This window comes from Dicentrarchus labrax, unplaced genomic scaffold (assembly GCF_905237075.1).
Source record: "Dicentrarchus labrax unplaced genomic scaffold, dlabrax2021, whole genome shotgun sequence".
In the NCBI taxonomy this organism is placed as follows: domain Eukaryota; kingdom Metazoa; phylum Chordata; class Actinopteri; family Moronidae; genus Dicentrarchus; species Dicentrarchus labrax.
The window spans coordinates 23,961,755-24,033,843 of NW_026136702.1; the positions used below are offsets into that span (position 1 = coordinate 23,961,755).

The window sequence follows — 72,089 nt, forward strand, 5'->3', positions numbered from 1 at the left end:
ACATAAAGGTGCATACACATACCACATAGCTAATAATAAATATACAAGATACAGCTCATGACAACGTGCCCTTCCAATTCAGATTACATATGTCTAATAAACATCATACAGAAACTGTTCTTAATGTTTTTATCTGGATAGATAAAGGGTAAAAAAAAATACAGCACCTTCTGTTTTCAGATGTAGATGGCTTTGCCTATCTACATATGAGTATGAGCATTTTCAGAATTTCCTTAGCTCAGGTTAAGTTCTCTGTGCTGAGAGCTTGATTGACAGCCTGGTGGTAACCTAGCAACTGGGGTGATGGGCAAATCAACACATGGCTCATTTGAATATTTAAATTAGCCATGTGTTGATAGGTCACCACACGAAAATGTAACCAATGAAATTACTCCAATGTTTCAGTTGGTCATTTTCTTTTCTGAGCATATCATTCTCAATTTCAAGCACCACAACACTGGAAGTACCAGGGGTCTGTGTAGCAACGTCAAGGTGGTTTGGGCCTGGTCCAGCTGTTCCTTCATCCTTCATGCTGGCAGGGACCATTCCTTTTTTACGTTTGGTGGGGATGTGGTCGGGGAAAGCCTTTCCGTCATTCCACGCAAACCGTGTTGGTCCAGCTGCTTTGCCATCAGGAAAATGCCACCCACAGACCCTCGAGTTGTAGTTCGGGGTGAACTTGTCACGCATGCAAAAAGAAAAAAAAAATTAACAATTCAAATTAGCAATTCAATTAAATTCAATTCAATTTTATTTGTATAGCGCCAATTCATAACAGAAGTTATCTCAGGAAACTTTTCAAATAGAGCAGGTCTAGACCGAACTCTTTAAAACATTAATTACAGAGACCCAACAGTACCACCATGAGCAAGCACTTGGCGACAAGGGCAAGGAAAAACTGCCTGAAGGCAGAAAGGCAGAAACCTAGGACAGATCCTCCGGCTCTAGGTGGGTGGTCGTCTGTCTCGACCAGTTGGGGTAGAGAGAGAGAGAGAGAGAGAGAGGCAGAGAGAGAGAGAGCGAGAGACAGACAGATAGGTGCACAGCAACAACAGTATTGGCAATGGCAGTCAAGCAGGACCATGGCAGGAGGCTCCACCAGGATCGACAAGAACCTGCGAGACGAGAAAGCACAAGAACTCCGGGGAAGAAGTGAAGTTAGTAACATGCATTAATGGGACATGAATGAGTGCAGAAAGAGAGAGGAAGGGAGGAGCTCAGTGCACCATGGGAAATCCCCCCGATAGTCTAGGCCTATAGCAGCATAACTAAGGGATGGTTCAGGACTCACCTGATCCAGCCCTAACTATAAGCTTTATCAAAGAGGAATGTCTTAAGCCTACTCTTGAATGTGGTGAGGGTGTCTGCCTCCAGAACCACAACTGGAAGCTGGTTCCACAGGAGAGGAGCTTGGTAACTGAAGGCTCTGGCTCCTGTTCTACTTTTAGAGACTATAGGAACCACAAGTAGCCCAGCATTCAGAGAACATAGTGTTCTAGAGGGGTAATAGGGTACTATGAGCTCTTTAAGATAGGAAGGGGCCTGACCATGAAGAGCTTTATAGGCGAGGAGGAGGATTTTAAATTCTATTCTACATTTTACAGGGAGCCAATGCAGAGAAGCTTGTACAGGAGAGATGTGATCTCTTTTTCTAGTTCCTGTCAGTACTCGTGCTGCAGCGTTCTGAATTAATTGGAGCGTTTAAATGGACTTATTGGGGCAACCTGATAAAAAAGAGTTGCAGTAATCCAGCCTTGAAGTAACAAATGCATGGATTAGTTTTTCTGCATCTGTCTGTGATAGTATGTGTCTAATTTTTCTAATATTACGTAAATGAAAGAAGGCAGTCGTAGAGGTTTGCTTTATGTGGGAGTTAAATGACAAATCCTGATCAAAGATAACTCCAAGATTCCTGACAGTGGTGCTAGAGGCCAAGTTAATGCCATCTAGACTTTAATTATTAACATCTTACATCTCAGGCTCCCTCCAACTTGCAGAACCAACTTCTATTATCAGATATGTTGTTTAGCTACCGTAAATCCTCAAATTGTGGCTGGGATAATAATAATAATCAATTAATTAATAACAATTATTATTAATATTATAATTGCCTACGAGTAGGACTATCAGTCCACGAGCACTAGAAGACAACTCAATGAAATAGAAGAGGAACTAGAAAAAGAGATCACATCTCTCCTGTACTAGCTACTCTGCATTGGCTCCCTATAAAATGTAGAATTGAATTTAAAATACTCCTCCTCACCTATAAAGCTCTTCATGGTCAGGCCCCTTCATATCTTAAAGAGCTCATAGTACCCTATTACCCCACTAGAACACTACGCTCTCTGAATGCTGGGCTACTTGTGGTTCCTATAGTCTCTAAAAGTAGAACAGGAGCCAGAGCCTTCAGTTACCAAGCTCCTCTCCTGTGGAACCAGCTTCCAGTTGTGGTTCGGGAGGCAGACACCCTCACCACTTTCAAGAGTAGGCTTAAGACATTCCTCTTTGATAAAGCTTATAGTTAGGGCTGGATCAGGTGAGTCCTGAACCATCCCTTAGTTATGCTGCTATAGGCCTAGACTATCGGGGGATTTCCCATGGTGCACTGAGCTACTCTCTTCCTCTCTCTTTCTGCACTCATTCATGTCCCTTTAATGCATGTTACTAACTCCACTTCTTCCCCGGAGTTCTTGTGCTTTCTCGTCTCGCAGGTTCTCATGGATCCTGGTGGAGCCTCCTGCCATGGTCCTGCTTGACTGCCATTGCCAATACTGTTGTTGCTGTGCACCTGTCTGTCTGTCGCTCTCTCTCTCCTCTCCTCTCTCTCTCTCTCTCTCTCTCTCTCTCTCTCACCCCAACTGGTCGAGACAGACGACCACCCACCTAGAGCCGTAGGATCTGTCCTAGGTTTCTGCCTTTTAACAGGCAGTTTTTCCTTGCCCTTGTCGCCAAGTGCTTGCTCATGGTGGTACTGTTGGGTCTCTGTAATTAATGTTAAAGAGTTCGGTCTAGACCTGCTCTATTTGAAAAGTGTCCTGAGATAACTTCTGTTATGAATTGGCGCTATACAAATAAAATTGAATTGAATTGAATTGAATTGAATTCTTAATATTTTATATTGTTGGTTTGTTTAATACTGTTGCCAATGAAAAGTCATTGTAGCCTACACCATGGGTCTCCAACACGTCGCTCTCAAGCTACCAGTCGCTTGCCGCCCCCTTCTGAGCTTGCCAGAGGCTAAAGCAGTTACTAGGCCTAGCCTGCTACATTTAAACACTATTGTTGCCGCGAGGCATTCCAGCCTACGAATTTAATAAAAAGTAAATCATAATTACACCATCAAAAAATAACTCAATTTAGGCTACGTGGCTACGCAATAAGATTTCCATTAAAGCACAGCACACGTTCAATGAATGAATGAAAGCGGCTGCCTTGTCTCGCAATAAACGCAATGAACTCTTTCAACTACATGAAACTTAATAGTGAACCATCAAATACCCCCCCAGATTTCAGTGCCCATCAGTCCCAACATTTAGCAATATAATCAAACAGTCCAAAAGTAAATTAAATCCCAAACCAAACCTAGCTAGTAACGTTAGTCTAGCTAGTAACCGCTAGCCTGTTATTATTGTTATTATTGTTCTTCATTTGAGATCCAACTTACGGTATCAACTTCAGCCATCTCTTCTTCTCTTTTTCGTCGAGGGGAAATCAGTAATAAGAGATCGTTTTGTTCACGTCGTTTCTGTTATTGCAACACGGGACACAGCACTGCACCATTTTACTGTTATTGAACCGTTAGAATATTAGCGAATGGACACGGAAGTGGCTTTTTGGATATGATGACGTAGCGCCTAGCCATGCCCGTTGAGCTAGACGGCTAAATTTGTCTCTTTCACCTGATTGTCGTTGAGAAATCTCAGATTTGATTGTAGTTTTTGCAAGTTCAACATGGGTTATAGGTCAAAAGTTGAATGAACGAGTGCTTATGTCCTTTCGATCTCTTACAGGTTGAGTTGTTGTTGCCCATAACACGCTAGCATTCTGCTAATGAACGCTGATTGGTCAGTGAAGGACTGATTACGACCAGAGATCCCGCTTCATGACATCGTGGCATCCGAAGCGGGAATATGAATATTTCGGCGTGGTGTTTAAAACAGCAAAACAAAAACTCTTTCTAGCACGTGTATTGACAGTAGGGTGGCCATTCGTCTGGCTTTAGGCCGGACAGTCCGGCTTTTACATGCCCTGCCCTGCCCCTCGTTTGTCCTCCTTTTGAGAAAATAACTAAAAAGGTCGCCTTTTGACACATTACCTCGTTAGTTTAATACTTATTTGGCTAAAAATGTGTGTCAAAATAAGTAATTTCATTGGTTACATTTTCGTGTGGTGACCTATCAACACATGGCTAATTTTAATATTCAAATGAGCCATGTAGGTTACCACCAGGCTGTCAATCAAGCTCTCAGCGACAGAGAACGTAATGTGAGCTAACGTCGGTTGTTGGACTGAAATTCTGAAAAGTGTCATACTCATACAGGCAAAGCCTTGGCACAGCCTATACATCTGAAACAGAAGGTGCTGCATTTGTTTTTACCCTTTATCTATCCAGATAAAAACATTAAGAACAGTTTCTGTATGATGTTTATTAGACCTATGTAATCTGAATTGGAAGAGCACGTTGTCATGAGCTGTATCTTGTATATTTATTATTAGCTATGTGGTATGTGTATGCACCTTTATGTAATCTGGTGGAAAAACATTAAAATTTAAAACCGGATCATACCAAACAAATATCTGCTTGCGTGTCCCTGTGTATGCAAAGTGTCCTCCTTTTTGATGTGAAGGAAATGGCCACCCTAATTGACAGGGAGAGCCTAACCTGTGTCAGCTGTGTTGTCAATGCCTCGAGAGAAAAGGAAGTGCTGAGCGCGGAAGCACAAGTGACTCAAGGCTTGCCGTAAAGCGGTATCTCTGGCCATACGATGTGTATGACGTCATTGACATTTTAAAAGACTTTGTAAAGCAAATAAGTGACTCTAAAAAAATCTAACACCGAGCAATGTGTAATTTCTTTGCATCCCCTTTCGAATGCAACATTCAAATTACTAGACAAAAAATTATATCCTGAGAAAAGTGGATTTTGAGGGGTATAGCTCCATAGACCGCCATTCATTCTGTACTCATCCTGTGAGCGCCCTCATATGGAACCAGAGTGGAACTGCAACAGTTCAGAAGCCGGAAGTGTACCGAGAGTGGAACTTCTCCCCTTATTAGACATTCTCTGGTCCCATGCTTTGTTCATGCAGGCTTGGAAATGCTGAAGCCTACAGAACAAACATCGATTATGAAAACCCGATACCGATATGGGAGGGCCGATATTATCGGACATCCCTAATTATTATATATCAAATTGTACCACTGCAGAGGAAATTAAGTACTTCCCAAAAAGACTAACTAACTCAGACTGCAGGCCAAAATGGCCCAAATCGGATTTAGCCTGAGAGTCTACAGCCAAACTAGCAGCTCTGTGAGGCTTTGCATTTCCTGGCCACCATAGTGTCTCCTTTGCTCTTCAAGGGGGAGGATTTTGTTTGATTATTTCCCGCTTGACCTCTGACATTACAGGGATGGACGGATCCACTGGAAAGGGTGGGGGAAGGTGACATTGGTGGGTACCACTCCCTGCACCTGACATGTAACGCCCAATCAGATGGGGTGTTTCAACATAAATTTTTCCCCCACGTTGCAGATGGTGGCCTGTGCAGCTCACTAGGTGGGCCAGCCCATTTGGCATTTGCCAGAATTGCCAGATTGGCCATCCGAGTCTGCCTATAGAGCCATGCAAGCGACATTGCTAAAGAAATGTGTAATGTAATTTAACAATTTTGTCAGGATGAGTGTAGCTTAAAGATGATTGATGACAAGAAAATATGGATACTTTGACATAACCTACCTTAATGCAAATGTACATAATGGAAAAATGCTGTTAGGAGAATACTGAGAGAAGCATCTGTCCTCCTCATCTGTCTCCTCTTGAACAGGATCTCCGGGTGTTTCTGTGCCCTACATACACTGCTGGCGACCACTGCTCTATATCCTCACTCGACAGGAATGTGGATCGACTTCTGAACCCCCCAATTACTGACCAATGCTTCATGAATTCCCTTTTCCTTCCTCTCTATCGTTCCATTCTGATGTGCTCTGTTCTCTTCGTTTTGTCTTTTAGCCCTTTCTTCACATTTTATTTGCCTGTTTTCTCTCTCACTTTCTTTTTTTCATGTATTTCATTCCTAATTTAAAAAATGTTTTAACTTCCACACTTTATCCATCCTGCCCTCCTCTCATTTTCACTTTCTGTCTCTCAAAGGCTCCTTCAGCAGGTTCCCAAGTGACTGACTGACTCATTCGTCGTCATTTCACTTTGAATGACTCATTATTCTCTCTGCATGATTTACATCAGTCATATTCAGAGAAACACTTTCATACTTACAAGCAATGCCCTAGATGAGTAGCTGCATGGGTAAAGGAGTGTTAAACATATGCAAATCTTATGGAGCTAAAGAGCAGCAGTTACATTACAGGCAGTGGTTTAGACTCAACTCATCTATTCTATGTTTCTGTGTATCTATCATCAGCTTGGTCATCAATTTTTGGCCTGCACAAAAAAGCCCCCATGTCTGCATCAGTCTACCCCCATGAACATGGGCAGGTGACATAATGGACTTCACTTGGACCCTCATGGCTATGTGAACACAAAAAGTATAGTTCTAACTTGAAAGAGTAACTAAACCCCTCAAAACACTTTTTTCAGCTGAAAACCTGTATGTGGATATTTAGCAGTGTTGTTGATTGATTCAGGTCCAAATCTTGACATTTTAGTTTAGAGTATGACATCTACATATTACATACCATCCTCTACTGGCTGAAATTGCTATTGCAATTGGATAGCTAGATTATGTCATTGTCTGATCTGGAGGCAGGTGACGTATGTGTTGGAAACTTTAGTCACCAACCAACTCTTAAACCAGAGAAAATCATTTGTTTGAGTGGGTGGCAGGTGGATGATGTATGTGTCAATGCAGATTTCCCCTTTCTGTACCATGGATAGCGGATGTTATGGATATTATTCTCTCTGATGCAGTTTATTTCCTGGGAAAGAGGGAGCTAGCAGAATTTAGGGGTTTAGTTATAAATGAAAGAATAAGTACTTCTATTAACCAAAGAATGACCTGGATGAATGGAAATTTAAATGCTTAAAGAGATACTTCACCATTCTGGGAAATCCATTTTAAGGCAAATAAATGAGGATTAATGTCATTTTCATCAGTGCATTCAGTACCACTATAGTTTCGTAATGTGTTCACCCTAGCTTAGCACAACAACTGGAAACAGCCACCTCAGACAATGGAGACTGTGTGTTTAAACCAAACATCAAACCAGCAAACTTGAGCTTTTCAGTCAAATGCTCTGCCAGATGATACATTTCAGCATAAAGTAGTACTTATGTACACTTTAAATAGCAGTTTTAGGTATTACTGTTGATGGAGTAGTGACCTGTCCAGCATGTAATCTGCCTCCTGCATTCTGAACAGGATGGATGAGTATCGAGAAGTCAGTTTTCTGCCAAATATTTCCCAGCAAATATTTCATCTACTTGGGGTAACCCAAAGAGACAGCGGGGCACATCAAAGTCTGTGGTTTCTTTCTGTGGCTGGGAGAATCAAACTTAAAAGGCAGCACTTTATTAGCTATTTGTCAAAAGCCAGGATTTCCCTTTTCTTATCATCATTTCAGTTCAGTCAAGAGCAAGTGCAACTTGGCATCAAGCTTTGGAGTTGACGTGCACATATCTGCTTTCAATGCAGAAATAAGTTGAAAGGTTCCATTCATTGAAAAAGCAACAGAGAAGAGTACAGGGAAGCTCTTTTGTTCTCTTGATTTTAAAAGGGGAAGCTTCACAAAAGTTTCTGACCTATTGATTGGCACTTATGTAGAATAGCTGTCCAAATCAGTGTTCATTTCATTAAAGAAAGCTATGACGAAAAATGCTCAGCTGCAACATTTTTTCCAACACGACTATCTAGTAAGTTAACCCAAACCTGCCTGACCATTCATCAATACACAGTAATATTATAACAATATAAGTAAAAGCGTTAAAGGACCAGTGTGTAGGATTTAGTGGCACCTCCTGATGAAGTTGCAGATCGCAACAAGGACTCACTGACAACTGTGGCGTGCTACGGTAAGCGTACTGACTCATTTCCGGTTCAGTTCCTGCTCTGTGTACACTGTTTGGTGCTGTAGCTCTGTCAGTGAACGCTACATCTAAATTTGTTTTACTCGTTACGGCAGTTATTTTCCCGCTTAACATTCAAACGTAGACTAGTTCTACCTAAACACTCGGAGTTACTCCTTCTTTTAGCGACTTTTCGCTATTTTCAAAGTTTTTCATACACTCTAGCTTAGTTTAGTGTCTCAGATGTTTAGTTATTCCTCTGCTTCCTTTAAAGATAATGGTACATGTATTAAGTGTAGTTTATTTACTGCACTGGAGGCGAGGCTTAGTGAGTTAGAGGAACGGCACCACACCACAGAGATATCTTTAGCCGCTATAGTTAGCCAGCCCCCAGTAGCCGGTGCGGTCTGACCGAAGGTAGCTTCTGTTAGCCGTCCCCCAGTAGATCCCCCGGTAGTTCCTGAGCAGCCGGGAAGACAGGGAGGCTGGGTGACTGAGCGAAGGAAGACTAAAACGCCGAAGCCCACAGTTCACCATCAACCCATTCACGTTTCCAATACATTTTCCCCACTCAGCGACACACCCGCTGAGGAACCAACTCTGATTATTGGCAGCTCCATAGTCAGAAACGTGAAGTTAGCGAAGCCAGCGGCCATAGTTAAATGTATCTCTGGGGCCAGAGCAGGCGACATTGAATCCTATTTAAAACTGCTGGCTAAAGATAATCGTAAATATGGTAAGATTGTTATCCACGTCGGCGGTAATGACACCCGTTTACGCCAATCGGAGGTCACCAAAATTAATGTGGAGTCGGTGTGTAAGTATGCTAAAACTATGTCGGACTCCGTAGTTTTCTCTGGACCCCTGCCCAATGTGATCAGTGATGACATGTCCTCTAAAGCTGTTTTAGTGAATGAATTAATATCAGATCATGACAGTGATTTACTTTGTCTTACTGAGACCTGGTTGTCCCACGAGGAGTATGTTAGCCTAAATGAATCCACCCCCCCCCAGTCATATTAATACTCACATTCCTCGAGGCACTGGCCGAGGAGGTGGAGTGGCAGCCATATATGATTCGAGCGTTTTAATGGACCCTAAACCTAAACTAAATTATAATTCATTTGAAAGCCTTGTTCTTAGTCTTTCTCACCCAAACTGGAAAACACTGCAGCCAGTTCTATTTGTTATAGTGTACTGCGCTCCTGGACCGTACTCTGATTTTATATCGTAATTCTCAGAGTTTTTATCAAGTTTAGTGCTTAAATCAGATAAAGTAATTATTGTAGGTGATTTTAATATTCATGTGGATGTTAACAATGACAGCCTTAGTAATGCATTTATATCATTAATAGACTCAATTGGCTTCTGTCAGAGTGTAAGTAAACCAACTCATTGTTTTAATCACACTCTTGACCTCGTTCTTTCATATGGCATTGATATTGAACATTTAATAGTCTTCCCACATAATCCTTTCCTATCTGATCATTATTTAATAACCTTTGAATTCATACTATTAGATTATAAGCTATTAGGCAAAACTTCCTACAGCAGATGTCTATCTGACAGTGCTGTAGCTAAATTTAAGGAGGAGATTCCTTCAGTGTTTAATTCAATGCCATGTCTGAATTTAACGGAATCCTATAACAACTTTAGTCCCTCTGAAATTGATAATCTTGTCGATAGTGCTGCAGGCTCACTACGATCAACATTAGACTCTATCGCTCCGATGAAAAGGAAATTATTAAAACATAGGAGACTAGCACCGTGGTACAACCACAAAACCCGCCAGTTAAAACAAATAGCTAGGAAATCTGAAAGGAAATGGCGCTCTTCCAAATTATCAGAATATCGCTCAATTTGGCAAGATAATCTTAAAACTTATAGAAAGGCCCTCCGTAATGCCAGAGGAGCCCATTACTCAGCACTAATAGAAGAAAATAAGAATAACCCTAGGTTCCTCTTCAGCACTGTAGCCAGGCTGACAGAGAGTCACAGCTCTATTGAGCCACATATCCCCATAAACTTAAGTAGCAACTACTTCATGAGCTTTTTCTATAATAAAATTATTACTATTAGAGAGAAAATTAATCACCAACTGCCATCAACAGTTATCAGTGGCTCTCCAAGTTCAGGGACATTTGCTAATGTAAACTTAGATATATATTTGGAATGTTTTTCTGCTATCGATCTCCATCAGTTAACTTCAATCATTTCTTCATCGAAGCCATCAACCTGTCTATTAGACCCGATCCCAACTAGGCTGCTTAAAGAAGTTGTTCCCTTAATTGGCACTTCTTTACTGGATATGATTAATCTTTCTTTATTATCAGGATATGTACCACAGTCCTTTAAAGTAGCTGTAATTAAACCCCTTCTTAAAAAGCCCACTCTTGCCCCATAGGTTTTAGCAAACTATAGACCAATCTCTAACCTCCCCTTCCTCTCTAAGATTCTGGAGAAGGTAGTCGCCAAAGAGTTGTGTGACTTTCTACATAACAATAGTTTATTTGAGGATTTTCAGTCAGGATTTAGAGTTCATCATAGCACAGAGACAGCTCTAGTTAAAGTTAATAATGACCTTCTGATTGCTTCTGACAATGGACTTGTCTCTGTACTTGTATTATTAGATCTTAGTGCTGCATTTGACACCATTGACCATAATATTCTTTTACAGAGACTTGAGCATCAAATTGGCATTAAAGGAACCGCTTAAGTCATATTTATCAGATCGTTCGCAGTTTGTACATGTTAACGATGAATCTTCAATAAATACTACAGTTAGTCATGGAGTTCAACAAGGTTCTGTACTTGGACCAATACTATTTACTATATATATGCTCCCTTTAGGCAACATTATTAGGAATCACTCCATTAACTTTCACTGTTATGCAGATGATACGCAGTTATATCTATCGATCAAGCCTGATGAAATTAATCAATTATCTGAATTACAAACATGTGTTAAGGACATAAAATCCTGGATGAGCTGCAATTTTCTGATGTTAAACTCAGAAAAAAACGAAATTCTTGTTCTTGGCCCCAAAAACCTTAGAGACTCACTGTCTAAAGATATAGTTACTCTAGATGGCATTACCTTGGCCTCTAGCACCACTGTCAGGAATCTTGGAGTTATCTTTGATCAGGATTTGACTTGTAACTCCCACATGAAGCAGACCTCTAGGACTGCCTTCTTTCATTTACGTAATATTGCAAAAATTAGACACATCCTATCACAGACAGATGCAGAAAAACTAATCCATGCATTTGTTACTTCAAGGCTGGATTACTGCAACTCTTTATTATCAGGTTGCCCCAATAAGTCCATTAAAACGCTCCAATTAATTCAGAACGCTGCAGCACGAGTACTGACAGGAACTAGAAAAAGAGATCACATCTCTCCTGTACTAGCTTCTCTGCATTGGCTCCCTGTAAAATGTAGAATAGAATTTAAAATCCTCCTCCTCACCTATAAAGCTCTTCATGGTCAGGCCCCTTCATATCTTAAAGAGCTCATAGTACCCTATTACCCCTCTAGAACACTATGTTCTCTGAATGCTGGGCTACTTGTGGTTCCTATAGTCTCTAAAAGTAGAACAGGAGCCAGAGCCTTCAGTTACCAAGCTCCTCTCCCGTGGAACCAGCTTCCAGTTGTGGTTCGGGAGGCAGACACCCTCACCACATTTAAGAGTAGGCTTAAGACATTCCTCTTTGATAAAGCTTATAGTTAGGGCTGGATCAGGTGAGTCCTGAACCATCCCTTAGTTATGCTGCTATAGGCCTAGACTATCGGGGGATTTCCCATGGTGCACTGAGCTCCTCTCGTCCTCTCTCTTTCTGCACTCATTCATGTTCCATTAATGCATATTACTAACTTCACTTCTTCCCCGGAGTTCTTGTGCTTTCTCCTCTCGCAGGTTCTTATCGATCCTGGTGGAGCCTCCTGCCATGGTCCTGCTGGATTGCCAACAATACTGTTGTTGCTGTGCACCTGTCTGTCTGTCTCTCTCTCTGTCTCTCTCTGTCTCTCTCTCTCTCTCTCTCACCCCAACTGGTCGAGCCAGACGACCACCCACCTAGAGCCGAAGGATCTATCCTAGGTTTCTGCCTTTTAACAGGCAGTTTTTCCTTGCCCTTGTCGCCAAGTGCTTGCTCATGGTGGTACTGTTGGGTCTCTGTAAATAATGTTTTAAAGAGTTCGGTCTAGACCTTCTCTATTTGAAAAGTGTCCTGAGATAACTTCTGTTATGAATTGGCGCTATACAAATAAAATTGAATTGAATTGAATTGAACAAACTGAACACTAACCTAAGACAAAACTAGACTAAAACTATGAAGGTTAAAAATTTGTGAAATCTAACTAAAACAATTTTTTTTGTTTTCGTCTAAATACTAAGACTAAATCGAAAATAGCTTTTCACATTGGTCAAAATCTTCATCACCATTGAGCACAGATCAGCTGAAAGGGGACTTAAAACCATGTATAAATTGCATGAATTCCCAGCATCTCTGCCCCGTCAACACTCACAGATTGGCCATTTTGTGCTGTCCCCTTTAAATTTAACCTGGTTTTGAATTCAGTATCACGAAATGTTTGGGTTGTGTGCCCAACCCACTGGATGAAGCATGCGGCAGCTGAACAGCAGCTGAGTCAGAAAATGCCAAAGTGGGATTATTTACAGGGTGTGATGGGCACCAGTGCGTGGAGTTCCCTCAACGCTGCAGCTTTGACCGCAGTTATACTCGTGGGCAACAGGGCGGCAGTCTGTAGGATAAGAGGGATCAAACATCCACACTGATGAAGTTTTTGAGCAAAACAACAAATTTCGACCAGCGTGTTCACATTTCATTGCATAATGCTTGCTCTAGCTCTTATAAATGAAAAGCTAAATCCCTGAGTGAGAAAAGACAAACCCTTGCCCTGGTATCACCAGTGGCTTATGGTGGATAATGTTAGCAAACTTTAGAAGTATATCTAACATTGCTAAGTCACTTTTCTGACTTTATGAACCGTCTCTATTTATGTATACATTTTCACAGATTGACATTTCAACATTTTATTACCATAGTAAAACTAGAATAAAACGCAGCCTGAAATTCAGTTTTACTCAAAAATTCCACCGCTTTATATCGTCCCGTCTGCATCGAGGTTTGACTCCATGATCCGCACATCTTCAAATCCCAGTCCCACCAATAGCGTTTCAGTAGCAGAGAATCTTCAGAGCACATTACCTGCCATACATTGTTTAATTGTGTAATTTGTCCTTAAAAAGGAAACAAAACGATGTATTTCTCCGCTTAAAATCTCCTCTAACCTGCCTCTGACTGACTGACTGACTGACTGACTTCTGGCCTGGTGCCTCAGTGTTGATCCAGCATGAAATACGAGTCTGCACGTGGTATTTTATTTTGAAAATTGTACCTTGTACATACTGGTCCAGTATGCAACTTGTACAGTGTGAGTTAGAAACTTGAAGCCAGCAGTGCACATCCACTGAGAATGGACTTTACAGTGACATCTTGTGTCCAGCAGGAAAACTTTAGAAATCAACAACATTTGCATATTTAGAGAATATTTAATTAGGTAGAAGGAGTAGATGACTTTAATGTGGATTTTAATGTGGAAATTAGACTTTTTCTTTCAGAAAAAGACATATCAGAGGTCATTGTTCCAAGCAGACTATTGTATAATTCCTTAGAGCCTGAAATTGTGTTAAATAAGAAACTTGATTCTTATAACTTAATTAATCCAAAAAGAGAAAAAACTATACTCACCATATCATCCAACTGTTCATGTTAGTGTGTTCCCAGATCTTACTTAACTGAGTTATGAGATCATTATCCTGCTGATAAGAATGACAGACAAAATGAAAAACAAAAAAACAAAGTTGGAATAAACCAAGATTATTCCTTACCTGGTATGACACAAATCTCATGTCACAACAAGTGTGTCTCTCTGGCAGTGTATTGCTTTATTATTCTGATCATTATTAGCTCTCCCCTCCCTTCCATCTTTAACCTTGAACCTGAGGATCAGCACTGAGCCATCTGAAGCTGCTGTTTGGTGTCGGCGAGCCTTTCCTCACCACATGGCCTCTGACGCCCCGTTACTGCGCCCGCTCCACCTGTTCATGGCAAGCAGTTGGCATTCCTGTGGACACAGATCCATGAAAACACACACCACCAGAGACACACACACACACACACACACACACACACACACACACACACACACACACACACACACACAAATACATGCCAGAGGATTGTTCCTTCTATGTTTGATTTAGCACCAGTGTCTGTTCACAGCATGTTTAGAAGCAACTTAAGTGTATGTTGCTACAACATCCTCTCTCCTAGGAACTAAAAATGATTAAAAGACCAGTGTGTAGGATTTAGTAGCATCTAGTGGTGAAGTTGCAGATTGCAACCAGGTGAATACCTCTCGCTTTCCAAGTGTGTAGTAGAAACTACGGTGGCCATGAAACTCTTGAAAATCAAAAAAGACCCTATCTAGAGCCAGTGTTTGGTTTGTCCATTGTGGGCTACTGTAGAAACATGGTGGTTCAACATGGTGGATTCCCTCGGTAGATAAAAACAGCTCATTGTAAGGTAACAAAAACACAAAATTTGAAATATTATATTCCATCTCTGACAGTAGGTCCTCCTAAATGCTACACACTGGACCTATAGTGTTTTTAAAGGAGGATTATTGGGCTCCCGGTAGAAACTTCCTGAACAATGAACATGAACTTCAGTAGTGGTAAAGACAACAACCATGATCCCACGCTACTTAGCAATGTCTTTTTTTTTTTTTTTGTCATTGTTTATATGTGACACACCACTCTTCAGAGTATGGGAGGAATGATTACAGAAAAAAAATGATGAGTAATATTATTAATATTATTTTATTATCTCTATCATCTGGCAGGCTGGATGTCTTCTTAATATACAGAACAACAGATTTAAGTTATAAAATGTATGCATTTATCTTTCAAATATATCATGTATGTATGAAAAGTGCTGTTATTGCTATATTTTGAAATACACAATACATGTGTACATATATGCAAGACTACAACTAAATTATAGTTGTAATTTGAGCAGTATGACCATATACAGTTTAAAGTCTGTACTAAACATTGCCAGCCCTTATTAAAACACTATTACTATTATTAAATTTCATGTGAGCATAATATGTCCTATATTACATATATATAGGAAACAAGCCTGAAAATAAAATATATATTTTATCAGACTCAGATTTTCTCTGAGTTTATATTTTTATTTGAGTCTTTCTTTGAGTTGTTACCAGCAGTTAATGAACTGTATGTTGAACCACTGTGTGTTGCTGCAGGGTGGTTTCAGAGTTGCTTCGTTTGAGGCGTGAGGGTGATTAGAGGAGGATTATGGATTGTTTATCATCAGAGGTGTCAGCCAGAAATAACTGTACAGGGTGGTGTGTGTGTGTGTGTGTGTGTGTGTGTGTGTGTGTGTGTGTGTGTGTGTGTGTGTGTGTGTGTGTGTGTGTGTGGTTATAGCAGGTGCCGGTTCATTGCACTTGAACTTTGCCCCCACTTTTATATGGATGATCACATGTCTGCGAGTGAAACCAGCCACACACACTGTGACCATGAATAGGGAATCTCCCTGATAAGCAACTTTTATGGGGGTCCATGCTAATGGGTGCATGTGTGTGTGTGCCTGTGCCTGTGCCTGTATAGTGTATGCATGTTTGTGCACGTGTGTGTGACACCACCTGTGCTTAATCTCAAAACATCTCCACTATCTTAAAGACCCTCATTACTGCCATCAAGCTCTCTGTGTCTATTAATACACACGGAGATGCTTCACTCTTAAGCTCTATTAGTGCTCTCACAGGAAGTGTTTATATTTGGGGGGGGGTCAGGTCAGATGGACTGTCCAACAGCTTGTATCCCTTCGGACTCGTGCCACAACATCCAAGCTGACCTCATTCTCACACCGTCATAAACTGCAGCATCAAAACAGCCTGTGTCGAACACACAACATCCTTTCACAAACGTGCAAGCGACAACACGTTGGAGTGGTAAAGCCGATGATCTTTATATAGTATAGTATGTGACTTTTGTGTATGCAAGAAACACCTGGGTCTATATTACAATAGATTATAGAAGAATTTCTGAGTATACAGTGTGAGTTTACTGCACATACTTAACCGCCCCATAATGCATTGTGTTTTCCAAGTCAATAGACTGTAAGGCAGACTATATTAGAAAGTTTTTTCCTATTTTCTTGTGTGAGTTCGCCACAAAATTCACTTCCGAGAATAAAAATACACAAATATTTGAATCAAGAAATCAACTGTGTAGTTTGTGAATATCAGCAGTGTGATGAAAATTGATGATGAATTAAGAAAGTTCTCAAACATTATTGGTCTTGAGAAGCTCTAGAAGCACCAGCGGAGGTCATTAGCAAGCCAGATGGCCAGTCTGCCCACGGACCCCTACTGCCCCACATCCACACAGACCACTGCAGCCAACAAAGCAACACGTGCTGTGATGTAAATCATGTATGTCAGAATCAGAATCAGATATACTTTAATAATCCCGTGGGGAAATTACTTGGGGGGGGGGAGAAAACAAGAGGAGAGGGGAGGAGAGAAAAAAGCAGCTCCCAGACTCTGCTCCTGTAGGGGAGTACAGTGTGGGACTTGGAAAAAACCTCAGCATGTAATGTTATGAAACATTAAACTTTAAGTCCATATTGACTTTTGGTTTGGACAAAAACAGCCGTCTCCTGGGTGAAAGTCCTGTGATCATTTGACCCATCCATCCACTCCAACCTCTTCCTTACGCAAACTCGCTGTTTACAGTATGTCACCTGACGCGGACGGGTTACATTGCCGCTACATGAAAGCCTGTGGTGTCTCAAACTGACGCTGAAGGGTACCTTGCGCGTCTATATGGAGACACTGAGGGGCTTTACAAACCCTCTGTATTTGACGCCCTGGGAATGATAACTTGCTGCTATTATCTTGATCATGATTGTTTGATTCATTTTAAAAGGTCCAGTGTGTAGGATTTAATGGTATCTAGCTATTTAGTTGCAGATCGCAACTCCCTCACTTCACCCTCCTCCTCCAAGTGTGAAGTACATACTATGCAATACCCCTTTCTCGAGTCAGTGTTTGGTTTTTCCCTTCTGGGCTACTGTAGAAACATGGCGGACTCCATGGAAGGTGACCCACGGAGATTGTAGATGTAAAAGGTCAATTCACTATATCCTGACAGTAGAACATGAGACAGATAATCTGTGAAAAAATCTTCTGGCTCCTTCTAGTGCTCTTAATGGCATTTGCAAGAATCCACCGAGCCTGAATGAAAACAACCAATCAGAGCTGAGAAAGATAGAAATACACTTTGGGTTGGTGGCTTGAAGATAGTTGATTGTAGAGTCTCATTTCCAGCATAGCATTTGGCAACCTGGGACTAAGACTCAACAAACGACTGTCTTAACGACTATCTTAATGTGAACTTTTTTACTCATGAATTTTTCTCTGACACTGTAGCTCTGCTGTGTCACAGTAGAGATGGACATGTTAATAAGCATGAGTCATAATTTGAAACAGTTAAACTGTTGTATTCCCTACACTGAAGACCTCAGTATTTCCCAGAGGTTCCAGCACAGCCAACAAGATAATGTTGCTTGGCAACAAATAAGTTATTTTCCAGTAAACCAAGTTTTGGCCGGTGCTGCTTAGCAACAAACTTTATTTCCATGAGTTATGTCCTGTAGGGGACACCTGAACCAACAGGTCCTGAAGCATCTTCGTGCATCAGTGTTGTAGTTGAAAGGCTAATGCAGCTCTCACAATGTAATGAGAAATCCTATTGCAGTAGAATGTTGAGGTTGAGCTGTAATACCATAATACTGAGCACTAGTGTGGGGTCCCTAAATTCAGTAACATTACAGTTACTAATCGAACAATTATTCAGTTTACTTGCTTTACGTGAGTTCTTCGATGATCTGCATAATGACTTTTGGCTTTTGGCAAGGACACAGCTTCCTTCAACTCTGAAGATACGGAGGTCATAAAATATTGTAAGTCAGATTCAGAGATGGAGATCCTGAAACCGTTTCCCTGCAATATTCATGAAATTCAACACAGCAACACGGTCTAGTGCGGCCCCCACAGCTAAAGCCAGTGTTCTGTTTGTCTGTTCTGGGCTACTGTAGAAACATGGCAGAAACCATGAAGGCGGCCCGCTCCCTCTGTTGATAAAAATGGCTCATTCTAAGATAACGAAAACATAACTCTAATTTTCATTTTTATTTTCTTATTATACACTAATGCAAACAGACCTATTTACATTGTATTTAATTTCTGTAAATATGTTAAACACTGTACCTTTCTTACTAAATTACTAAAACACGTGGATGAATTATTTTGATAAAATTCTGCATCTGTGGGTCTCAAATGCCAAAGAACAGCTGAAGTTCCAGTTTCACTTTGGTTCCCTTCTGCCAGTCCATACCTTTACTTTGACTTTCCGCTTTGCTAGATAAATGTCACTCTTCTTCCTTCACTGGCACTGAACGTTGACACCGAATGTAAATCGTGAGGGATGAAACCGTCCAATGCGGGCGTAATTCCTTGAGATACTAGACCATTTAATCTAAACTAACACATATGCTACAACCCCGTAGCTGAAGCACCTTTCACGAACATGACTGAGCAACATCTTTCCACCAACATAAGTTTCATGTCACATTTTATCTCATCCCATCTCTGCTGTCATTCGCCTGCTTCATATCTATTCTAGTGGCCTGACAAATTACCTTTAAATTTCATCCCTGTCAGAGTTACAGCTCTTTCAGACGGATGGATAGAGGACAGTCGGGGGGCTGCGGAGCCCGCAGGCGCTTGTCAGAAAGCAAACAGCATCGTGAATTACGACCGGACGGTTTGTCTCTCTGAGTGAAGGATTATCTTCATACGATGACACACTCGTAAACAGTGCTGAGGCGCTGCAATCGATCTCACAGATGCAGTGCCCCCACCCCTCGAATGAGGATACTGGGTGAGAGGAGGATTTACACGGCTAATAATAGAGTAAACTAGATATATTTCCAGAGAAGGAATTCTGCATGGGGCCTATTTATAATTACAGAATCCTATGATGTATCCCTCTGGGTTTAACACTGAACCAGTCTTAGACTACCGGCACGCTGCTGACCAGGCTGCACAGGAACTCAGCACACACACACACGCATGCACGCACGCACGCACGCACACACACACACACACACACACACACACACACACACACACACACACACACACACACACACACACACACACAAAGATAGTGTCATCTTCACACACTCTTTTATGAGAGAAGGTTGGGGAGGAGGGAGCGGCAGCTGAAATAGGCACAAGGGACTTTATTTTGGTGAGCTGCACCTTTTTTATTTAGTTTCACTGTTAGTGCCAATTGCAACAACCTGATCTTGCTGTTCCTGATCGGGCTGTCACCAAAGCAATCACAGGCTTCATCACAGCACAAAAATAAATTGAAGTTATTGCTTTTCATGCCTGTTTATAATTTATGGTAAGTGCTGCTACTGGTAGAAAACACTCCAAGCAAATGTCTACCAGATCTGGTCTGAACACTTTCCGGCTGCTGTTGTCTCAATCGCGGGTCTGTTCTCCGCTACGTTACACACGCTGGTCCTATTTTTGTCAGAGCAGCTAACGTCTCTGAAAACTGAAACTCACTTGTGAATGTATATAAATGTCTGTATTTATTGTCAGTTTACTTAAACATATAACATTAAAATGCCTATAAACACTAGCTCTGTGTTCTATGTGTAGTTGAGTTGTGTATCCATAGAATGGGAAGTTTAAAAAAGGGAACTTTTTTATGCAACTAGATCTGCATTCTGATCTGCATTTGTTATTTCTCACAGTCCCTGTAACATCCAACATCAAAGCCCTCAGTTTACAACACTGCTATCTAGCGTTTGGGGGTTTAAACACAAAAATCAATACAGTGTGTCTGAGAATCAATATAATATCACAAAATAAAATATCACAATACAATATTTTTCAATATTTTCTTACAACCCTACTGCAGAGGTTTGGTAAGAACTCCACATCCCCAGATTTTTTCCAATTTCAAACTTTTAGTCTTTAACCAACACTTCACACACAGACTTCATACAGCTCCCTCTGGAGACACAAAAGGTTTGACTTATTTCACATACAGTATGAGGTTTACTCCTGTAAACTGACCTTGTGCTGGAGTTCCCCTCTAACCAGTTCTCAAACACAACACAAAAAAAGATGTTTTAGTAGTTACAAGCACAGATTGTAGGAAAAACTAATTAAATACATTGTCAGTCCTTGAACATTTTGCGGGTATGTTCTGTATAAACATTTTTGGACTTGCTGATTGATACGTTCATTAAAAATGATTTCCTTATTATGTCAGTTTAAAAGATGTAATTCAGGTGAAATTTCTCTCAAAATGTATTTGCTATTGCGAAGTACTCGTATATAAGAGTTTCTTTACTGAAAGCCCCCTGAACTTTAACAGCATCTGCTGATTCACAACATCATTTTCTTCTGCTCTTTATTCGCTCAATTGTGTCATACCTGTAGGTCGAGGTTCGACACTGCCCTTTTGTGCTGTTGTGCACTTGAGCAAGACACTGAACTTCATTCTGCTATGACAAGCACATCTACAGCTTGATGTAAAAGTACTGTGCGCTAACTCTGAAGGTCCCCATCCAAAACAATTTGCCCCTTTTACCATCTATTTCAGTCCCAAGGTCAGGTTCAAAAATAGCTTGTGGCTATGAATTCACTTCCAGAGGAATACAGGGGTCAAACGTGAACAACATGGCTGCAAACATCTGAGTGACGGCTCGGTTTTGATGTGAAGGTCTAAAAGAACAAAAGTAAGCAGACTACTGTTAATTTTGTTATTTTTCTATCATTATACACTGATTGTTGTAATGTCTGTATTTTTCTGTAACTCTAGATAGGCCTTTATTCTTCTTGACTGGCAGTTTTACTTTTGTCATATTATCTGTATCATTGTTCACTTATTTTGTTTGTATGTTTAAGTCTGTCTCAAGACTTCAATGAGAACATGTTACTTAACCTGCTTTGTTACCAGCTTATCAGAACTTTCTATGCTACATCAGCTCTCACACTAAAAATAGTTACATATGGAGATTGGAGGAGACCATCAGCTAATCAGAACTTTTATCAGAATCTTGTCAAACATGATCAAGTTTGTTTATTAATAGTCATAATTATTCTCGATATAAAAGCGAATATATATTATATATATTAATTATAATAATAATAATATATATATATTATATGTCATGTTGCCAGTAAGAATGTGTTATAGAACCAAAAAACATATTTTGTTCTGAGTTTATGGAAGGTGTGTCAAATGAAGGTGTGTGCGTGCACACATGAGAGGCACATAACAAGAGGTTGGTCAAAGAATTTTTTTTAAAAATACCATCAGACACTGAAGTGGTAGTGAAAATGGAAGTGCTGGATGAAACTACAAGCACTGATTAGAGTCAGTAAAAATCAGTTGACTATATAGAGAGCCAGGATAGCTCACCTGGTGGAGCTGGCGTCCCATGTACCAAAGCTGAGTCCTTGTTGCGGCAGCCATGGGTCGCCCTTTGCTGTACGTCATCTCCTCTCTCTCTCTCTCTCTCTCTCTCTCTCTCTCTCTCTCTCTCTCGTCCGTCCTGAGCTGTCAAATAAAGGCAAAAAGTCCCCTAACAATAAACAGTATATTTAGAAAATAAGTGTCAGAATGATGGAAGCACTAAAAGGAGTTGAAATTGTCAAACAAAAGGAGCTGAAGTCCACTGAAGTGAAAATTCTGAATGAAATGAGTGCAAAGCTGAAGTGTTGTGTACACATTGTACAAGCACTGAAGTAAAAGCAGTTGGAGCAAATTGTGTTTTAACAGCACAGTTTGTAAGATTTAAAAGACTGGAAAAATTTTTGCGTTGTGGCTTTGCAGTAGATATGGCAATACCAATTGGTCGGTTGGCCAGCCCCCACTTTGGCTGAAATATCTCAACACCCATTTAATGATTTACCGTGGTCATGGTCCCCAGAGGATTGATTTTGGTAACCATCTGATTTTCCTCTAGCACCACCATGAGATTCATATTTTATAAAGTTTACTTAATTTAAGTTCTGTTTTTAGTTGTGGGTTCAGAAATGATATTAAGGGGCACCTACAACTGAATATTTTAAAGCAGAGGGCCAAGCGGCAGTATTTTAAGAGTTAGAAGTGACAATGTGTTGCAAAAATACTTAAGGACATTACATGAGCTTCAGCTATACATCACACTTTGTTTTTTTGCTTGTTCAACTATAAGTTGAAGGGTAAGTATTAAACATAGCTGAGGTGTCGAAAAAATCTTTGAATTTCAAAATCACTTTGTAACTAACTTTGTATTGAGTTCTACACCTGACTCTCTTGCTTCTGATTGGTGGACAGTGAGCTCACGCAGCTTGTGACCATCACATTCCGTCAGGTGTCATCACTGTCCGAGTATGTACTGTACACCGCTCTGAGATGTGTAATATGCAGTTTGACCACATTTACCAGCAGGACAGAAAGCACCTGACATGACGTTATCCACTGCCAGCTGTCAGTCAGACCGTCAGTCATCCTGCTGACCTTTAACCTCGATCTGTGATTGGCTGCAGTGCAGTGACAAGATGTTTGGAAGTGTGACTATTTATTTCTCAACCATGAACCTGTCTCCTCACAGTGATGTCACTGCATTACTGTGGCCACATGCCCAGCATGACGCTGTCAAAGACTGTTTGTGTTTGAGAGGATGAATCACTCTGTAAAAACCTGCTTTACCAAAAAGGGCGTTAACCTTAATGCGTGTGGTCTCCTTCTACAACTGATGAACTTTAAAAAATTATATATTTTTTTTCTCTTTTTAATGTAAAATGACATAATGTTATGAATAATTTATTTTGGCTTCATGCTGCTTTCCAGTGTTTGCTGAAAAAGAGTAAAGAAAAAGAACATTAAAGGACCAGTGTGTGGGATTAAGTGGCATCTAATGGTCAAGTTTCAGACTGCAACTAACTGAAAACTGCTCGTATCTGTATTTGATTGATCTGGGAATGAGAACGGGATATGAAATCTGTAGGAGAAACTACAGCAGCTTTGAACACTCAATAAACACCAGACAAACACTGGCAGTCAGTCTACAGCCGGTGTTTGATTTGTCCATTCTGGGCTCCTGTAGAAAACATGACAGTTCAACATGGTTGATTTGGGACAAATGTGTTGTAACTAACCTGTCAAGTTCAAGCTTAGGTGGACGTATGATTTTGTTAATGAGAAAATGAGTTTATGGTCTCCAGTTTCAGTCTTGTTCCATACAGCATGATGTTCATTTTGTTAACTATGGTCGCTTTTAGAGTAAATAGATGATAAAACACAGTATGCTTTAGGGCGTGGCTACCTATCCCATCAGGACAGAGGTGTAGAAGATATGGTCAATTCTGGTGATGGTAACAGCAATAATGAAAACTCAAGGCTTCAAACCGGTACTCCAGTGGTAGATGTCACAGTATAGGTTCAGTCTTGGGTTTAAGTTGTATTTCTAAAAACTAAGAAATTGGTTTATTTCACATTGTCTCACAGCCCATAAATGTGCACACCATAGAGTGTGAGGCAAAGTGACACCTCTTACCTCACCTCCATCTTTGCGTCGTGACAAAGAGAAGCCAGCAGAAGCCCAAACTGGGCAGAACTCATAGTGGGAGGGGCTGGGTGTGGATATGGGGAAGGGGTGGGGTGATGTTGGTACAACTGAGCATGCCAAATGAGCACATGAAGGCAGTAATGTGATCTGAGTTAAGGTTTGACAGGGCTATATAAGAGGCTGCAGGCAGGAGAGACAGACAGACACTGACCATCACAGCAGAAGACTAGTGGACTTAACTCCAGTTACCCACAGTGATCCAACTACTTCACATCAAGGGGAAGAATGGGACTTCACAGCGTTGAGGAACTGGTAAGATCTGCTGATGTTTGTAAATGACATCTACCAAAAAGGAGCTGCGGGATTTTATTCTATAAAATGTGTAAGAAATCACATGGAGTGGAAATGTTCTTTTATTAGAAAGAGAAACTAGAGAATTGATTTTCTTAGGGATAAAAAAAATTTTTTTATACAAAAAGATTATTTTTCTCTGGTTTAAACCATCCTCAAATTTTATTAAACAAAGAAAACCTTTATTTAACTAAGCTTATGTTAAAATAGTAAAACAATGTATAGTAGTGATGCTCTGACCAATCAAGCTTTAAATAAGTCGACTGTGGAGAATTTCTTGGACAGATTTCTTAATAGTTTTTCCATTTCCATCTTAATCATGCACCGGTAAGTTAAATTAGGGGATTAAACATTAAGGTAATTAAATAGCAAACTGATTACTAAGGATCATTGGCTAGTATTGTTGTTACTGCACACTTCACCTTGATACTTTTTACATAATATCTCAATTGGGAGGTTTATCTTCCCTAGTGATTAAATGTTTGTAAGAATGATTTATAGTCCAGTGGTGTTCAAACTGGGATCTTGGAGACCAACAGGGGTTCTTGAGTGCGTTGTAGGAAGTCTCCAGCAAAAGGAGGAACAGAATATTTAATAAGTTTTATCACATTTTTCAACAAGGAAAGAAATAGGGATGGCGGTTTTAACTGATTGTAATTTATAGTGATCCCAGTTTGATCATTAACATAATGTGCATCTATTGTGGAGATCCTCGACGTGAAACAGTTTGGGAAGCCCTGATGAAGACTATACGCAGTGTTAACGATTACTTGAGTGATTCAATAGCATATAAACAGTTGTAATAAAGAGCTGAAGTGTGTGTTAATGTGTTGAGGCTGAGCTGTGTTTACATTCCTCCATCAGCAGCAGGGTTTGGCTCTACAGCGGCCAAATGCTGAGAGCTGCTCATGTGTTCAACTCTGCACCAATACAAATAAAAGCACTCCCGCTGAGCTGAGATCAGCCTTTTTAGCCAGACTCATTCTCTCATTATCTTTGCTTTTTCTTGTCAATGTTTAGTGTTACAGTCTTGCTGTATGTGTTTGAGCTCACTAAACGTTTCGTAAAAACACCCCAGTGTGTGATACATGTTTAAGGTCCAGTGTGTAGGATTTAGTGGCATCTAGCAGGGGTAACTACAGATTGCAACTCAACTATTTCACCCTGCCCTTACAAACATGAAGGAGAACCAACTACGGTGGCCACGTTGTGGGCTTTAATTATATTATTAATTATTTTTATTACAATTATTATTTTGTATTGTTAAGGAGTAGAGTCTAGACCTGCTCTATTTGAAAAGTCTTTAAATAACTTCTAGTATGATTTGGCACTATACAAATAAAATTTTTCTGAATTGAATAGGATGGAACTAAATTAAACTGAATTTAATCGGGCTGTAGAAACATGGGGGTTTATCATGGCGTCTTCATAGAGGTCTACTGACCAGAGTCTGTAGTTTAAAAATGGTTCATACTAAGGTAACAAAAATGATTCCTAATGAAAACATACCTATGAATATTATATTCCATTTCTTCCAATAGGTCCTCCTAAATGTTACACACTGGTCCTTTAACTCAGGGTTCATATAGTTCTCCTGTGTGTTGGTGTGAAGGTTTACAGCATCATCTCATCTCATTTTCAGGTGTCCAGTAAGAGGTCAGAGAGCAAAGAGCCGGATGACTTCCAAGGGGGCGTGTACGAGGCGGCTGTCAATCAAGAGAAGCAGGATGACCGCAGGTCCCACAGGGAGCTGGTGGGCGGAGATCCATCAGAGGAGAGCGACAGTGGCAGTGAACAGGAAGAAGTCAGCGTGGCAGCTCTCAATGTAAGAATACACAGATAACAACAGCAGGTGTCAGCAGTGCAATGATTGGTAGAAGTTATTGAGGTCCATACAAACTAATATGAACGTACATATTTTGTTACATTAGCAGTAATAATATCATAAACAGCAACAGTAAAGTAGTAATGATATTACCAGTAGAAATATTAGCAATAGTAGAAGAATTATTCAAATCCCTTACTTACAAGTAAAAGTAGCAGTGCCACAATATACCAGTAAATACACTCCATTATCCATTATTAGTAAAAGGTCTGCACTATAAAGTGTTATCAGCTAGCCTAAATCCACTGCAAGGTCTTGGCAATTTGCATTGCATATTTAATCTTTAACAATGCATCATATTTTATAAACCGACCACAATCTTAATCTGTAAAGTAATGGCTGTCAGATAAATCCAGTGGAGAACAGAGGTGTGGATCACTTGGCTGAGATCAGCAGTTAGAGCTGGCTCATTCAGCTCCCAAACAGCTCTTCATTTAGTACTACTTCTGGCTTTTATAATTCAGCCAAAATTTTGCAATGTTTTGAACTATAAATGTATATTAGGATTGGTATAAATACTAAAACTATTATACGTGTGTTAAACATTTTATTGGTACTGAATTATGTTTTGGGTGTTGGTAACCAGCGCAACATACAAAAGTCTGGGGTCTTAATCTTATGACCAAAGTGAGGCGTTTCTGTTTAAGGTATTCTACAGGGATCATGCTCTTATTCTGTCTTATAACAACCTAATTTATAAAAAAGATATTTCACCTTAAGGAGCCACCTCATAGATCCAACTCATTGACAAACTAGTGGGGGAGGCAGCTTTTACTGCAGTTAACGGTTGCAATGAAAATAGGGACTACTGAATATAAAATGTGGTTTATAAAACCACATTTTTGTGAACTTAGGAATTATGCGTGACTGATATTTTTAAAGTTAACCTTCTTTTTTTTTAAATCTCCCTGCTGTACTCCAAAGTACCCCTAGGGGCACACGTACCCTCATTTGAGAAACACTAACTTAAGTTGTCATATAGTGAATGGAATGGACTATTCACCTAAAGTCTTTTAGACTTAATCACTGTATGATTAAAAAAAATCCTATTTTAGGGGATATTTCCTAATTTAATTGTGCCTAATTTAACCTCAGCTATGTTTGGTAAAAGTGGTATTAGTAGTATTAGTAATGATAACAGTGGTCGTGTTAATGAGCGATGTAGTTGTACATATAATAGTAGGAGTATTATGGAGGCGTGGTGGTATTAGTAACAATGGATAGTAATACATTAAGAGCAGTATTAGCAATACTAATCACAGTAGTATTGTCAGAGGCAGTAGTCATTGTATTGTTAGTAGTATTGATGCAAGCAGTAAGAAAGTACAGTAAAGTAGTAGTTTACTACTACAAAGAGTTTGAACATCTGTCCACAGAACTCCAAAGGTAGTTTAATGTATAATTAGATTATTTATTAGCTCTTGCCTTTTATTGAAGGTACAGAAAATATGGGAGAAATAATGAATTACTTTAAATGAGATATCCAAATCTGCTGCAGGATCTAGGAGAAGGTTGATGACAGTCTTTGAAAGTCGGTTGTTGCCTCCTGAGTTTGCCTCCTGAGTTTGTCTCTTGACACATGCTGCCACCTGACGGCCTTTGGGAGAATAACACTTTCTCGATATAAATCCACTCAGGAATAAACTCTTAACCTCATAATGATGGTGCTGATATCATTGCATTGAAAGTTCATTAGAGATAAATAAATCTTAACTAATCAATCTAATTTTGAGTTTTTTCTGTATGTAAAAACATTTCCTTTAATACTAATACTCAGATACTATTTTGAGTACAGTTGTGAGGCTGTGGTGCTTAACATTTTGTAAGACTCTCTACTTACAATTTATTTAGTTTCAGGGGTAATGATTGTATTTTTTACTGAACGCCATTATTTTGATTATACGACGTATTAGGGTATTAGGGCCATACTAATACTCCGTCGTATGATTGGCATTATGTTACTTGCAAAGCAAATACAATACATGTATATATATATATATATATATATATATATATATATATATATATGTATATATATATATATATATATATATATATATATATATATATATATATATACATATCTTTTCTTGTTTATTGTTCCTTGTTGTTGTTGTTGTTGTTATTGTTGTTGTGCTGAAGCCCTCTGTCTTGTCACTGCCATGTCAGACGGATAACAGCGGCAGGCTGAAACTGGAGACGGTGGATGACCTGTTCAACATCTTGCAGCTGAGGAAGAGGAGAAGGGAGAGGAAGATTCCCATCCACAAGAAACAGCAGCCACAGCCTGAAACCGTGGTGAGATTCTATTCTTCATTTTGCTGTTTTTAACGTCCAGTGTGTACTTGACTGCAACTCCCTGCTGAGATCTCTGCTCTGTGTGTTTGTTGGTCATATTAACATAAGCAGGTACACTCTTCCTTTACCTAGAGTTCTTATGTAAGTTGTTTTGCATATACCTTTCAGCCAGAGACTGTGGATGAGCAGCTGTTTCTGACAGCAGCTATGGAGAACAAACTGCCCGTGGTGGAGAAGTACCTGAGTGATGGAGGAAACCCAAATGCATCTGACCACGTGAGTGTCACACAGCAACATCTGCCTCTGCGGGTAGAATCATGGCAATAGATATCATTAAAATATGCTAATAAAAGAAATGTTTACACCTGACAAATTATCATTCCTTAATGAAAACTACTTGAGGAGCTGAGGCTAATAATAATAATAATAATAATAATAATAATAATAATAATAATAATAGTATATTATGTTAACTTTTCAAATTGGGTTTCAGTTCCAGAGAACAGCTCTTCACAAAGCCTCATTCAAAGGACATGTGGAGGTCATGAAAAGACTCCTGGAGGCCGGAGCTGCCATCGAGAAGAAAGACAAGGTGAGAGATTTATAAGCCCTACACTACAATTCATTCTTTCATTCTCTCATAAACACACACACACACACACACACACACACACACACACACACACACACACACACACACACACACACACAGAGGGTTGGTCTAACAGTTTGGAGTGTGTTTCAGCTGGAGGCCACGGCAGTTCACTGGGCCTGCAGAGGAGGCAGTCTGCCCGCCCTGCAGCTCCTACTCGACCAGGGAGCCAAGTTCACCTACAGAGACAAGGTTGGTACACAGAGTCCTTAATCCCTCTCGTGGTTATGAAAATTCCTTACTTTGGCACCATCTGGTGGTGGTATTAAAGAAGACACCAGTTGTTAACAGACAGCCAGGCCCAAGGAAACACATAAGTCTTTGATACAGATTGTTTTTTTTTGTAATTGCTGAAACTCCTCTCCTCTCCTCAGCTGCAGAGCACTCCTCTCCATGTTGCTGTGAGGACAGGACATTGTGAGTGTGCTGAGCATCTCATTCACTGTGGAGCAGACGTCAACGCCAAAGACAGAGTAAGGACCTAGACCAGTGGTTCCCAGCCTTTAATCATAAAGCTGCAGTAGGTAATTTAAATAAATAAATAGGTAAAGGACACCCAAATTGATACACATCAGGCAGGGGATCCATATTTTATGAGATGTAGTTTCAGGGATGCAGTAGGTAACTTTTTGTCATATTTGCGGAAACTACTCACGGAAAAAATCTGGCTCTTCCTAGTGCACATAATAAAATTTGTAAGAATCCTCCTGGCACTAACAAAAACAACCAATCAGAGCCAAAAAAAATGTAAAGACACTTTGAGTTGGTGGCTTGAAGATAACTATCTTTCTTGGCTCTGATTGGTTGTTTTCGCACACTCTGTGAGATGCTGATGAAAGAAACTCTTCATTCAGATTGGAAAAGGATCACCTGTGCTGAACGCCTTTTTTCTCCCCAACTGAAGGACGGAGACACGCCCATGCACGATGCTGTGAGAATAAACAGATTCAAGATGATCAAGCTGTTGATGATGTACGGGGCCAGTCTCAACACCAAGAACTGTGTAAGTACTGAACACCACATCAGCACATACATAACTCTGCAGAGCTTCAAACATCCAACTGTAGGGACAAGAAGAAAAACATGTTTTTAGTGGACTAGTAGTAAAAGTAGCAATACCACATTATAAAGATTCAAAAGTAAAGAGTATTATAGGCATTATAAGTAAAGGAGTATTACTGGAGCTAAAAAAAACTACCATGTTGTTCCGTACTTATCAACAGGGGGAATCTAAAGAACACAAGCTTCATTCCTCCAGCACTGATTTGCAATCTTGTGTGTTTGTATCTCCTGTGCAGGATGGAAAAACTCCCATGGAGACGCTGTATTCATGGCAGAATGGAGCCAAGAGCCTCCTGTTTAACTTCAGCCAGGACAAGCCCAACCAGTAGAACCCAACACATTCCAGTAAAAGCAGAAATTCAACAAGAGATTCAGTCACAGGATCTGCTGGATTGTCAGGAAAACAAAATAATAGAAATGGGAAAAATCTTGCATTTTTCTTGCCCATTCTAGTCTTTTCTATACTGCGGTTCATGAAGTCTTTTTTCATGTCTTTTTATGCAGAGAGGCTTATTGAACCCCTCAGGAAAATAACTTTTAATAATCTAAAGATGGCTCAGGGTGCAGATGAAGGTAACTTAACTCATAGGCCTTTTTCAACCTATAGGAACCGGCTCTGTCTCGGTTCCTGCACATCATTTTCAGAACATTTAGACCAAAAATAAATTGGTTCGGAACCTGAAAAGTTTGTTCCCAACTGGAACCAAAAAATAGCTGGTTTTCCTTTGGAACCGAAGTGTCATATTCTAGAGGTTGTTGTGCATTGTGCAGAGCCCCTCTGTTGATGATCCATCCGATTGCAGTTCCACACAACTGGTGGAAACACAGGCTGGATCGCTAGATAGAACCAAGGTTCAAAGAATCTTAACAGAACCAGTTTGACAAGAGCTAATTTGGTAGAAAAAGCATTTATCATTACCTGTCCTTACCTGACTGCACCTCGCCTTACCTGTTCAGGGATTTGAAATGGCATCCTTCCACGCTTTTGGCAAGGTTACATTTTCTCATATGAAACGTTAATAATACACACATCTTGTGTGTAGTCACATGAGAGAAGGCATGGACTTCAGGGAGCTTTTGATCAACAATGTGAAATCTAATCAGGATGTTGTTAATAAATGGGATTATTAGCACTGATAGATTCATTGATCGCCAAATATTGCTGGACAATGTCTCGGCTGACAACATGAAGATTGTCTATTTCTTAATTTTTACTTTAAGCTGAGTTGAAGTCAGCGATACTGCATAGAGAAGATGATGTATTTATTGATTTATGACAAGTGTCAGCGATTGATTTGTCGGGTTTGATTGTTTTTTTTTCAATACCATACACTTAATAACTGAGTGAGTGTCTAGACTTATACTATAGTTGGTTTAATGTTTTTTTTATGGTCAGATTTTAACCAATTATATCAACTGTATTATTATCAATGACTAACTAATGGAAACAACTAGGAGATGCTGCTTTTTTTTTGCTTTGCTGGTTTTTTACATATGTACATTACCTGGTTCACACGTTCCTCTCAGTCCCAGTGGATGAACAGTCTGTTGATCAATTCCACTGTGAACCTAAAGTTATTTATTTGTGTAAAATTTCTCCAGCTCAGTGTGAAAAGTTAGCCTCCTCTTGCAGGTAGATGGTTTGTGTTGTTATACTTAAACATTCAGATGAGTTATTTGGTCTTATGCATTTTAAGACTGAGAAATGAGACACGACTAAGTAGGTTTTTGGATCAGGTTGAGAAGAATCTCTTCACTTGCATTTCTTCTAATGATGGTGGTGATCTGTAGATTTACACTTATTCTGCCATGTTTTTTTTAAGTTTCTACATTAGCAGCGACATGCTTTTACAGCTGAGCAAGCAGTCTTGTTCGGATTTTCCCAGTTCCTATACTGAAGCTTAATTTGAGCATTTGGGGTCGGTTGCACCAACAAGCAAGTTCTCGACAATTTCTGGCATAAGCGAACGCAGACTTCACAGGCTATAAGCAGCCATTAACTGCCGGGATTTAGTGATGTTTTTTTTAGGTATTTACAGGGCCAAAAATCAGTCTTTTCCTGCAGTGTATTAGTCTAAGTCAGTCGTAACTGGGTCTTAAGTCTGACCTAATAGTTACGCTGGTTGCACCATCTCAGCTTAGGCCTTCTGCTTGCTGAGACTGGGCATAAATCTTATGCCTCATCAGGAGAAGGCGTAAAGTCAAAATCTGTTTATAAATCACTGCATATTGAAATTTTTAGTGGAGCAACGCATCCCCGGGTCCCAAACAACTTATCAAAAGTCACCTCATCAAAGACAAAGAGCAAAAAGAGCTATAAATTGCCTAAGCTCTGCCACAGTATGACCCCGATATCCCAGCTGCTGTTCCCTTTTGTTGCAGTGAATATATTTTGGGGAATGTGGTTCCTTTTCTCTACAGAGTTCTAGTTGGGCTTAAACACACATAAAGGAGTGTGAGAGGGGAGAAGCTGAAAAGTTATTGTTGGTTCAGAGGATGTTTGACAAGTTTGTATGCGGATAAAACAGGTCTTGATATATGAATGATAATCAGATTTATTTTTTATTGTTAAAGATGTATGTACATTTTGACTTCTATTTATGGATTGATTAAATAAAACTGATTTTGAATTGAAGCTCTCTTTCATTACACTGGTGCCAAAATGGGAGGCTTTTTGTCCTCCTACCTTCAGGTGTAATGGTAACCTCAACTCTGCGCAGACGAATACATCAGACATTAATGTCTGTCAGAGGCTGTAGTGGGCTCATTGGTACAAACCTTGTCATGTTTTTTTGTATGCAGTATACATTTAGAAATATAAATAATATTTTTCCTAGTGTTTTGAATATTTCTGCATCCTGGGAGATCCAAACAATATTGGAATTGCATAAAGTAGGTGTAACTGGAGTCAGCTTTCCAGTCATACTCCTGTGGAGTCAATAAGTCCAATGGTATTCACGTGTGATGATGTTCGTCTCCATAGTAGCCATTTCATTATAGTGAAACCATTCTTTGTATAAAATGAGCTATTGTGACCTCTAGGATAATAACAGCCTCATGAAACTGTACAACCACAAACTAGAGGGCAGGATGGCTTTCCTAGCTACACTTTCCTGACTCCACTGATTTCTTACCATACTTTGGCAGTAGAAACACAAAAGGCTAGGCTGAGATTGAAAGGAAGCTGACATGAAAAAGTTCACGAGCATATTACATCATCAAAAGTGGGATGTCCCCAAGCCACTTTAAAACTCATTCTGGCACCACTGTTTTACTGAGAGAGCACTGATCTACAGACTCAGTGAACACAGCTTGGCCACTGAAAGAAACACACAGACAAACATAGCTACCAACAGAGGTTGTGTTCTCACTGTGATTGGGCTACCTTGTGATTGACCAGTCATTCTTAGTGAGAGTAAGATACGAAACTCAGATCAAACTGTCAACCTAGACAGTGCTGATCAAATAGAAATCAAGATTCTGTAACTCCCCCTTCTTCCCTGCAATGTTCGTGTCAAGCCATCACTTAACCCAGTCTTGACATGACATTGGCCAGGATTTCAAACCGTCACTTAACCCAGGGGCACAAGTATTTTAAATAAAACTCTAACTCTTTCAGTTCACTGTGTTTTCTAGTAGTTCTAAGTTTACTGTTCCCTTTTTTGGTTTGACTGGTTGTAAAGCATGTAGCAAAACATTATCACCCAATTCTGTGTTTCACCTTGTTCGTCAACTTCACACACATACGCACATGGACACCGATTCAAACGTTAATGAAAATGAAATGAAATGAAACCTCTGATATTACAATCCTTCTAGCTGACGTGACCCAGGTAGAACAAACGCCCAATTTACAGTGGCAGATTAATAAGGACTCCTGGGCAACTAGCAGACCGGTGTGCAAGCAAGATGGAGTGACAGCGGGGACGGTCAATCACACAAGAAACGGTAGAGCCAATCGAGGAGCTTGTGGGGCGGTCTAAACTAAGGGAAACAGACTTCTGCTTGAGTGGCTGTTTTCCGCCTGGTCCTAGTGCTTGATGTGTCCCTGTTTACTGTAGCGTAACATTGTTTTTGGACGGTAAAAACTGCAGGGGACCAAAACAGGCTTTTGAAAAAGTGCAGGGGAGATGTCCCCTGTGTGACCCCCCCAAATTACGTCCGTGGTCACAACATTTCACAGCTACATCATCACTGCACTCAGATGGCTGCAGGGAGTTAATGAACTGAAGAGAAGCTTTTAATATCGTATTATGCAGCTATGAACAACAGATATTGTAAGAATCATCCATTAATTTATAGATCAGAACAGCCTGATTTAATGGCTTTCCAGTCACATGAAGGGATATTTTTTTAATGCAGATTTAAACACATCTACTGTTTGTAGAGTATGTAATTAAAATACTTTATTTACATTTTCAAGTATTAATGCCTAATTTCAGTGTATTTCTTCCAAGCATTTACTTTGCCTTGTTGACAGATTCAATAAATTACCAGCATTATACAGTACCTCTGCACGGGGGAAGGAATTACCTGACAGCACATTGCAATGTGGTTAACACTAAAGCATTTGATTGCTTAAGGTGGTCCTAACACAGCCACAACAAATGTAAAATCTGAAGTTTCCCTTCAGTTTCTACAGATTATAAACACTTCGGCTTGTGTTTACATGCTCATGACATGCAAAACCATAATATGCACAATCCTGAACTACACTGGAGCATTCTGCAATGCATTATCAATAATCATGAATAGGCATCTTTGACAAATCAGTTCCTAAAATAATAATAATCAAACCATAAGTTAAATAAAAAAAAGTAAATGTAAGTGCAAAGAACCATATTTTATATAAGTTTTTTTTTTTTTTGGTTTTTTTTTTTAAAAAAAAAAAAAAAATTTTTTTATCTTAGTTTATATTTTGTTGCAGCTCTTGGGTTGAGATCAATTTTTTTTTTTTTTTTTTTTTTTTCTTATAAACCCAATATTTTTTTTTTTTTAAAAAAAAAAAAAAAAAAAAAAAAAAAAAAAAAAAAAAGGGGTTTTATGAAAGGTTAAAAAAAAAAAAATTTAAAATTTAAAATTTTTTAAAAAAAAAAAAAAAAAAAATTTTTATTTTATAAAAAAAAAAAACCTGGGGGGGTAAAAAAAAAAAAATTTTTATTATAATAAAAAAAAAAAAAATAAAAATAAAAAAATTTTTTTTTGATTAAAATGGTGTACACTTAATTTTTGCCATCGTCATGGTTTTAGACATGGCATAAAATCAAAAATGTGGAAGTACCATAAAAAGCAACGTCTTTACACTCGACTTACAAAATTATACCGTAGACGGACCATACAGAATCAACAAGATATTAATAGTAAATATAATTAATTACACAAAAGTTTAGTACATGTAAAAAAATTAAAAAAAAAAAAAAAAAAAAAAAAATAAAACAAAAAAAATTTACGACAACTTCTTTGTTACATCCACTTGACTGAAGGGGTCAGAAGTTCTAGACTCATTATAAGTTCACAAACGTAACTAACATACATATTTGAAGCTAAACCATGATCTCCCACTAAAACTAACTCAGTCCTTTTACTAAATAAACCAACTACCAAACTGTGGCTCTTTCATGTTAACCTTGTGACCACTAAGGTCACCTGAATCCATTCTCTTCTACAGCATCCTAAAATTCATAAAATGTTCAGCTCTTTAGTGTTATAAAATGTTACGCAATAAAAGCTTCAAATGCGTAGATTAACATGCAAAATGCCCTTAAAAATGCTTCTATAAAATGATAGCAAAAACTTAAGATCCCATGTATCAAATGCACATTGTAAATATAGTTAAAATATAATGATCTCCTATAGACAGTTTGAAAGAAAATTTTAAAAAATTGTTTTTTTATTTTTCTTGAAAAAAAAAAAAAAAAAAAAAAAAAAACAATATAAATAAAAAAAAAAAAAAAAAACAAAAAAAAAAAAAAAAAAAAAAAAAAAAAAAAAAAAAAAAAAAAAAAAATAATAAAACAAAAAAAACCAAAAAAAAAAAAAAAAAAAAAAAAAAACCCAAAAACACAAAAAAAACCCAAGAAGCCCGAAAAAAAAAGACACAGGGGGAAACCCAAGAGCCGAGGAAGGCAATGGGACCCCCCTGGACACTGGCCAACAAAAGCGGAAACAGCAGCTTTTTGTACCGTCGTATTCGGAATACCCTCCATATTGATTGGGGCAGAGTCAGCATCTACAGGTATTAGGATTTCCTACATATTGCAATGAGCTTTAAAAAACCTAAATGAAAACATTGCATTCACTTTCACCACTATGGTGCAGGAAGTAAACACGGCCATAGGGCATTGCCTTATCAAATCATCTACTTAATATATAGATTTATCTAATTGTATTTGGTTATACAGGCCTGTACGGTTAGTATATACAGTAGTTGAGTCTAATTAACTACCATAGACAGCCATATAACAACAAAAACAACCATCTAATAAACCCACCGTCTGAACAAAAACTGCAGACAAAGAAGGATGACAGCAAATGAATAGGACACTTGTATGCTTATATTCTGTGACATCAGATAGCCCTGATCTGACATAATCCAGTGACCTGGGGGTTGGGACCCTCACTAGGGGCCGCCAAAACTTCATGGGGGTTGCAAGGTCTTCTTCATTTTAAGACGTACAAGAAACTTCAGTGAAGAAAAGGAAATGTAAATTGTCTAATAGAGCAATGGCCAAGCATCAGGGACAAGAAAGCACAGAATTCGTCAAAAAATAAGTACCTATGATTGTGATTGTGACTGACAGAGAATTGTATAGATTCCCTAAACATGAAATAATCTGCTCCAAATTCCTCTACATTTTGAACATCCTGAGGAAACAGGTTTGGTTTCTTCAATGTGTAAAGAGAAACTTAAGGAAAGTGTAAACCAAATAGGATGACAATGAACGTAAATTAAATATTAGAGATTGAGATTAGAACAAAATGGATTAAGTCTCGGTTCATTGCAGTGTAGAAGACATGAAGTGGTTTACTGATGTCGAGCTATTTTGGCTTTCGGTTAGATTTAGACATACCTGCTTCTGAGACTAAATGGAGGTGAATTCATCTTATTCTTTTGTTCTCAAATGATTTTCTAGTGTTGCGGGTGAGAACACGATTTTTTTCTTCAGGCATCAGACAGAGAAATCCAGTGGGTGATCTGTGTGGCTGTGGTGATAGTTGGCTTGGGTGCTACATCCCTCTCCAACCTGAAAAACAGCATCATAATGTTGTGGTTTCTTGGCACAGAAGTGGCCTACATCTTTATCTTCCCTCAACTCGTCTGCGTCCTCTTCTTCAACATCTCCAACGGCTATGGGGCTGTAATGGGCTGGCTGACGGGGTTGGTGTTAAGACTGCTAAGTGGAGAGCCATCATTAGAGCTGCCTGTAGTCCTCCATTTCCCAGGATGCACCCTTGAGGATGGTGTTTATGTCCAGTACTCTCCGATTAAGACCATCGCCATGCTGTCTGCCTTTGCTGCCAACTTGTCGTTCTCCTACCTGGCTGTTATGCTCTTCAACAAAGGCAAGATTCCTGAGAAGTGGGATGTGTTCAAAGTGAAAGCCCAGCGCTCACCAGAACCACTGACACCAACAGATGGTTCACAAGGAGATGAGACTGTGACCTTTTGAAAAATGACCAAACAAGATGCCTCAGATCCAGCGAAGGGGTGAACAATGTAGGAAAGTAGCCGTTTAAATGTTTGACTCAAGACCAATTCAAGTGGAAACATGCTCAACCTTTATTTTGTATCAGGTGTATGGGGATTGTACGGAGCCCCTGAAGTCCCCAAAAGGAAATCATTTTTATCTTAAGATAATTTACTATTAGTGCTGTCAAACGATTAAAATATTTAATCGCGATTAATCGCATTAATGTCATAGTTAACTCGCAATTAATCGCACATTTTTATCTATTCTAAATGTCCCTTTATTTCTTTTTGACCCATTATCTTTTCTCATTTTAATGCTCTTATCAACATGGAAAAGTGGACCGGCTTGCTTTGTGCAAATGTTGTTTTTATTGAAAAATCATCCATTGTTGCCTGGCTTTGACGAGGGGGCGGAGAATTCACATCAGTTGTGTGTTTGGCCATCAAGTGGTATTTCAGACTGGACGTGCTGCGATGATAGCTCAGTTCACACGAACAAAACACACAGATCACTTTGGTCTTGTCAATGGAACCATTTGGCAACTTTTTAAAAGTAAATTTTCCATTCAGTATATTATTGGCATCCATTTCGGCGTCTCGCGCTTGCCATCCACTCAAAACGTAACGTCTACTACTCTTAAACAAGAGTGTGCGGTGTGCCTGTTGTTTTGTTTCCGGTCTAGCTAGATCCGGTGTGGTGTTGTAGTTTTTCTAACGTTACTAGTTGTTGCAACAGCATGTGAAAAAAACTACAAAGTGTGCTAGGCCAAAAAGAACGTTAATCTTGCGCTAAAAAAATTGACACTGTTAAAATGGATTTGTGTTAACAGCATTAATAACGCGTTTAACTGACAGCACTATTTACTATAAATTCATATGCATCTATAACGGCTTCAGATGCACACAGCTGTCATATAATGGAGAGAACTCAGCTTATCAAGTTTTATTTTCACCTCTGAATGTCATACCATGAAATTCTTGCTGCTCTTGCTGAAATCTGAATGTCCGTCAGATTCTGTTTAGAGGGACATGGACACTTCAGTAAAACGGGCGAATAACAGAAAGCTATCTTTCTCAACTATCTTATCAACCAGCTCACCCACCAATAACATAGCAAATTGACTGCTTAAATAAAGCAATGAACACAGCAATGTTTCAAACATAGTGGAGAAATCAGCGAACATATTCAATTCAATTTTATTTGTTTAGCGTCAATTCATAACAGAAGTTATCTCAGGACACTTTTCAAATATAGCAGGTCTAGACCGAACTCCTTATAACATTATTTACAGAGACCCAACATATGCCTATAAAGCCAAAAGATAATAACTTGTTCGCACAAGATAAAATATATTTCCTTTCGGGGACTTTAGGGGCTCTGTAGGGTTGAAATTGGATTATGGTATTCTTTTTCTTAGCTCTTGCTGATTACGAAGAGGGTAGAGTCACTGTAAGGATTCATGAACCAATGTGTCTGAGTGTGCGACAACGAAAAATGTCTTACTGTCCTCAGACTTTTTTGACTGCACTATATTTTGTATCACTGTGTACCAGCACTTCATATGAGCTACAGCACATTGGTGCTTGCATTGAGTGACAGATAACTACTAACTTTGGTTAGAGATTTTCTTTTGCTGGTGCTATGGGGTTGCTTGAATTTTCAGTGATGGTGCTCTGAATTTTAGGGTTTCATTTGTGCCGCAACTCCAATGACACACATAGGCCTACAGATGCACGCACACATATGGAGTACCTGGAGCTCAGCTAGAGTTTAAATGTCATTAGAGGTAAAAACAAGGCAAGATATTTAGCACAACGCATCTATCCATTGTGCTAAATATTACCCTAAAAATCTGTGTCTCACTGATACAGTTGGGCAGACGAGATCTCTGATAACTTCTGATGACAAAAATTCTTCATTTGGTTAAAATATATAACTGACGCATGCACAAAGGGGATATGATGCCATAGACAGGCGACCCGGTGAAATGCAGCGTTACCTGAATAAAATGACAGACTTGAACATTGTTGGAAACATTTGGGATAATGGAAGTACTAAGACTATACTATAAAAAGGTATGTAAACAGATTTATCACATTTCATATAATTATTAAGTTAAAATATCAGAAATTAACATCACTCTTACAGGTTTTCTTAAATTGGTGACGCCATTGCAAAACAATTACAATAGCAATAAATGGAGCCAGTTAAATCAAATGCTTGAGATTTCATGAGGTTTGAGATAAGTGACTATCTCAGCCAGTCACAATGGTTTAAAATGGCAATCTGTGTTCTTTTATTATTACCTATACGTCCTTCTACATAGAATGGAGTGATACCTTTGTAAAAGATTTCATTCAAGATTCCAGTTTGTCACATTTAGGGGGAAATGGAATATCATATTCACATTTTATTAGTGTATAATCACTTTCACTACATCACTGTTGAGAACTGTCGGGTTTTTCAGCCCACTACAGAGGTCAGTTCATGGGCTGAAAAAGGCATGTACCTTGTGCCAAACTAACAGCCAATATCTCTCTGACTGTCCTATTTACACATATTGAGCATGAATGTACTTACGTTAGAAAATCTTGAATAAAAATAAACACACCTGTAAAGGCCACTGTCAAAGCCAGTCAGAGCATTGCAGCCTCCTCTGATGGCGTTGTCCCTCAAAGAAACAACTCTCGATTCCTGCCACCATTTCTATACACAGAAGTACAAACAGCATTTACTGTGGTGCTCCAGGGAACTTCTGTGTCACGAAGCATTTTATTATTAGTGTTGGTGTGGCCCTCTAATCTGTGACAGCACAAAAGTGACCTCTTAGCCAAATACATCTAATACTACTTACCTGTAATTCTGACCATATTTCTATGTAGCCATTGATAGTTTTAGTAGGGATTGTCTAATTTGGGTTGTTTAGCAGACTGCCACTACTCACTACTAACTCACTAACTTACGATTCGTAAGATATATTTTAGATAAAAGTGTAAAATTAATTTTGGGAAAGCCGTCCTTTGAACCACATGAGAGACATAATTTATAAGCTGAAATCTAAAACAGTTTCAGTTGACTCTGGTTTTCCACTTGCTTTATGAGCATCTGTAAATGCAAATAAGTTTGTTTTTCTTTTACCTGTGTCTACTCCTGCCTCCACAAAGAAGCTCGCTGTCAGAGAGCACCGGGTGAATGTGTTTTTTATGATGCCACAGCAGTAGCCTCTCTCCAGAAAGTTTGTTCTTTAGATTTGGATGCTGAACTGTTTCCATCTGTCAACTCAATACGTTATCACCACTGCCAAACAAAACTCAAAATTAACGTATGCAATTTATTCATTTTGAATATAAAACTTCTATAGAATGAAGACCCTTGAAGAAATGTATGTATTTATACAACAGTATTTACCTTTGATTCAAACAGATTGCAGGTAGTGTTTGGCAGTAAGGCATTACTAGTAATAATATTACAGTAATATAATTACTTTCCCTAGTACCTAGTAGTGTAACTAATTCATAATAATATTACAAAACTTGATAAAAATAGTTGAAAGTCTGAATTTTGGGTAGAAGTTGCAGAATTACCAATTTTGTGGCAAGTAGCAGAAAAGTAATATAATAGTAGAGCAACTAATTAATAATGTGCTTCTCCATGCTCCCCTTGGCTGCACTGTCAGAAACTTCTGAGAGTTAACGTAAATATGACGTTACATCCCGCCTCCCACCGTCATCACGTTGATGACGTGCTGAGAGCGGGATTGCAAGCTCAATGTACACGTCCCAAACACATAAGATCACAACAATAGCATGTCTTCATAAACCACCCTTGTTCGTCTTCATACAATATGTTGGGAAGTTGCAGTAAATTTCAATACAATATGTTCTATATCCCTTTGTGTTGTGTCTCTCCTTTGTCTGTTAAGATAACTGAACATTTTGTGAGTCTCGAGGCAATGTCAGCCTTTATATCTCATTTGTAAATGCTTAATAAGCCATAGATAGTGCTCACTTTAGATGAGCTCGTGCAAAATACTTAATTAACGAGTAGTAAGTGCTTTGTAACTGTGAATTCCTGCATTAATAACTGTTTATAGGCCATCATTAGAAAATGAATATGTAGTGAGTTTTTATTGAACATCTGCTAACACAGTCACTAATCATTAATACATGTCTGAATAGTGGATGTGCAAGTGCATGCAGAAATGTATAGTACAATGAAGAGTAAAACATTTATAACTGTGATTATAAACCACATAGTAATGACTATTTACAGCAGAATCAGACTTTATAAATGATGAATTCAGTATTTACTAATCCATAACTAATGTGCTTATCAATGATGAATAAAACATTTTTAACTGTTTATAAACTACATACTAATGTGTATTCATGCGTTATAAATGATGATTTCATTATTTGTTCATGCTTAACTAATGCTTAATAGTGTGTACTCATTATAAAGTGTTACCATAAATTCTATTCTTTTGCATCTTACAGGTGTTGTGGCTCCTTATGTTCCTACTTGCAACCTCAAGCAAATATTTACTGTAATTGTTTATCAGGTTTGCACAACCACTTACAGACCAGCTCTCCTTTGGTTTACTGGTCCCTCTGAGCTATCTTCTCTCAGCAGCTCTTAGGTTGAGATCAAAACTCAGAGGTGGCCAAATCAAAATTTGAATTATCCCAATGATCTGACTGCATTTTGGATACTTGTCTTGTTGCAGTAGTCGACATCTTTCAAGCCTCAGGTAACAGCTACAGATTCTTGTTCATTATTTTTTCGATTATCATCATTTTCTGTGATATTATTGTTAATTGTTAAAGCTCATTAATTAACACATTACGTCTTGTTTATGTCTTGTTTGTAAAATCCATTCAAAACTGTGTCTTTATGCTAAGCTTAGTTACCTGGCTGCTGGTTGTGGCATTATATTTAATGGACAGATGGGAGAATGTTATCCATATTCTTATCTAACTTTCTTACAGAAAGTAAAAAGCATAGTTCTCAAAATGCCAAACTAAATTCTTTAATTAATTATTGGCGTTGACATGCCCCCACAATAATTTCACAAACATGGAGAGCCCATGTGATGAAAAACAGATTCGGTAAGTCATTATAATGAGAAACCTTCTCAAAATAATCACAAACCTTCTCAATATTTTGACTTTGCATCATACTAACTCATTATTTTGAGATACTAAGCCATTATATAGTTCACATAAAGAGATCTTTCTTGAGGAAAGAAGACTATCAGTCATCTTATGGCATATCATTTTTTCTATCAAACTGTTTTACAGTTTTCACCAGCCTTCAGCTTCAGCATGGCTGTCAGTATCCCTGGAGTGATAGCAATGGTGGTCTTCTACCTGCTGGTTCTTGGAATCGGCATCTGGGCTTCTATCAAGTCCAAAAGGGTGGAGATCAAAAGCACAGCTGACAAAATGGATATGGCCCTGCTGGGAAATCGAAGCATAGGCAAGGTGGTGGGGATCTTCACAATGACAGGTGAAGTATTACATTGTGGATGCTGCAGTTGCTGCACAACAGGTAGTACAGGTGGCACTAAAACAAAGGTCACCTGACATATGGCTTTAACCTGCGTGCGGTCCCGACTGTTTTCAATGGGAAGTAGTTGAAGTCTACTTGAAAAGTCGCTATTATTTGTCACAAGATAATTTGTGTATCAATAACAGTATAACATTACTACTAAAGTATTTAAAGTTATAGGAAGTCCAGTTAAGGTACCTATCTTTCTTTATCACACTGCTTAGTGATGAACACCTCAAGTGAGCCTAAGTTGTCTGTAAGCCATAGTTTGGTGAGCGAGTGACTGAGTGAGTTTGGCTTGTTAAATGCAGTTCATATTAGGTGATAAGTGACGTGGGGTGGTGATGCAAAAGTATTGCAACGAGTAGAGTAACAAATTACTTTCTACAGGGACTAATTAAAGGACCAGTGTGTAGGATTTAGTATATACCCTAACCCTAACCCTTGACCCATCCAGCAATTAAGTTGCACCCCAACCCGCTAGTTTTTTTTTTTTTTTTTTTGGGGGGGGGGGTTATTGCCTTTAATTGATAGTGACAGCTGAGGACAGGAAGAGGAAGGGGGGGGCGGGGGGGGCAGAGAGGAGAGAGGACTGCAGCTCGGATTCAAAACCTGGGTTGCTGCAGCAAGGACTCAGCCTTGGTACATGGGGCGCCAGCTCTACCAGGAGAGCAATCCGAGGCGCACCACTAGTGTATGTTTTTGATGACCTGGGAATGAGAACGGATTGTGAAGTGTGTAGGAGATACAACAATGGCTACAAAACTTGTGAAAAGGCCCTCTCTACAGTCTGTATTTGGTTTGTCCATTCTGTGCTACTGCAAAAACATGGTGGTTCAACATTAAAGGCGAACCACATCGTCTGTAGACATAAAATTCTATGGTAACAAAAGCACAGCAATTCCTATATTCAGGTGATAACACACTAAAGAATTTGTAAAACAGTTATTTGCAACTTGTGCACGTAGCTTCATTGTGCAAGCAGAGAATAGCTTGTAGTAGAGAATAGCTTGTAAATATTTAAATAGTTGTTTGACCTTCTCTCTCACGCAATCTCTCAAGATCTCTGAATTAGGATGTTCCTATATCTGATATGTAAATAGTTGGTTTGTTTGCTCAAGTGACACACAGTTTTTACTATATTTACATTGCTGGAAAAAAAAAAGAGAGTTTTTAAGTCTGTGACAGAAAGTAGAATTTGGAGAAGTTGCGGGACACAAAAAAAATTAACCCTGGGAACATAATGCCACTAGATTAGACATGAACAACGCCTTCATCATAATTGTTGTTTGTTGATCTGAATTTATATTGGATTTCTTCACAAATAGACCTGATACACCTGACAGTTTCGGATTTAGTGGTCACACCTCCTCTCTAGACCTCAACACCAGAGCCCCTCAAGGCTGTGTCCTGAGCCCCCTCCTGTTCACACTGTACAGCCATGACTACATCCCCGACATGGAGACAGCTTTGTTGTGAAGTCTGCAGATGTCACCACCACCATCAGCTAGATTTCAAACAACGACAAGCCTTCATATGGGGAGGAAATCAACGATCTTGCAGAGTGGTGCACAGAAAACAACCTACTGCTCAACGTCAGCAAAACCAAAGAGCTGATTGCTGATTTTGGAAAAAGAGGCAAAGACATACACCCATTTCCATCAGTGGAGCTGAGGTGGAGCAGGTGAACTGTTTTAGGTTCCTGAGAATTAACGTTACGTTAAAATGATGTTTTCTTTTGTCTCACTTTAAAGGCAAATGTCCATATTTGAAGAAAGTTGATGGCAAAAAAAAAGTCTACAGCAATTTAAAACAGAGAGGTGCACTCTCTCTCTCTCTCTCTCACCCCAACTGGTCGAGGCAGACGACCACCCACCTAGAGCCGAAGGATCTGTCCTAGGTTTCTGCCTCTTAAAAGGCCGTTTTTCCTTGCCCTTGTCGCCAAGTGCTTGCTCATGGTGGTACTGTTGGGTCTCTGTAAATAATGTTATAAGGAGTTCGGTCTAGACCTGCTCTATTTGAAAAGTGTCCTGAGATAACTTCTGTTATGAATTGGCGCTATACAAATAAAATTTAATTGAATTAATATTTGAGCAGCTTTGATTAAAAAACTAAACTAACATGTGCAACTTAAATATAAATAGTTGTGCAAAAGGTTTGTGCTTCATAGGTTGAATTAAAACCAGTCTTAGTCAGCGGGAGGTACTATGTGCTTTGGCGTTGTGGAGTCTGATGGCCGGTGGTATATACGATCCTCCAAACCACTTTGAGGCTCAGAGCTGGGTCAGTCTGTGGCTGAAAGTGCTCCTGAGCTGCCTGAGCTCAGTGTAGAGCAGAGATACTCATTGCGCGGCTCGTCAAGCTTTAATTGGTGGCTCGCATGGTAACTTATAACAATATGGTAACACAGCCAATACATTTTTTCAAATGTGCTTCATAAATATACAGTGTTCTGTATACATCTGAATTATACTTCTCCTTTCACCTTAATTAATGGTGTTTCCTAAATGGGGCACTGTCAAACCTGGCAACACAGCCCGCTTATAGAATTGTATACACTTGACTGCAGTACACGCTTGCAGCCAGGTTATGTTAGCTCTGCTAGCCAGTGTGAGATGCAGGCACAAAATGGATTGATTTTCCTTTTTGAAAAAAAGGGCAAAAACCAGCACAAAAACCAGACGGACAGACACACAGCGTTGTAATGAATAGTGAGGAAAAAGAGTCTGAGGAAGCAGCAAACGAAAATCAACATGAAGACGCCGGAGAGGGGACGAGCAGGCAAACGTCAGGTGTTCCCAGTAAAAAAACGAAAGGTACGAGGCATACAAGATGAGCACAGGACATTTCAAGAGAAGTGGATAGACGAATTCTTTTTTGTTCTTCATGGCACGAACCCTCTGTGCTTAATATGCAAAAAAAAATACGCCCGTTTCAAACGAACTTGGAGTTAAGCCAGCCGTCTCTCTTTTTGGCTTGGTCGAGCCAGCCGCTCCTACATTTTACTTACGCCCATATTGCGACCTTTACTGCACAGAGAAGACCAGCTTCCGGTTTTCAAATTAAAATGAGTATTAAAAGGCAATTTTGACTGGTTGCGTTTTTTATATTGACTTATTAGTGTAAATTATGAAGACCATTGAAAGCTAATAGAAAGAGGTGTGTCTTAATCAGCCTGTTTAGTCATGTGATCCACCACTGATTTGGAGTCATTAGGTCACATGACCTGGGAGCTATTGAGGAAGAAATGCTGTATTATTCATAAAAATATTAACATCAATTATGAGGACCATTAAAAGCTAATAGAAAGAGGTGTGTCTTTTCCACCTGGTGTTATTTGAGGGAAATCATAAATTTAAACAGAAAAATAACATTACTGAAAAGATTGGAGTTCATTCTTTTTCAGGTAGCCTATATTAAATGCCAGTAGGTGGCACTTATGCACCTGAACTTTATCGTTATCAGTCACACTTGATGTCTTCAAAATTAACAAGAAAGACTATGTTAAGTGGCTGAAGGTCATCTGGAGGGAGGAAAGACGAGGATTGCGGACAGAGGTGCTTCTTGAAGGTGGGCTACTATTAAAAGACAACTAAGATTTTACTAGAATGTTTGAAATGCTAGCTCCTTTTTTGTAAGACAAGTCCAAGTACAACTGTTAAATTAATTCTGACCATTAATTACTGTAAATATTTCCTGATCATCCTTCTTAATTCTAAATTAATTAAATGTTCATCATAACCAGAAATGATCTATTATTGCTAACGTGCTAACCAAGTTTTTTTCTCAATTTATTAATAATACAGTCGTAAGGCCTTCAGTGTACATTACAGTCAACTGTTGAATATTTCATCATTGTCAGTTTAACAAACTACAGAATTTCAGATTTATTTTTCTTATACTATTATTAGGATTCAAGAGGTATGTCCAACAATAAAATTAGAGTAATCCCTTTTGGAATATTTTTATGTTTAGGAGGAGATGTCAGTGAAAGAGAAAGGCTTAAGGAGACATCTGGAATAGATGGACAGGATGAAGCCAAAGGTAGAATCCCATCAGAGACCAATGCCAAGCAAAATAAAAAGAATGATGATGAGGAAGAAGAAATCAGCAAGTGAGGAAGGAACAGACAATAAAAAAGATAACAGCAAAACAAGTAACATACAGTCACATGAAGCAGACTCATCCAGCCCTCCTGCTGGAAGATTTTCAAGATATAGTCCAAAATCAAACAAAAAATGATGCAGACTCAGCTGAAGATGACCCATCCAGCCATGTGCTGTGGAAGATACAACAGATGCAATACTTGAAACAGGCTTGGACTCATCTAGCTATGTATTTAAAGTAAGCAGTGATGATTCCCACAATGACCCAGGCTCTGACTCGGCCAGCTCTGTGTCCTTGCTGGAAGACAACAAAGGCAAGACACTGTCATCACCAAATGACCCTCAAGCCTCCTCAGTGGATGAAAGCCAAGAGGTAAAATTTCAATGATTTGAATTTTTTTATCGAGAAGAAGGAAATATTGCAGTTTAAACTGGACATTTATTTGATTCTAAATGCATTAGGTTGAACTAACACAATGTACATTCATTTTATTGATATTCTGTTAAGATTTACATCTTTAAAATGTGGTGAATACTTTTTATTTACAAAAACAACTTTAGAGAGTACTGTCGATTCCTACATGAAGAAAAATGTATCACAGTATGTATTTTTTTTATATTAAAGTTGTATAAACAACAGTTGTGCAATTTATCAGTGAAGAATTTAAAATGTGTACATTTGTTTTTCCAGTTACATTCTCTGTGGAAAAGGAAGAACACGGAAGTTGCTGTGATCCCATCTGTCAACCAATGTGGTTCCAGTTTTCTGATACACCACTATGAGCTCTGTTCACTGAGACCTCACCAATGGCTGACAGGCGAGGTATTTGGTGGTTTAAACATTATCCAGAATACAATCAAATATCAAACTTATTTATTACAAAAATGTTCCAAAATATGAATACCTCTCCATACAATAAAATTTTACTTTTACATTGCTGTCAATTTATATGAGTTATTTTGTTTATTCAACTGTATTTCCTCTGTCTTCTGGTATTCAGGTTATGGAGGGCCTGTTCCATCTGTATGCCAACTAGCTCAACCTTGGAAAGACCATTTACATTCTCAATCATTACACAGCTGGTGTGATACTTTTTGGAAAAAGGGACCAAGTCAGACGGCACAACTTGCGAACAGTAATACATGTTTTCATTCCTTTAACCTATCCAGACCTAAAAAAGCCCTTTTTAAGCATGAAACAGCTGATTTGCATTTGCACAGTTTGATTATGTAGTGTGAGAGCATGAGGGTTTTTGTTTACGTAAAGTAATGATAAAAAAAATCCAATTTCAAGAAGATTGCTTTTGAGTAAAGCGTAAACTCTCCAAACTGTACTAAAAATGTCTCCATTACAGACTGACTTCAACAACTACGAAGCCATACTTTCCTTTGTAAATGTTGGTGGAGTACACTGGAAGTTACTGGTCAGTGATTGTTACTATACTGCTGATCTGAAATCCTTATGTGTTGTGTGTATATGTATGACGTTGTTTTGAAATAACATTAATCTGTTTTTTTAGTATGTATTTCCTGCCATTAGCACAGTGTATTTGTTGGATCCTATGGCTAATAAATCAGAGCAAGCAGAGTCAGAACAGGCAGCAACAAGAATACGGTATGTCAGCAATATCCTCTCATAACGGTCCAGCTTAATTTTTTTTTTTAATTGCCTGAAAAAAGCAGGATACATGCAATAATCAACAAATTCCTCTGAAATTTTGATGATGATGATGATGATGACTGGGGGACAGTCAAGTGGAGAGGAACAACCATGCACCATCCAATCCAACGTGATACCTGTAGTTGTGGGGTGATCGTCACCATGGTAATGACCGTGTGTGTGTGTGTGTGTGTGTGTGTGTGTGTGTGTGTGTGTGTGTGTGTGTGTGTGTGTGTGTGTGTGTGTGTGTGTTTGTGTTTTGTGTTTTATGTAAAATGCTATCTCTATATATATCTATCAGGGTCATGGGGGAAATCATTATAAGTGATACTATAGTGCTTATTTGAAAAATGTAAAAATAACTGGGTTAAGAAATTAAAATAATATTCGTAGATACACAGGATAAGGTCATCAGGATAGATCCTAATGGATGAATGACACAACATACCAGTCGCTCTAATATAGACAACTGGTCATCTACTGTAGAGTGACAGGACATGCCATAAGTAGAGTCAATAATTACCACAAGTTATAATGATAGGTAGGAAAAATGTTGGATTGTTCTTTCACTACATCCAAAATTACATTTTGTTAACTACCTGTCATGTCAGATCTTTTGTGTGACTTTCAATTCACTGTGTTATTCAATGCATAAAGTATCACTGTTAACAATCATCTACAGTACATAATATTACATAAAATAGATAGTACATTTAACATGAATTACAGTTATGACAGACAACACCTGTAGTGGAATATAAAAACTATAACAACTCAATAATGCCCCCAATAATAATAAATTCATACTTACAGTTCTGTATTTTCATTTGTGTAACTGTTATTGAAGTGAGGGAGTATTATTAACACAGCCCATGTCATAGATTTTATAAACCAATTCTCAATCATATATCCAATACATACCTTTGATGAACTTATATTTCCATTATGAAATCATAGATATTTCTTAGCAAACACCAATACAGTCAACTTGGTACTGAAACAGGAAACAAATCACCTAAAGGAAAGGTGTGGAATTATGTTTTCTGCTGTAATAAGGAATTTGAATACTGATAGTTCTATTGACTTGTTTGACTTGAAAACTCTTTTACCATGCCTGAGGTAATGGTTATTCATAATTATGTTGACATGCTACGTATAATTTGATTGCTATGAGTTAATGAGTACATGTGTGTATAATAAAATAGTTTTTTTCTTTCAGTGTTTGACATGGACAACTCCTGTACCATGTGCTCTGCCTCAAAGCCCCCAGGGTCAGGGCCTCCTGATACGCACTGGGTGAGTGTTTGGCACTATTTCTGGTACATTTATGATTTGGGGTTTATTGTATGTTAATATAGTAAAATGTTTGTTTTTAGAATAGTGTTTTTCAAAATTTTTCAGACAGAGGAATACTTCACCATAAGCAATGTTATGGGCCACCTTTCTGACCAACATCCATAAAAGATAATTGGCATAAATGGCAAAGAACATGGTAACTTTTGAGACTTGGTCAACAATACTAAGGACTGATATTTAACTGTTCCCTTTCATTGCGATAATTGGTGGTCATAAGAACTGTAGTCTGCAAGAAGTGTAATGCAGAGGACATACTTTTCTTAATACAAATCTGAACTGAAAATGATTATGGCAAAGGCATTTTTTGCCTATAACTAGAAATTATTCTCCATAGCACATTTTATACCTGACTGGAGATTTTGTCTTTGCTTATTTTATTTTACAGATACAGTGTGACAAATGTGACAGATGGTACCATGAGCAGTGTCTTCACATGGATGAAGAACAACTCCAAAAAGAAAGGGCAAGCAACTGGTAACTATAATCACTACCAACACCCTAACCTCAGGGGGATGGAGCACTGGCTTAGCAATGGCCAGAATAATATGGGCAACTGTTGCTGCGGTCCTAGGTTTTTCCCCTGCATGCAATGCTAGACAGACAGTCACCATGACTGGTGCTATGCCTTGCTGCTTCTGTACAGCTGCTGTAATGTGTGCTGCCTTCGATGCAACTCCATCAATGGTTTGTACTGTAAGGACTTCTATCACTTACACCTCCTTACATTTGAATGGTCCTCATAATTGATATTAATATTCTTTATGAATAATACAGCATTTTGCTCAATAGTGCCCAGGTCATGTGACCTTATGACTCCAAATCAGTGGTGGATCACATGACTACACAGGCTGATTAAGACACACCTCTTTCTATTAGCTTTTAATGGTCATCATAATTTATATTAATATTTTTATGAAAAATACAGCATTTTAACTCAATAGCTCCCAGGTCATGTGACCTAATGACTGCAAATCAGTGGTGGATCACATGACTACACAGGCTGATTAAGACACACCTCTTTTCAGTAGCTTTCAATGGTCTTCATAATTTACACTAATGAGTCAATATAAAAAACGCAATCAGTCAACATTGCCTTTTAATACTCATTCTGATTTGAAAACCGGAAGCTCGAGGAGCGGCTGGCTCGACCAAGCCAAAACGAGAGACGGCTGGCTTGACCGCAGTGCTTTTTGGCTTCAGCAGAAATACTGTTCACAGACTTTGACAACAAGGACGCGATCCTTAAACAAATAAAGGGATTACAGTTGTCTGATTCAGTCAGTGATTTAGTGTTGCACAGTGAAGTAAGATGGTTGTCCCGTGGAAAGGTGCTGGAGCGCTTCCTGAGCCTTCTTCCTGAAATCAACACTTTCTTGGACAGCAAGGGGAAACACCAGCCAGAGTTGAAAGACCCACACTGGATCATACAGCTGGCCCTCCTTACTGACATTACATGTCACCTGAACGCTCTCAACTTGCAGCTCCAAAGGAGAGACAAGCTTCCAAGTGAAATGCTAAAGGCAGTCAGAGCATTCCAAAACAAAATAACTGCTCTGTGGATACCTGACAGAGAACTCATCCACTTCCCAAAACTCAACAACAACAACCACAAGTGACCCATCTCTGCAGCAGCACCTCAGCTACAGAGGATTTGTTGAAGTTTTGGAGGAGCTAAAGGGTGAGTTTGAATCCAGATTCAGTGATGTGACTGAACATAAGGAGATTTTCAATTTTATTGAAAACCTCTTCCATGTGGATGTATCCTCTCTCACTCCAACCATCACACAGCTCTGCCCTGGTAATTGTGCCGCTCTGGAGAGTGAAATAATGGAGATGCAAACAAATGACATTCTCCAAGTTGAACTCAGAGCAGGTGCTGGCCACTTCTGGAGTTTAGTTTCTGAAGCAGACTTTCCCACTTTGAAACCATTTGCACAGAAAGTGATGTCTTGATGATTCTTCATGAGCACATACACCTGTGAGTCAACATTTCCAACCATGAACACTATCAAGAGGAAACAGAGAAACCGACTGACCCATTCTCATCTTGAATGCCTCACTGTGATTGCAACAACAAGTTACAAATACAACATGAAGAAAGTCAAGGACATGCATGCCAGCTTCCACTCACCCCAGTATTAAGGTAAATCTTCTTAATTGAAAATGTATTGGCTGTGTTGTTTCTTTTTTTGTTGGATGTCCAATTTATAGAAATGCACATTCGCAAAGGTGACTTGGTATGTTGTCGTAAAAGTGGCTCTTCCCTTGATTTTGCTCTGCCAGTGTGGCTCTTGTGAAAAAAAACAGTGAGGATCACTGGTGTAGAGGGAGTTCAGTGTATATCTTTCAGCTTCCCTTTCATCCTCTTCTCAGTCACAGCCTCCACACTGTCCAGCTCCATCCCCCACCACCGAGCTGGTCTTCCTCACCAGCTTGCTCAGCTTGTTGGCACTATAAGTCCCAATGCCTCCTCCCCAGCTACAGCAAAGAAGATGACACTGGCCACTACAGACTGGTAGAACAACAGTAGTAGTAGATGTTACGTTTAGTGACATTCGCTGACTTCCTTTCCCCGCTCTGATGTATCCCAGCAGTTAAAGCAACTAGAGGCAAGCAGAACGCCTAACAATTTATTTAGAAATGTTAGAAAATATATATTTAAATAATATATAATATTTAATAATGAAAAAGAACCATAAGAGTCAAGTCAGAAAAAAAATCGCACCAGCACCCATGCAGGGTTTACTGGCTGAAGCTGGGTCAACTCAACACTCTACAGAAATGGGGAGAATACAGTAAAGCGTCTTAATCATTTTTGCTCTTGTCTAAACCATATTTGTTTTTCCTGTGAACTCATTGTTTTGTTTGTATGTGCCTGTCCATCCTGTAGCCACGTGGGTCGGAGGATTCTTTATCATGGGCTTATCTGAGATGATATACATGCCCTCTCTGGGACTAACGATGGCGGTAGTCATGCTATCAGCTGACTCCTTTTCCCTCATCTTGGGTAAGTATTAGGCTGTTATATTATTATGGAGATGTTTGATGTGTTTATTACAGCGAAAACATTTAAAGACATTAAAATTGCTGCCATTGGTGTTTCATTTGTATGAGCTGGCGCTTATTAAACCTGTTAATACAGTCATTATGGGGTGTTACCATTTATTCATCATTTAATTATCATTTTAGAGCAATTTTGTTTTCTAATGAAAAAGTCTTTGAGCCATTGTGCATCATGTGATTCTCAGCCTTAGTACATGGGGCACACACTCTACCACGCAAGCAACCAGGGCGCTGCAGTCAGAATTTGTTTTAACATGGTCAATTATCACTTTTTGTATTTTGAATTTTTAAACCATGAAGGTTTTCGGTTTGTAAAACTTTGCCAGTGCCTAGAAAGACACTAGAGGAACACAAGGCATGTGTGCAATGGACTGTACAGAACAGAAACAAACCAAGAGAAGAGAATACTTTTTTGAGGAATGGCCAGCTAGCACTGCAACTTCTATAAGTAATGTATGTAATTAGGAACAATACTGAAGGAAACTTACCAAAGCCCTCTGCTGTCTGTTACACTTTGTCTAGCACTAAATAGCGGTTCCCTGAGAGTATCCTTCAATGCTTCCCTCGACTTGAGACTTAAAACCAGAACGTAAATGCAAGGCTTGTGTGCAGATTTTATCATTTAGATGGTATATCCAGATACACGGTGCATGTTAAAAGTCCGGTGTTTGGTTTGACCGTTCTGGGCTACTGTAGGAACATTAGCCTTCGGACTGTGTACGGAGTGCAACAAGTGTGAGCAACAGGATGCTGACTGCAGTTTACTGACCACTGGTGTCACTATTAACAATGGTTTTCTGAAGGTTACATATAGACATTTAAAGGTACAGTTTGCGGGATTTAGTGGAATCTAGTGGTATAGTTTACAACAGCCTCGTCTCACCCTCCCATTCCAAGCCCGTATAGGAGAAACTATGGTGCCTGCAAAACTTCTGGGCAGTTCAACGTGAAAAAGAAAACATGATTCCTATATACACTAAAAAACATACGTATGAATACTATATTCTATTTTTTTGACACACTGGACCTTTAATACCAGGTAGAAATTGGGAAATATTGACAGTGTTTTTCTCTCTTTCTCTTCAATGTATATGTAGCTTGCCAACAGCAAATCTGTCTGTTTTTGTTATCAAGGTGGCCTCGTGTTTGCCAAGCCAATGAGAGACAGCAAATATGTGACCTTGTTGGACCCTTTCCAGATCAAGTATGGAAAAGCTATGACAGTCATTCAGTCGCTGGCTTTACTCCTAGCCGATGTTATGTTCTTGGCTGCAACACTTATTAGTTTAGGTACGGTATGTAAGCACATTACAGCTACTCTCTGGGTTCTATTTCCATGAAATGATACTAATTAAGGTTCCGTTCTGGAGGGTTGCATTGGGATTGGGATCCTGCAGGTCCAACCCAATACAAATCTTGCGGGAGCAGGGTGTTTTGACGTTGCTGCAGGAAGATTAAAAGTTTGGCGTTTGGAGGCATTTCTCAGTTTTTACTGACAGTAACACTGACAGTAAAATTACATCTTTTCACCTGCAGGAAAGGAGAAGACAAAAAATTGCTATTGTGTGAGAGCGGGTGGGAGTGAACACAAACAAAGTGGGAGGGGGTGGTAATGATCAGAAATTCACCAGGAGCGGGATTAAGAAAACTTTCCCTTGCAAGGTTCTATCCCATTCCATTTAGGTCAAACATAGTCAGGGTACTGCTATTGTGCATGTATGGAACCTTAATTACCGTCATTGGTAAAACCTGTGTTTACTCTACTATTTCATGTCAAAATGGCTGCTGTGAAAACAGTCTATTGCGGGGAAAGGGATTAGACGTGTAGTGGTTTTGATAAAGGCTCCAGGGAATGAATGTAAGTCAGTCCTATATCTCCTTAAGTGACAACAAAATGTGTGCATGTGTCCAATACAGGCGCCACCATGCATGTGATTTTGGATTTGTCCTACCCTGTAAGCATCTGGATCTCATCTGCAGTGGTCATTGTGTACACACTAATGGGCGGTCTCTACTCTGTGGCCTACACAGACATAGTGCAGGTCATCCTCATATTTTTAACCATGGTGAGGATGCTATTAATTCATGTTTTCATTCTCTTAGCAACCTATGGGACAACCTTTTTCATTGCTGTAGAATCATTTATAATACCTAGTTTATGGTGTTCTTATTTTATTTTATTTGGTTGATTCATAGTGCTCTCTAAGGTTAGTAAATGTTAAATATGCCAAGAAAACAACACCTACACAAAGTACACCCTTAAAATTAGAGTTGATTGATACAATAAGAAAAACACAAGCTTCACAAAGATCTATTGCAGGCCTTCTGTGCTGCATTGCTGTCATGTGTTCCTTGTCTTTGCAGTGGATCTGTGTCCCCTTTGTCTTGACGAACCCCTACTCCCTGGATATTACCCAGACAGCCCTGAACAACACTTTTCAGGCTCCCTGGATCAATAGACTGGAGAGGAAGTTTGTCTGGACATACATCGATAATTTCTTTTTTCTGGTAAGTTTACAAACTAACTGTTTGCTCCAGTCTAAATAGATCAACCTCCAAAGTTATGATAATGTTGCAGCTGATTACATACACTGAATGGCAATATTATTGGAGATTGTGTGTGTAACGCAGAAATTCCATCTGCATCAAAATGGCTCTGTGATCCGCGTGTCTTCAAATCCCACCAAGATCGTTTCAGAAGCAGAGAGTCTTCAGAAAGTCATGACTGACCAACATTGTTGTAATTTGTCCTTAGAAAAGATACAAAGCGGTGTGTTTCTTCACTTCCAAGATGAACTTCTCATAATCCATGGTGTCAAATCTCTTCTTACCTGCCTCTGACTGACTTCTGGTCTGGTGCCACAATGATGTAGTGTGAAATCTAATCCAGAGTATTCACAGGGTATTTTATTTTGAAAATTGCTGCTCTGTGTAGCTTGACGCAGATAGGTTGTGGCTTCTGTCAAAAAAAGACCAGCAACATATTCTTGGCATTCTACTGAGTCTGCCATGTTGAACTGCCAGGTTTTTACAGAAGCCCATAATGGACAAACCAAACACTGGCTTTTTGCGTTGTTCATGGCCACTGTAATTTCTCCTACGCGTTTGGAAGGCTGAGCTGTATTCAGTTAGATGCATCCTGAAACTTCACCGCTAGATGCCACCAAATCCCTCATACTGCTTTTTTAATGCATTGAAATGTGAAAATATCAAAATGTGATGTGTGATTGAGTAACTCAACTTTTACAGATTCAATAGGAAAAGAAAATGAATTTTTTTTTTTTTTTCAAGGCACTGGGAAATCTGGGATATCAAACCTTCCACCAGAGGACCTTGTCTGCTGCTTCCTCATCTGCAGCCAGGATCACATGCTATGTTGCTTCTTTCACCATCTGGATATTTGGAATACCTCCTATACTGATTGGAGCAGTGGCTGTATCTACAGGTATTAAGAGCTTCGAAAGAAATACAGTGATATCTATTGAAAACAACCTAATATTATATTATATATATTGTTTGTGAGTCAGTGACACTATGCATTAAATCAGATGCCCAGAAATTACTTAAATCTGGGCTAGGCGGGGTGTCACTGGGCAAAAACGCCATAATTAAAATGGTCTGAGAGACAAACTGGCCAATTTCAGGTCATTTGCAAATGTAAATCCATCAGATGCTGAAAGCCTGATTTAATGGTGGAAAATCCTGCAACTTCCTTAACACGTGTAACATTTCCTCATTAAAATGTCCGTAAACTCTAGCTCTATGTTCTATATGTAGTTGAGTAGTGTACTTCCATTAGAGAAATCTGTCATTTTATTCAGGTAACGCTGTGTTTTACCAGTCGCCTGTCAATGGCGTCACATCCTCTTTGTTCATGCGTCAGCGTTGTGGTTGTCTGCCAGAAACTGTCATACATTGACTTTTTATCCAGTCTGAACATTTTACTTTTACTTTTTTAGATTTAGGTCGTTAAATATATATTTTCACAGCATGAAGGATTTTTGTCACGTAATCAGAGAAACCAGCTGAACTAACGTTAGCAGCGGCTCAGCTCACAGCCCCACCGAGAAACGCTTTATGCTTTATTCAGTGTTTTTAATCAGAGGGCTTTGTTTGTTTTGGAGAGGAGGAGACCTCTGTGGATAACTGGGCTCCGGGTAGAAACCTCCTGAACCATGAACACTGATGGAAGGTTTTATTCAGCTGTTAGGGGGCAGTGCTAAATACCTTTATTTGTTAACAAGAAAGATAGTTCTGTAGTGAAATTGCTGCCTGTGTGGACAGTTGAGCGAGGTACAGTAGCTGTCATGCACAGGTTGAGGTAGGCAGTGCGTCCCGGACTTTGGTCTAACTATCTTCCATTTTTCTTATCCTGTCTCTCTACCTACCAGACTGGAACCTCACTTCTTATGGTTCTCCGTCTCCATTGGAACGTGGGGAGGGAGCTATGGCCCTGCCTATCGCCATCCACCACCTCACCCCAAGCATTGTCTCTATCATTGGTACTGGAGCCATGGCTGCTGCTGTTATGTCATCAGCTGACTCTGGTTTACTCTCTATAGCCTCCATTTTCACTTCTAACATCTACAAGCCTATCCTGAGGCCTCAGGTGAGAAAAAAAGGATTTCTTAAAGTACTATCACAAAACGGGAGACAAACCTTTTCCAATGTTTAGAAAAACTGGAATTGGTAAGGACTGCCAGAGAGTGTAAATGATTAAGAAGAATGGGCATTAGGATGATACAAACTCATGATACTGGGTTCATAGTATGATTTTCTTGCAACAAGATCTACCCATGTATTTTCTTTACACCTTGATACAGCTACTGATGAGAGTGACGTAGGATCAAAATAGAATTTTCATTCCACCAATTTTTATCTTTGCAATTCAACTGTATTGCAATATATCTTTGGGCATGGTAGTAAAAAAAGTAGTATGAAAAGAAGAAGAATACAATGAGAATGGAGAAAATTAAACCTTAGCTTCACTGAAACTTATTTTTTCTTCCTATTTTATTTTTATTTAGGCATCACAGAGAGAAATCCAGTGGGTGATCCGTGCTACTGTGGTTGTGGGGGGCTTGCTTGGTACATCCCTCACCAGCCTGAAAAACAGTATCATAGCACTGGTGTTCCTCGGCTGTGAAATCTCCTACATCTTAATCTTCCCTCATTTCGTCTGCGTCCTCTTCTTCAACATCTCCAATGGCTACGGGGCTTTTCTGGGCTGGCTGACGGGGTTGGTGTTAAGACTGCTGAGTGGAGAGCCATCATTAGGGTTAGCACCAGTCATACACTTCCCAGGATGCACTCTTGAGGATGGTGTTTATGTCCAGTACTCTCCGATTAAGACCATCGCCATGCTTTCTGCCTTTGCTGCCAACTTGTCGTTCTCCTACCTGGCCGTTATGCTCTTCAACAAAGGCAAGATTCCTGAGAAGTGGGATGTGTTCAAAGTGAAAGCCCAGCACTCACCAGAACCACTGACACCAACAGATGGTTCACAAGGAGATGAGACTGTGACCTTTTTAAAAATGACCAAACAAGACGCCTCAGATCCAGCGAGGGGGTGAACAATGTAAAACAGTATACGTTTAAATGTTTGACTCATGACTGTATTTTACAGACTCATGACCAATGCAAGAGGGAACATGTTCAGCCTTTATTTTGTAACAGGTGTATGGGGATTTAAATTAGATTATGGTATGCTTTTTCTTTGCTCTTGCTGATTACGAACAGGGTAGAGTCACTAAAAATTTATGAACCAGTGTGCAACAACAAAAAATGTCTTACTGGCTTCAGACTTTTTGACTGCACTATGTTTTGTATCACTGTGTACCAGCACTTCATATGAGCTACAGCACATTGGTGTTTGCATTGAGTGATAGATAAAACCTGCAGTGTTGTGTTTTATGGCTGTGTTACTGCATCAAATGGAATTGTTCTGGATGTTTTGTGCATGTTTCCCCTAAATTTGTCCAGACATACAGTAACTTGCTGGGCATCGGGAAACTTTTTAATGAACTGTGAGGGTTCCTTTCAGAAAATGAAAAGAAGTTTTACTGCTATTGCATAATGTACGTAAAGTTTATTATGTACTAAATTGATTCATTAAGTACAGTGTGTGCTGGGATGTTACGCTTTCCTCATTAAAATGACATTAAAATAAATATACATTGTCTAATATTCGTGTAATGAATGGAACTTACCTACTGCAACTTGAAAGCTGCAGTAGGTAATTTTCAACAATCAACTATCTTCAAGCCACCAGCCCAAAGCGTCTTTCTATCTTTCTCTGCTCTGATTGGTTGTTTTCATTCAGGCCCGGTGGATTCTTGCAAATGTCATTAGGAGCACTAGGAGGAGCCAGAGGAACCTGATTATTTCACAGATTATCTGTCTCATGTTCTACTGTCAGGATATAGTGAAAGTTTCAGCAAATACAACAAAAAGTTATTTTCATTTCATTTAAAAGTTACCTACTGCAGCTTTAATGTATATCCAAGCACTTCAAACAATGAGGCAAAATTATTTCTAGATTAAAGGCAGGTCTCAACTCTCAATCAATGTATCCCCACATAAAATTCTAGTCCCACTGGCCAGGTTTTCACTTATATAATAGGCAAGTCAAATGGTAGCGCTCTGGAGCCATGTTACTGGGGTTGAGCGAGTACTCGGCTGAAACGAGTATCCGATGCAGATAAGTAGTAGTAGTAAAAAAGTTCCGTAAACGTTTCTTCACTTCACTTCTTGTACTTCTGATCAACTCATATCAATTAACAAGTTCAGACTCCAAAATGAATACAGATAATTTAGCTGGCTGAATAGATACAGATAATAGTGTACTCACTCATCCATATCCACTATATCAACATTACTTTACAATTTACCTGCATTCCTGAGTGTGAGAAGGCCATGGTTCTTCTGACTGCAGAACCTCTCCAAGGCAGACGTTTGGTAGCGATATCAGGTGTTTCACATCACAGAGAACAAGCTTGTTGATTAGTACCTTTTCTAGCTTGTAGGAGGCCTTTGTTGCTATAAGGGGAAAGACAATTGCAAATAAAAGAGGGTGAGTGCGTAGCAACTGAGAGTATATTACAGGATTCTAATTAAATGACAATTGCTGTTGATCAGCCACTGGCTTTTGTCAGCGGAAGGCGGCAGGGTCACTTGTCCCCCACATTCTGGATGCGATTATGAGGAGATGTCCACTTTTCCACACGTTTCCTCTCCACTGGATGAACTGGGTTTTGACCAGTAGAGGGGATTTATGACGCTCCTGTACCAGATTGACTGACCTTCCTGCAGTCCTCCTTAGAGATCACAACAACCTTCTTGGTGAGTGCTGAGAACAGTTGGAAAAGATCTTTCTACAGTGGGCGTTAATGTTGCACGTTACAAATAACCAGTGAACTACCTCAACATAAATGCCACACATCATAAAAGTGGTCAATGTGTGGTTTCCGTTACAGGATAAACTCTTGAACCTCGGCACCATGTCTGTCACCAGATCTTTCAAGATATTTCAGACTCTGGACCAGCCCTTTTCTTTCACCTGGTGAGCATATCGCTTTATAGTTTCTTTCTTTCTTTCTTTCACTAAACACCACTACATTGCCACTTACCGGTAATTTGATGCCCGCCTTGGATATATATTCTAGCTCCAACACTGAAGAAAAATCAATCAAAACAATTAAAGACTCAGCTGGGAGTCACACACAGGACCCAACAACATCCTCAATACATAAAACTGTGAAATATACATACAAAAAAACCCCCAGAGATAAAAAAGATCAAAATCTGTTTCTGATTTTCTGCCCCTCTCTTGTATGTAAATGTGGTGGCCAAAATACCTCTATTTAATGCTGTCCAGTTCAACACCACTGGAAACTACAATCTCAATATGAATGACTTTATTTGTATAGCACTTATCTAAACAAGGTTACGAAGCGTGCGATCACATCACCCCATACTAACACTTGCTATTGAAAATTGGTAATCACCGCTGCAATTACTAGAAGATTCTTATTTTACTTTATGAATGTTCTACCAATTTCCAGTGTCCACCCTTAAAATGAATCTTTAAAATACCTTACGTCATCCACGGCTTTGCTGTCCTTGTGTATCTTGTGTCCAAATTCTAAATGAGTCACTACTCACAGTTTGTTTCGGAAACCAAATAAATTCAGTTGCTGGAGAGTGAGTGGGGGTCACATGAGCTCGATGTTTGTCCCCTGGCATGGTTCATTTATTCACACTGAAAGTGGCAAACCCTACAATGGATGCCCTTTGCTCTCTGACATGATGGATTTATTTGAGCACAAAAAGCTGTTGAATTTTCAATTTAGGTAAATTTTCAGTCAAATGGACTGGAGTCAAATCACACTCGAATTCTGCTAGTGGCTAGTTACTAGACACCAAAAAGATTGACTGACATTGGAACCGAAATGAAAAGGGAGCAAAAAAATAATAAACAGTAATAATCTGGCCACAAAAAATATTCTGAAGGTTTATCTTTATTATCAAAAAGATTTGTTGGGATGTTTTGAAACCTATAATGTGATGAGGTGAAATTTACAGAAGGCAACGAGGCGCCATAAAGCAACAGAGACAAAACAATAATAATAACAATAATAACCAATAACCATAAGCCATGCAGAGCAACAGGAAACAGCAAAATATGAGTACAGTAATACAGCAACAACAAACACCATTTCAAAAGCGCATATCAACATTAGACATTAGATGATTTTTTCTTCTGGCGGAGAGGAGACTGCACGTTCCACTGCCGCAATCCAGGAGCTCTGAAACACAGAAGAGAGCAGAGTTTGAAATCACACCTCCACAGAAATCTTCTCCTAAACACTCCTTACTCATGGAATATAACAATGAAATATCTAAGAGTTGTGAAAGCCAAAGTGAAAATGGAACAAAGTGAATGATGGTGAATAACATTGAGAGATACCACTGGAAAGAAGAAGAAGAAAACACATTTTATTTGTAATTCTGGTGAACTGGCCCTCTAAAGGATAAGGCTAATGAGTTTTTTAACACGAATAACCCAAACCAACAATGTGTTAGCCTCTCAGTACTTTCTGACATCCCTTCCCTGTCTGTGGCTCTAAGCTACTGAATCTATTTGGGGCAGGAACAGTTCACCTAGTGGGACTCATTGATGTGTTTTTAATGGTTTTTGGACAACAATGGAGCTCTGCAGTACAGAGGAAGAAGATATATGAGGCACAAACTTGTTAATAGGATACATGGAATTACACATTTTGAATACATTTTCAAAATACATAATGGAAATGGAAATCTCTTAAATGTCTGACCTGCTGTAACTGCTATATTAATGGGATGTCTTTTCATTCACAAAAACTGGTTTAGACCAAAAAGACTTACCTAGGTAACATTATGTTGCTGTACATTCCTTCAAACTACAAGTCCCTGCACAACCACAACTGTGAAAGTGACAAAAAACACTTACTGCTGCTCATTTGACCGCACATGAAGAACACTGGTCTCCCCAACAAGACCTGTGAGGACACAGTAGACAGCGGATGAATTGAAACTTAAAGTCTGTTCACCTCAGTTTGACGCATTGTTCTTTTGTTTTGTGTGTTACCGGTATGTCCATTTCTAACATGCAAGGACGACCTAACTCTCATTTAGTGGCTGAACACCTGATCAGTGAGACTGAGAGAAAGGTCAGAGTAGCTTACTTGTTCCTCGGTCACTGAAGATCGCACTGACTCCTTCGTCAAAAGTTAAGTTGATGTTGAAACCTGGGTTACGGGGAGGAAGACAGATGGGCAGTTAGGGGTTGAGCGTGTGGGGGCAAAGACACAAGTTCTTCTCAATAAGGTTTAACACTAAAATTACTAAATCTATTATCATAATGATAATTAGACTAATCTGATAAGATCATATTTCAGATTCAGATTATTGGATTTTAGACTTTTTAAAGACCCTGTGGACACCCTGCAGTAACAATGCTGGAAGGTTATGTGGATGACAGCAGTGAATATCAGGTGTGTGCTGTGTACCTTTCGGTGTGCTGATGGCTCTGTCATTCACAGCTCCTTTAGCCATCACTGGAAACAAAGTCACACAAGACAAACAGTGAGTCAGGAGTGCTGTCGCTGTAAATCACTGATGTCAGATAGAAAGACTTTCAGTCAACAGATTGGATTACACACCAAAACCTTTGAATATAAATGAAACCTGCAAGAACTGATGTTTTAGTAGCTTTAGCAGTAGAAACAACAAAACTGACATTTCATAACCTTTAATATGGCAAAACTGTTAGCAAACAGTTGCCTATTTACACACCCTGCAGACACACGCAGTATAGTGCAGTTATAGCCCAGGGCTAAAAGCTTTTTTAGAAATGTCTTGGCACCAGGCTAACAAAGCTTCATATTGGCACAATCCTGGCACAATCCTGGCACATTCTCCAGAGCAGGTTAGCCCAGAGTTTTCCTGGTTGTCCACTGAAAATCTATAAGGAACCAGTATGAAACAGGCTAAAGTAAACAAAATGTAAGCATACATGTAAACATTAGCGGTGTGTTCCAAAGGACATTTAGCCCAGGGCCAGCGGAACTGCAGTGTGAACAATAGCCCCCCCTTAGGGTAATAGAGGTTATTCCAGGGTTAACTCAATTTGCAGTGTGAAAAGTAGTTTAATAGTTTGGGCTTCAGGTGGAGTCCACCTGGTGAATCCAAATCAAATATTTACTCTCTTTTAGCTGTTGATGGTCTGTACCAACTCCTGCTAAATGCTCCACTATGTTCACCCGGTAGTGACTAACTCTGACGCTTACTGTCTGTCTGCTGCTCAGCAGGTAGTGTGCATTGGCTTTTATTCTGAAAACAGCTGCATGCTGTCAGTGAGTGTGAGAACCAAAACAGTAAAAAGAAGCTAGAAAACTCTGAAAAAAGCTGAGGGGATACTGCAAAGCTGGTAACAACTTTCGCATACAATTATGAGATCCATTGTGAATATAAAAATATTGATCATAGCCACTTGAAGTTGTAGAATAGTTTGTGTTATTTCAAATGACTAAACCCACTAAAGAAATGACTCTTCCACAAGACATGCCTGTTTTTGTTTTGGTCTCAACATGTAACATGTACACCACACAGGTTTATTTTAACAGCTACAAATTTGGGTTCTGAAATCCTGACCCTGCGTTCCTTGAGTCTGAATGATCCCCATTAGAACATCTGAATTCAGGTGGACCAGAATGAGATCATCCGTTTAATACTAATCCAGATGAGAACACTACATCACAACTGGTTTGTCCTTTTGGTTGTTGTTGATGTGAGAAGCAGGTTCTGGGGAAACTCTACACATTAGTGCATCAGATAGAACGGTTCTTCAAGATCACAGAAACATTTAGTTTGTTCTGTAGTTCAGCAGTTTCCTTAAACCTCCAGTGTGTCATACCTGTTCCTTCCAGAGCCATCGACCTGGATCTGCGCACACGCCTGAAAAAACACACACAAACACACATGTAAATGATATCATCCAAACTGTGCCCCCCTACAGGTGACCTAGTGGAGACACCTACCTACAATGTCTCTGAGTCAATGCCGTCATTTGCTGCATGCCTAATTTTTATTATATTTTTATATTATAATATTTTATAGAGTTTTTATCTTTTTCTACTCTTCGCAATACATTTCCCCTGTGCTGCTGTGCCAAATCTGAATTTCTCTTCTAGAGGATCAATAAAGGAACTTCTCCTGTGTGTATCTGCACTATGGACAATGCAACAAATGCCTAAAAACATTTTTTTTTAAAAAACAGCTGTAATCCTTTAATTAATGTCCTTGCTACGTACAAGCGGAATTGACAAACTATACCTGTATACAACACTTAAGTCTGACTAAGTCTGAACAAAACTGGTAATGGTTCAGTCTTCACTGCTTATTGGACACACAGTGGACGGATAATCAGCGGTCAAAGGAGAAGAAGAGCCTGCAGGGCGTCCCTCGCATGGATCAGCCGCTGTGATGGAAACCTTACCTGTCAGTGTGTGCCAGTCTGGCAGACAGTGGGTTTGGACGTGGTGGCTGTGGAGTGGCAAAGCTAAACGGGACGAGGGGCCGGGACCTCACGGGAGAGCCCTGGACTGAATGCTGAGGACAGAGCAGAATCACCATGACACCTTCACTGACTGTGGGGAACTGGGACTGGCTTCAACTGGTTATTGATGTAAGAAAATAGTAATTTAAGTACATTAACTAATAATAATTCTTAAACACTGAAAATAACATATTTAAAACACATATCAACACATAAAGGTAAAAAATGACTGGTTTTGTCAATGGAGTCTGGCTGGCTGTAGTGCACCTTGTTTTGATCTGAGATGCCGGTGTTCTAGTGCGACCCCCAGTGGGAAGTGAAGTTTGTATATATAACCTTTAAGGCTTGAGGAAAAATCCTCTCATTTGAGAAGGTGGAAGCAGAAATAATTCTGTCTTTTTGCTAAAACAATAAATGGATGATCAAAATAGGTGCAGTTACATTTTCTATCAATTGAATGACCATGATTATAATCTATTTATTTTAGTAATGCATTTAAATATTAATAAATATGTATTTAATGGAACTAATAAATATCAATACATACATATTTACAAAAACATTTCACATATTCATCCCAATTACAGTGCATATGTGATATTATACTCCCCTTTTATTAACATTTGTTTTGTTTTTATGATTACCTGTAAATCACTCTTTAAACTTTAACTTTAAAATTGTGGATAATTGTAGTGTTAAATATTTGTTGGTTGTTTTAATCTGCTAATTAAAGCACCACCATCATTTTAAATCAATTGAAATATTATGGTTTACTTTTAAGCTCCACACTATGAGTGTACCATAGTTGTGTTTGTGGTGTGTTCTGACCTGTGCAGTGGGAGTCCTGGTGTCTTCCATCAGGCTGCAGTTTTCCATCTGCACCTCCATCTGTCTCTCCTTCTCAGCCGTCTTCAGAGCAAACTCCACCTCAACTGCCAGTTGCTCATCTCCGGAGAAAAACTCCTTCACCTCATTACGGTAGTCTTCCATCGTCACCTGATGGGAACAACGCCACCATGTCACACACTAGTTGGGTTGGGTGCAGCCTCAAAAGGGCTCCTTACCTCAGGGCCGTGTATAACGTTTCCAGATCTAGTTGTAGATGGTTGTAGAATATGATGAGTTGTTGTTTGTTGAGCACTGGATGACTCATTACTCAACCTTGTTGCTGCATTGCATTCTGCTCTTCAGGAAGTGGACCCAGTACAACATCTAATACAAATCCGAGTAGTCTAGTAAATGAATATGCAATGTGTCCACGTCTCACCTGGAGGTAGGCCATGAGGTCTCGGAGGACAGGAGAGCGTTTTTGCTCCAGCAGGTTTTTCAGGCCAATGATGAGAGGAACTGTGTTCTCTATGAAGGCCTTCTTCTGGACCTGTGGGTCACAGCAGGAAGCTGAGAGCAGCTCCCCTGAAAGCTCCACACAATTCTATACCATAGTGAACCTTTATCATCAAACTCATATTGTGCCTGCAGCCAATTTACAGTTGTTGGCACCTTTGACGTAGCAGAGCTTAGCATTACTTTTGCAGCAGAGTAAAGGAATGTGACTTGGCTAATATTGCTTACCTGTGACACCACTTTCTTCTGTGCCGCCTGCAGGACAGCCTTGGCCATGTTGGCCATGTTAGCCATGTTCTCTTCCTCTGGTTCCTCCCCTGCAGCGCCTCCGGCTGCAGTAGATATGGCCTGCAGCTTCATCTCCTTCAGACTCAAGATGTTAAAGGTCTCTGACAAAATTTCAGCACCATCTGCATCCAGAGGCAGTTCCTCATCAGCAAAGCATGCTGGGATAAGGAAAAGGTAAGAGGTTACAAGTGATTTTTTTCCCCCAGGTCAATACAAATTTAGGCCCACAGTAGTGTTTACCAACAGTCTAGAAATCACAAGGAAAACGTGTTGAGATAACCCAAGATATCTGCTATTCATAAAACCTACCTTTTAAGTTCATTTTTATCGTATTGTGTATGAGTGCTTTCTAGCTTTGGTCCACACACATGCTCACCTAAGACAGTCTGGTTGATCTTGTTGGTGATGTTGAAGCGCTGGGCATCTGTGAAGTTCTCTAACAGGAAGCGGTAGATCCGAAAGCGCTTGTCGCGGTGCCGAGCTCCTTTCAGGGAAAACTGAACCTTTTCTCTGCATAGATTTAAAGGTTATACATATATATATGAATGAGATTTAAAACATGAACGTAGCAGCAAACACCTATTTGCTATATAAAGACATATGACGTCACACTCCCTCTGCCTGTGTTGCTATCACAGCCTCTGTGTGGTTTGTTTCCATAGCCAGTCTGCTCCGTGTGCAGCTGAGTAGAGCGACAGAAACTGCTGTTTTTGTCATCTACATCTTGATTAAAGATTTATTTCCACCAAACCAGAGTTGGTGATTGCTACAAAAGTGGAAAAAACTTAAAAAGGACTCTTTTGTTGAGTTTTATTTTGTTTGTGAATGAAGTTAGAATGTTGTTTTATCTATGGAGTCTGGTGGTGAGTGATAGTGATATTACGGCTGTTTCTGGTTAAACATCAGGTTTATCTCTGCAAGGATCCTTTCCATTATGTTGTCAGATACTTATAATCTGAGCCTGTCAGTGGCAAAAACAAGCAATGTTGGTGGAAGTACTTTGATTAGCGCATTTGTTTTACGTTTCACAAATATTTCCACACCTAACTCAATGAGTTAAGGGTTTATTTTGACCAACCTAGCAATGGTGATTGTTGAAAAGACTGTGGAAAGACTAACAAAGACCATTTTAGTGAGTTTTATTTTATTTCTGTACCAGGGCTTTGGTCTCACATGCTCATGCTCTAGTGCCACATCGAGTGGCAAATTAATTTTGTATATATAACTTTAAAAAAAGTAAATAAATGAACAAATAATCCTTGCATGTATTGTAACAGAATGCACAGGTGAGTGTTAAAGTGTTAGAAAATGATCAAAGAGGAATAAAGCCAAACGTGAACTAGAGGACAGAAATGATTATGATATCCCAACAGCTTCCTACCTCTCACTTTGAGTGAACTTGTTGTAGGACTTGTGTTTGTTGTAGGAGTTGAAGTGGAAGATGCACTCTATGAAGTGCTGGCTGAACATTTCTGGGTTCTTCTTCAGCAGCAGGTGGAGCAGGCAGTATTCACACAGACTGGGACAGGAAACAGGAGAGTTTGATATTATGGTGGATTTCTTTAGGTGATCAGAAAAATAGATTCAAGCTCCGTGTGTTTGTTCATTTGTTCACATGCAATGCATGGGGAGTTCACAGCATACACTCACATAGCTGATAATACAGTTGACTAAAATAGAAAAAACATGTGTGCACAATGTCAACAAGACCGTTACAATAGTGATACAGAGATTCAGGTGTTCGGCGCCATCTGCTGTTTAACTGTACGCATGCACAGTGTGGTTTACCTGGCGATGGCAGGGATAGGGTCAACCAGCGCGACCATGAAACGAAAGAAGAGGGATCCCTTCCATTTCACGAATTCCTCCTGGAAAGAAACAATAAAGCATATTAGAGATAGCTAATCTGTTGTGAAAAAGGTCTAAAGCTTGTGTTGCATTTATGTGAAGATATTTATATTCAATTTATAGATGTTGATATGACCACATTTCTTTTTTATTAAACTAAGATGAATAATTACCCACATTTTAAACTGTAGCCTAGTGTAGAATGTGTAGAAGAGTTCCCACCTGGAGCAGGTTGGTCAGCATGATGAGCGTCTGCTGTCTGATGACAGCTTCACTGTCTCGCAGACAGGCGGAGATGTTGGGGATGTAGTGATCCACAATGTTGGTGTATCGAACGCACAGATCACACATAATGACCACCACATTGTTTCGCACAGCGACCTCTGTGCCGACCTCCAGCTCCCTGGCAAACACTGGCAGGTACTTCTGGACTAGTTCCTCATGCTGCAGACACAGTTTACCTGAACCAGACAGATGCCAATGCAGAGGAGATGTCAAATCCAATCATCATGAAGTATGAAACGGCAGAAATGCAAGGAGGTTACTCTTGAGTTCACTTTTGAACTATGGAGAATGTTTCTCATACATTACTGATAAAGACACAGAGGAGGTAAACAGAGAGAGACTTTTTACCTAAAGTGATGACTCCATGCGCTCTGACTCTGGTAGGCAGAGAGTTTGTTTTGAACTGGGACAGAGGCAGCGAGGCTGGCAGCTCCTCCTGGTACTCTGTCAATGAGCAGCATAAAGAACAAGTCAGCCATGTTACCATACAATACTTTTAATGTTTTCCTGTCTTACATTTTTAAAGCTCTTCAATGTAAGTTGTAAACAAAACTCCCAATGCACTGCAAACAACAGTCTGGTGCTGGTAGGTCGCAGGACCATATAGTAAGAAATCAGAATTGACCACTACATTCGCTCTGAGCAGTGGTAATTCTGATTTCTCTCTTCATTGTAAGGTTTGATATTTTCATGGCTTTTGGTTCCAATTAACAAAACAGAAAACTACAGTAACTCTTGAACTATTAGAATATAGTTTTCAAGCTATTAGCTGATATATTGGCTGACATTCGCTTATTTTCAGATATACTGGTATATATATATATATATATATTCAGATTCATATCTGATCAGTACTGTCTAGTTTGACCTGAGTTTGGTGCGTTGAGCTGGACGGACTCACTGAGAATGACCCGTCAATCACAAGGTAGCCACGCCCTAAAGCGTACCCTGCTTTATGGTCTATTTTACAATAAATGGGACCATCATTTACTAAATGAACATCATGCTGTATGGAAGAAGACTGAAACTAGAGACTGAGACCATAAACTCATTAGGAAACTGTTTACTGAGCTCATAAATCAAATGAGAAGTAGGGTCATTTCTCCATAAGACTGCATACTATCAGACTTTTTCTGCTGACAGTTCTGTCAGATCCTAGAGCACAGTGTCTCTACCTGCCAGTTTGTCAGAATGTGTTGTGAGGACAGACTCCACCAGCAGTATTGTCCTTTTGCCAACCTTAGCAGGACAGTGGAGTGACGCCACACCCAGAGTGTGGAGGTGTTTTACCTGGAAGACAGGATATTTTTAGTTAGTTAACACAGTTATACAAGTACAGACTACGTCCACACAGACTTTTTAAGACTCTGTGGACAGCTTAGTGTTTCAGTGTGCACAGGAAAAACTGAGCTTTTAAGTTGCAACTGCTCACAACTGCTCACAACTGCTCAACAATGCATGCATTGATGTTGATGTGTGTTGAAAATACCATAATACGTAATAATACATAAACATCTTTCACAACAACAGGTAAGGACCTCTAACCTGCAATGTAAAGAAAGTGTTGGGGTAAGAAGGAAAAGCTGACGAAGGGTTAGTTCTTACCATGAGCTCCTCGTTGAGGTTCTGGGCTCCCTTCTCACTCAGGATGATGCCAGCTAGATAAGCTTCGCTGACTGACACCAACTCACCACAGTGCTGGTTCATAAAAGCCTGAACAAAAGAAAAGAAATCCCATGTAACAAGACAGAACAACAAACAAAATGTGCGCTCACTTTATGAGACAAAAACATGTTCATTTAGGAAAACAGTTCTTGTTTTTTTCCTTATCAGTGAAATAATGTAGACATTTATTTCTTTTATTACTTGCAACCCAAATAAAATGTCCCGCAACACACGTCTCTGGGAATGAATGCTCTAGGCAAATGATACCTGGTGAGTTCGGTTGACATTTCTAATTTCGAAACTATGCAGAAAAAGAAAGAAGGACAAGATCTCTCACCTGAATCTGTTTGATGTCTTCACTGCGGCCAAACTGAAAAAGAGTCTCCACAGCAGCAGAGATCACCTCCAGAGACAAAGTATAAGTCTTCAACCAAGACATCAGATCATCTGGAGAGAGAGAGAGAGAGAGAGAGAGGGAGAGAGAGAGAGAGAGAGAGAGAGAGAGAGAGAGAGAGAGAGAGAGAGAGAGAGAGAGAGATTATGATAGTTCCAGACTCTTCCTATGAATTTTCCCATCATCCCACACCACAATCACTTACTAACTATCCTGTCCTTGGTATCTTCGTTCAAATGTGGAGCAATGTCTCCCATCACAGACAGGATGTGACAGCATGTTGTCACAGTTATGTCCTTTGAACTAGGAGCAAAAATATATATATTTTAAAAAATCATCATTTATTCAAAAGCAAAAAGGAGAGAGCACATTAGTCCAGTTTTAGTTGCTCTGCACTGGCTTCCTGTAACATTTACAAATGATTTTAAGATAGAGGTCTGCGGGTTTGGGCCCTCTTTCACAGACCAGGCTCAGGTTGGACTTGGGCTCA

The 72,089-nt window shown here is 39.4% G+C and overlaps 3 protein-coding genes across 7 annotated transcripts in view; 2 read left to right on the top strand and 1 right to left on the bottom strand.

The window, feature by feature from the left end:
- The first annotated feature begins 24,157 nt into the window (after positions 1–24,157).
- Positions 24,158–32,887, top strand: LOC127373659 (ankyrin repeat domain-containing protein 1-like). Its single transcript, XM_051418326.1, has 9 exons — positions 24,158–24,316; positions 25,998–26,180; positions 28,410–28,538; positions 28,707–28,814; positions 29,032–29,130; positions 29,284–29,382; positions 29,565–29,663; positions 30,095–30,193; positions 30,489–32,887. The coding sequence occupies exons 1-9, from the start codon at positions 24,290–24,292 to the stop codon at positions 30,579–30,581; spliced, it is 936 nt and encodes a 311-aa protein (XP_051274286.1). The 5' UTR covers positions 24,158–24,289; the 3' UTR covers positions 30,582–32,887.
- Positions 32,888–42,557: 9,670 nt separating this feature from the next.
- On the top strand, positions 42,558–59,848 carry LOC127373534 (high-affinity choline transporter 1-like). Of its 5 annotated transcripts, none has more exons than XM_051418115.1 (11): positions 48,955–49,023; positions 49,283–49,424; positions 50,479–50,555; positions 51,001–51,089; positions 53,506–53,622; positions 54,813–54,968; positions 55,596–55,744; positions 56,043–56,186; positions 56,970–57,123; positions 58,070–58,287; positions 58,706–59,848. In XM_051418115.1, exons 2-11 carry the CDS (start codon positions 49,371–49,373, stop codon positions 59,249–59,251), a joined length of 1,704 nt encoding a protein of 567 aa, XP_051274075.1. In that variant the 5' UTR covers positions 48,955–49,023; positions 49,283–49,370; the 3' UTR covers positions 59,252–59,848. The 5 variants fall into 5 exon arrangements, with proteins under 5 accessions (XP_051274091.1, XP_051274109.1, XP_051274075.1 ...); XM_051418123.1 differs by having other exon boundaries at positions 48,966–49,023; positions 49,280–49,424; XM_051418131.1 differs by lacking the exons at positions 48,955–49,023; positions 49,283–49,424; positions 50,479–50,555; positions 51,001–51,089 and adding exons at positions 42,558–42,693; positions 43,244–43,451.
- Positions 59,849–62,179: 2,331 nt separating this feature from the next.
- ncapd3 (non-SMC condensin II complex, subunit D3) overlaps positions 62,180–72,089 on the bottom strand; it is a 22,324-nt gene continuing 12,414 nt past the window's right edge. Inside the window, exons 18-35 of the mRNA XM_051377130.1 lie at positions 71,805–71,902; positions 71,543–71,652; positions 71,146–71,253; positions 70,716–70,830; positions 69,889–69,984; positions 69,478–69,716; positions 69,196–69,275; positions 68,789–68,926; positions 67,784–67,917; positions 67,348–67,565; positions 67,043–67,153; positions 66,604–66,771; positions 65,716–65,828; positions 65,134–65,174; positions 63,728–63,775; positions 63,404–63,466; positions 63,169–63,217; positions 62,180–62,485 (exon numbers count right to left, since the gene is read on the bottom strand). Coding sequence (XP_051233090.1) covers positions 62,416–62,485; positions 63,169–63,217; positions 63,404–63,466; positions 63,728–63,775; positions 65,134–65,174; positions 65,716–65,828; positions 66,604–66,771; positions 67,043–67,153; positions 67,348–67,565; positions 67,784–67,917; positions 68,789–68,926; positions 69,196–69,275; positions 69,478–69,716; positions 69,889–69,984; positions 70,716–70,830; positions 71,146–71,253; positions 71,543–71,652; positions 71,805–71,902 — 1,999 coding nt within the window. The 3' untranslated portion in view covers positions 62,180–62,415. The remainder of the gene's footprint in view (positions 62,486–63,168; positions 63,218–63,403; positions 63,467–63,727; positions 63,776–65,133; positions 65,175–65,715; positions 65,829–66,603; positions 66,772–67,042; positions 67,154–67,347; positions 67,566–67,783; positions 67,918–68,788; positions 68,927–69,195; positions 69,276–69,477; positions 69,717–69,888; positions 69,985–70,715; positions 70,831–71,145; positions 71,254–71,542; positions 71,653–71,804; positions 71,903–72,089) is intronic.

What these genes read in the sequence shown, in the direction of transcription:
- LOC127373659 (XM_051418326.1), top strand. Translation starts at nt 24,290, where the DNA reads ATGGGACTTCACAGCGTTGAGGAACTG. An exon ending in TTCACAGCGTTGAGGAACTG is followed by an intron (nt 24,317 to 25,997) that starts GTAAGATCTGCT and finishes TCTCATTTTCAG; the next exon opens with GTGTCCAGTAAGAGGTCAGA. An exon ending in CCATCGAGAAGAAAGACAAG is followed by an intron (nt 29,131 to 29,283) that starts GTGAGAGATTTA and finishes AGTGTGTTTCAG; the next exon opens with CTGGAGGCCACGGCAGTTCA.
- LOC127373534 (XM_051418115.1), top strand. Translation starts at nt 49,371, where the DNA reads ATGCACCATCCAATCCAACGTGATACCTGTAGTTGTGGGGTGATCGTC. An exon ending in GGCCTCCTGATACGCACTGG is followed by an intron (nt 50,556 to 51,000) that starts GTGAGTGTTTGG and finishes TTTATTTTACAG; the next exon opens with ATACAGTGTGACAAATGTGA. An exon ending in AGCCTATCCTGAGGCCTCAG is followed by an intron (nt 58,288 to 58,705) that starts GTGAGAAAAAAA and finishes ATTTTTATTTAG; the next exon opens with GCATCACAGAGAGAAATCCA.